At 38.2% G+C, this 72,089-nt stretch overlaps 1 pseudogene; it reads left to right on the forward strand.

Annotated features, from left to right (window-relative positions):
- The first annotated feature begins 39,805 nt into the window (after positions 1-39,805).
- LOC132594460 (ubiquitin-conjugating enzyme E2 variant 1 pseudogene) lies at positions 39,806-52,837 on the forward strand (annotated as a pseudogene).
- Positions 52,838-72,089: the final 19,252 nt, after the last annotated feature.

Here is a 72,089-nt window from a genome sequence, read left to right on the forward strand (position 1 = left end):
AGAGTTAGACCTCCCTCATGAGGCTGTTGAGAATATCAAATAAGGACACAAAAAGTGAGAATGTTTTGGAACCTATAAATCACCGTCCAGATATGAGATTCTCTTTATAAGTAGAAGGCAGGAAAAAATACCATTCTTTTTTTTTTTTTTTTTAATACCATTCTTAATTGACAGGTGGCAGTAAAGAAATTGCTTTGATGCATCCTAATTCAAGTACAATGATGCCAAATTTGTTGTATTAGGTCATTTTACACTTACTGAGAAGCATGTTCCCACACTTCACCGGGGCTGATATTCTAAGCCTTCAAAAACAAAAATAAAACCATGAATTTCTACCTCCTAAAACAGCTGGAAAGCACAGAATAGCTCCCATCATTTCTTGCCATCAGCTGGATGGTGTACAATGGCCTGCATTTGACCTGGAGGGGCTACAAGTGTCCAAGCCTGGCAGTAACAGGCCCAATACTAGTTGGTCATTGTTTTCCTCTAAGAATTAATTGCTAAAAAGCAAATCAAGTAGGAAAATCTCAAAAGATGAGACTTATTCTCTAGTATACTACAAGTTGCCAACATCTGGGTGAGCCATTTATCAGTGAAATACCAGGCATACCAGCAAGAGATTTGATCAATGATTTAGAGAATATCTACTCATAATTTAGTTATCAACATCAGCCATCTTGCTGTTTTATGGGAAGAGAATGTAAGACATCCCACTAATAGAGAACGTTTGTTGATAATAACTTCTTTACATTTTTTTCATTAATTCTTAATTATAAAAGTGGATGGTTCATATGAAGTCTTAGATAAAGAAGGAACTCAGATCCAGGGTGCCACTAAGGAGGAAGTTGGGTGGGAGGAAGGACTCAAGAATGGTTCTTCTTGGGTTTGGAATAAATCCTTAATAGGGCTATTGCAGGTCCATAAAGTACTCCCTTGACAATCCACTCTTTTCATTTCAGCCAAGCAAAGGGTTTCTTGGTATTCTTCTTCAAACACCTTTTTACCTCTACTGTCATGCCAAAGAAGATATGCTGATTTCCTAGACAACCTACTCATTTTAGGAACTATGAAGGAAATGGATGCCACCACTGTAAATAGGTCAGGGAAACAGAGACCTTTGATTATCTGCCTTTCCCATTCTTACCCCCACCAACCATAAGCACAGCCTGGCTGTAGCACTAAAAACAGAACCTTTTTTCTGTCAAGTACTATTTACTCAAAAAGGGGGAAATTCAATCAAGAGTCAACACACAAGTCAAAACTATCTTTAACAATTCAAGTTTTTTGAAGAGTAGTGGACAGAGGTTCAATTCCTCTGCTATTTTAGTTCAGAAAATGAAACAAAGTTTTCTTAAAATAAGTGTAAAAATAATAATACTCTTTGAAAATGAAAAAGAGATACTTGGTTGGGGAAATGCCAGGATTGGGGAGTGGTGAAACAATACAAATTGAAATGATAAAATGAAGGACATCTCTCCCACTCTGGAACAGATCTCCAAACCTCTGAATTCTGTGACTCATCTGGAAGTCTCCCTGCTCTCACTCCTACCCTATTCTGGATTCCTAGAAATTCCTACCCCCTCAAACCCTGCAAGTTGTGTCCTTCCCTTTTCTCCAGATTTGGACCGTCTTTAAAAAATGTTGTCTCTCCCTGCAATAGCCTCTTTGATTTGGCCAGGTAGTTATGCTGTGGTTGTTTGGTTTTTTCCAAGTCCCTGGTATTTTTGATCTCTAGCCACACATATCCTGAGTTTTTAGATAGTTTCCAGGCTTTCTCTGAGTTATTGACTTTTTCAATTCTAACTCCCAGTTTTTTTTCCTACCCAATGTCTGCATTTTGTCAATGTTCCATTTTCAAAACTAGAAAAACAACCTAATGGATTTCTTTGGTTTTTCATCTCCCTAAATGAAGTTGAATTTACTGGAATTTCAAAGTTCAAAGGAACTATGAAGGTCATCAAATCCAGCTCACTTGTTGGAATTTTAATCTCCCTCTGTTCCCCCAATCTCCATACCCTAACTGTGGACCCCTTTGACTATTCTTAGATTTAGCTGCTATTTTTCATTCTGTAGCTTCCTCCTTGGGACTGCAGAGAACAAAACTGTTGCCATTGCCCTGTGACAACATTTCAGCTATCTGAATAAGCTTACCTATCCATCATTCCACTGAAACCCCAAGGCTCTTCCAGATAAAAAACAAACAAACAAACAAAATAAACCAGTCCCTTTGACAGTTATTTTATACGCCATATTTCAAAGCCCTACAACAAGCATTCTTGTTGTTTTCCTCAGAATAATTTTATCTTTAATAACATTATATATGTTCTGGCCACAAAGAGAAAAGTCCTCTGTCTTTGAGTACCATGTTTACCTTATGGACATTGAGAATATAACCACTAGTATGCTTAAATTTATGCTGACGTTTTAGCTTTTAGCATAAGTGAGTTTAACAATGGGATAAAAAACTAGTGACATGCTCTGCTTAAATGTCAAGAGATCCTTTCCTGATCTCCCTCTGCCAAGTAGGTTAAATGACCTTGGATTTTTCCCCTATAGCATTTTCAACACTGTAACTTATTTTCGTAATTATTTGTTTAATTCTATCTCTCTCAATAGAGTATGAGCTTCAATAGAGCGAAGAGTAAATAATAAAGTTTGTCTATATGCAGGTGCTACCATAGTGCCTGGCACATATTAGAGCCCTCACATATATTTATTGATAGAATGCATAAACCAAAGAGCTTTGTTATAGTCCTAGAATTGGAAGGGATCTTAGACATCTTATTTTTCAACTGGGTAAACTGAGGCCTGAAGAGGTCAAAGGATTTATCCAAGATTGCACAGCTGTTTGGTGAGAGATCTGTAATTTTATATTTTGTCATCCCACCCACTCCACTGATATCCAACGATTTTAGTTTATGCTCATATACTTAATCCAGGGCTCTAGCTATACTAGTGACTAAATTGGATAAAATATGGCTATCAAGAATAATTCCCGTATTTATTTTTTTATTTTATTATTTTTCTTGTGGTACGCGGACCTCTCACTGTTGTGGCCTCTCCTGTTGCGGAGCACAGGCTCCGGATGCACAGGCTCAGTGGCCATGGCTCACGGTCCTAGCCGCTCCGCAGCATGTGGGATCTTCCCGGACCGGGTCACGAACCCGTGTCCCCTGCATCGGCAGGTGAGCTCTCAACCACTGCGCCACCAGAGAAGCCCAATTCCCGTATTTATTGATTTCCTTATATCAGACTAAAACAATCTACATGTGCAACTACATTTTAAGAAAAAAAAGGGCATAAAAATTGTTACACTGTACTGCTAGTTTGAATTGAGAACTCACAATGTTCAGATGGACTATGCTATCCTGTTCACCATGGGATCTTTATAAAGATTGAAGAGAGAAAAGCAAAATAGATCAACTCAAATTCCTTGCTTAAAATATGTTGAACTGCTTCCTTCCTGAGATTTCACTTTAGACCACTTTAGATCCAATATAGTAGCAACTACCACAATTGGCTAGTCTGAATTGAGATATGCTGTGAGCGTAAAATTTATACCAGATTTCTAAGATTAAGTACACAAAGAATGTAAAGGATATCTCATTAATAACTTTATACTGATTATATACCAAAACAATAACACTGGATATACATATTAAAATTAATATTATTTTTAAATTTTTTATGGGACTTTTAGAAAATATTAATTCACATATGTGACACCTATTCATGATGAAAATTTTCAGAATATTAGGAATAGACAGGAATTTCCTCAACTTGATAAAAATATATTTAACTCACCCACTCTACAAAAAAAAAAAAAACCTACAGGTAACATCATACTTAATGGTAAAAGGCTGAATTCTTTTCCTCTAAGATCAGGAAGAAGGCAAGGATATCCACTCTCATCACTCTTCTCTAAAATAATACTGGAAGTTCTAGCCACTGCAATAAGGCAAGGGAAATAAATAAAAGGCATACAAATTGCAAGAGAAGAAATAAAACTGTCTCTAGTTGCAGACATGATTGTGTACATAGAAAGTCCCAAGGAGTCTATGGAACACTTCTAGCACTAATAAGTGAGTTCAGCAAGGTCACAGGATATAAGATCAACACAAAAATATCAGTAATATTCGTATATACTTAACAATGAACAGGTAGAAACTGAAATTTAAAACACAGTACCATTTATAATCACACCAAAGAAAATTAAATATTTAGGTATACCCTTAACAAAACCTGTACAGGAATCTGTATGCTGAAAATTACAAAATGCTGATTAAGTAAATCAAAGAAGACCTAAATATACAGAGCTATATACCATGTTCATGAATTGTAAAACTTAACATAGTAAAGACATGAATTCTCTCCAAGTTGATCTATGGGTTTAATGAGGTTCCTGTAAAAATTCCAGCAAGGATTTTTGGAGAAATAAGCAAGCTTGTTCTAAAATTTATATGAAGATCCACAGGATCTAGAATAACTAAAACAATAGTGAAAAAAAAGAACAATTCAGGAGAAATCACTCTATCTGATATTGTCTTACCATATGGCTGCAGTAATCAAGATAGTGTTGTATTGATGGAGGGAAAGATACAAAGCTCAATGGAATGGAATAGAGGACCCAGAAAGAGACCTACACAAATATGCTCAATTAATTTTCAACAAACTGAAAACCCATTGAATTGGTGCTGGAGCAGCTGGACATACATGAAGGTAAAAAACCACACCTTTTAGAAAATATAATTTAAAATGTATCATAGATCTAAACATAACACATAAAACAATAAAACTTTAGAAAAAATCATAAGAGAAAATTTCCAGGGTGTGGGGCCAGGCAAATAAAACAAAAGAATGATATATAAAAGGAAAATTTCATAAATTGGATCTCATCAAAATTAAAAACTTTTGCTCTGTGAAAACCCATGGTAAAAGGATGGAAAGACAAGTATAGACTTGAAGAAAGTATTTGCAAAAGACCTATATGACAAACAGCTAATTTATAGAATATATAAAGAACCTTCAAAACAACAGTAAAAAAAAACACAATTAGAAAACAGGCAAAAGACATAAACAAACATATTAACAAAGAGGATATACAGATGGCAAGTAAACATACGGAAATTTGTTCAATATTATTAGCCACAAGAGAAATGAAATTAAAACCACACATCAGAATGGCAAAAATAAGAGACAGTGACAACATCAAATGCTGGCAAGGATACAAAGAAACTGGATCATTCACACATTGATGGTGGAAATGCAAATTATACAGCCATCCTGGAAAACAGTTTTTCACTTAATTACAAAACTAAACAAGCACTTATCATACAACCCAGCAATTACATTCTTGGGCAATGATTCCAGAGAATGGTAACATGTCCACAACAGCTTTATTTGTAATAACCAAATGATGGAAACAGACTACATGTTCTTCAATGGGTGAATGGTTAAACACACTGTGGTACACCCATACTATGGAGTACTAGTCAGCAATAAAAAGGAATGAGCTATTGAAACAGGCAACATCTTGGATGAATCTACAGGGAATTATGCTAAGTCTTTAAATATGGCTATCCCAAAAGGTCACAAATTGTATGATTCCATTTATATAACATTCTTGAAATAACAAAATTATAGAGATGGAGAAGTAATTAGTGGTTTCCAAGGGTTGGGAGTTGGGGTTGGGAGGTACGTCGGTGTGGCTATAAAAGGGCAACAGAAGGAATCTTTACAGTGATGGAACTGTTCAGTACCTTGACTGTGGTGGTAGATACACAAACCTATATATGTAATAAAACTGTATAGAACTAAATATGCTCACACACACACACACAAAATTAAATCAGAAATCTCTGAAAACGACTGGTGAATTGAATCTATATTAATATACTGATCATGCTATTACACTACAGTTTTGTAAAATGTTACCTTTGAGGGTAACTAAGTAAACACTACACGACAACTCTATTTGTTCTTACAGCTGCATAATTATGTCAATAAAAATTTCAATTAAAAATGCTTATGTACTCACATTATATTTCTACTTGATACCACTTCTCTAGAACATTCTCTTTCAATCTTCTAAATAGTTGGTAGCTATTGAAATGCAAATAAATACAATCTCAAACTTTGGCACTAACTAAAATTCACCATGATCATGTTACACTTAAGTGTATTTCAACTTGAAAATACCCACATGGCCCACCTTCCTCATTTACATTATATGCTTAGCAACTATGGGCAGAATTGACATTCAAAATATTTTACAACCAGTATGTCATAGACACTAACAAATGAGAATGGTCAATTACTTAACATAACTGGTATAATCATATTGGAGTAACTAGCTAAATATCAGACCTATTGAAAGACTTTTGTGCTTTTAAATCTTGCCCAGTAGTATACTATTTCCTACATGCTATGCTTCTGGGATACCAGAAAGACCTACCTACCTCACGACCATCAACCAATTCTAAAATAATCAGTAAATGGATATTAAGCACTGTTGTAACAGTAAAGAACCTATTGGATTCAAAGTTGGGGACCTGGGTGCTTGGTGTATCGCTTTGGGCAAGTCCTATCTTCCCCTTCATTTTGTTGTCATCAGCAAGAAGGGATTACATGACATGATGTGTAAGATCCTTACCACCTCAAACATTTTGTGAATAACTTTAGTCAATGATTCCTCTCATTTTTTTCCCAAATTGTGAACAGATATCTATACCAAATGAGCAAGACAGCTATTAATGAACTTGGATAGACAGAGCTCAGAATTGTAATTAAAGAACACTCAATAGAAAGTCAATCTGATGAATGGGTAATAGTTTGCACAAGCATTATTTTGCTGTGAGGAGATTAGACATTAACAGTAAAAGCATTAGAAAGACTGAAAGACAAACTTTACATTTCTCCCAAGGTTGCTCTCCTAACAGCTGTACTACTTTGATTACTCAGCTGAGGACTAAAGTAGAAGAAGCTTTTTGGGTTCAAACTTTCTCCTGTGGATTGCCCAGAGAAGCAGAGAACTGGGCACCAGATCCATCTCAATAAGTCACAACCCAATCCCCAAGAGAATAAAAGTATAGGGAGACAGAAAAAGGCAGAGAAAATGAATTCTATAGTCACCCAGGCAAATAATCACTTAGATGAAGGGAGAAGCTGCTCTTTGGCCACCTAGATTTGTAACTCAAGGGATTCTAAAGTGGCCAAGCTAGGAAGATGGAGTTTGACAGACTTAGGTTCCAATTCTAAGTCTACCACTTACTAGCAGGGTGAAATTCATAAAGGCAATTTATCTCAATCTAAAAAAATGAAATAATAATAGCATACCTCACTAGAAGGATTAAATGAGATAATATGTATTGAAGCACTTAGCACAGAATTTGGCCCATAGAAAATATATAATAAATGATAATGCCTGAAATTAGGGTTTTCTTGAAATCCCAGTCTCCACTAACCTACAGCTCAGTTCACAAGTGTTGACACCTGGAATAGGGCACACAATGGAATCAGAGGGGCATTTGGGTATAAGGCATGCTAACCTCACCCTTTGGCTATGGAAGCTGATAGCTGAAGATAAGCCAGAAAAACTAACACAGTTTAGTCCTTCGGCTTTAGATAAAAAGGGCAATAGAAGAAGAAAGAGAATTAGTGTTTCTACTTCCTCCTGCTCCCTCCAAAGGCCAACCTATCAAAAACAGTTCTAGGACTGAGCATTCAGGTAAGGAGTCAGTTTGGGAGAGGAGAGGGAAACATGTATCCAGAGGGCTATTAGTAATACACATATTAGTGTATAGTCTGAAACTGCTTTTCTAACACCTAACCCAGCAATGTCCTAGAAGTAGGAGTTAGGATAAAGAGGAGACAAGAGACCTTAAGTAGGAAAGTGAGGCCTAGGTGGGGTGCTTTAAGTTTGCTTAGATTAGGTCAATCCCAACAGGGTTGCTGGACTCCTCTGCTGACCTCATTAGTGATGCTTCTCTTTGCATTCAACCTTAACTCTAACTTATCCCTAACTTGAAGGGACTAGAATGAAGCTTTATATGGTAGACTGCCACTATGACCAAGGCAACAATGCTTTTTTGGTCTACCACAACCTCCTCTATCTATACCTTTTAAGCAGGCAGCTTCCTTGTGTCCCATCCCCAGAAAATTGTGCTTTCTGTTGGAATGTATTCTAACCTCCTCTCTCAGGTTTTGCTTGATCATATCTCTTCCAGAGATAACTACATTTTGCCAGGGAATTCTGTGAGATTCAAAGGAATGACCCTAATGGTAGAATAGTAAGCTTCCAGCTCTTTCTCTGAAGTGCTGTTTCCAACACTAAAATCAATGCTAGTTAACTTGAGTAACTGCTGGCCACACTCCAGGTGGACTTCAACAACAAATATTTATGGAGCCCTTATCATGTTCCAGACACTTTCTCATATACTGTCTCATGCCTTTTCTGGAAATAGCCAAGGCATGTGTTATTAACCCTATTTTACAAATGAGGACACTGAAACACAGAGAGGTTAAGTTCCATTCTCAGAAGTACACAACTAGCAAATGACAGAGTTGAGAAGTTAAATAAAAACTACCCTACTTCAAGAAAAATATACTTTCTACTACATACAGTACATACTGTCATGACCATTAGGACATCACAATGACTTAAAAATCAAATTCAAGTCTCAATTCACTTGCCTTGAGAAAACTCGCCTCCTCAAAGAGCCCCTGACACACTGGCAGTGGGTTAGGGAATAAAAGGATGTCATAATTTTCCAGCACTTTCCCCTTTGCCACTAAAACTCTGACCAAGAAGTAAAATTGTTTAAGAGCCACATTATTTCTTCTGTCAAACTCATCCCAGTGCTTCCTACCATAGTCTCAACTGGGATTCAGGGCTCCATGATAGACCTTTACCCAATAAAAATATCATTCCTAGCTGCAGGTGAAGGCCTTCAATGACTTTCTCAGCCTTCAAAGTCCTTAATCACACATGGGAGATTAAACTTAGAACACAAGATTCTCCAGTCAAGGAAAAGAGTAACTTCAATTTAATTAAGGGCAAATGAAAGCTATTAGGGCTTTTCCAAGTGTGGAAGTGAAAATCTGCTAATGGAGGTGTCAAAGATGAGCCCAGTATTCTCATTTCACATATAAATAACTTGAAGTCCAGAGAGGAGAAGGGAATTACCCAAAGTCATACAGTAAGAGATGAAACTAGAACCCAAGTATCTAAGACTCAGTCACATGCAAATATTAGGAGCCTAGAAGTAGTGTTAGGGCAGCAATGGCAGAGAGTGGATGGGCCAGGTGGAGGAAGATTGCAGAAAAACATCTGGAGTAACTTACTTCATAGTTTAGAAACCATCTGTTTGGCCTTAAGTAAGTGCCAAACTTAAGCTAGGATAGAGTTTGGCCCATATCAGATTTATGACAAATGATAATTTATAAATAATGAAAATTCTCAAATTTGAGCATGTATCACAATCACCTGAAAGGCTCGTTAAAATACATGTTTCTGGGCCCCAACCTCAGTATTTATGATTCAGCATTTGCATTTCTAATAAACTCCTAAATTATGCTGATACTGATGGTCCAAGAACCACACTTTGAGATCCTCCAAGTAAATTAATCCATGAAAACCCAGGTGAACCTCCTTTTCAGTTGCTACCCCAAATCTGGAAAATACAATATGTGCCTTCTAGAACAGGAAACAAACAAAAACAACTAAACCCATGGCTTTAGGAAAATCCTTTCCCTTTCTGAACCTCAATTTCCCTGTATGTAAAATAAAGTATTTGTATTAGGTAATCCCTAATGTTCCTTATGACTCTGAAATGTTAAGATCCAATGAAAACCATTGGTATCATAGGGATTGAACAATTTCACAACACAAATCCCAAGCAATCAGCCCATTCAAACAGTTACTAGGTCTGTAGGCTATTGTTGCATCTCCCTTGCTCCCCTACAGCCACTGTATAACAGAATTCCTCGCATAAAACACCAGGCAGAGGCCCAACCGACCTTAATGGAAGTTGCTACCTAAGGATTAAGCTGGAATCTCAGCCGTTGCTCTTCGGAAAGCTGAAAAGATTGCATCGTTAAACTATGTCTAGAGAGAAAAAAAGAAGCTATTCATGGTCTCTGAACACATGCTTATATTTCAGTTCCAACTACTTATACATTTGCATCTGTTTTCATTCTTGGAAATGTGATTGCCTTTTTTTACGATTATGGCAGCAGACAAATATTGTACTGTGAGAATCTTTCCATCGCTCTTCTGAATCATGTACTCCGGAAACATCCTTGGAACATTTGGAATGACTGATGGTTTTGTGATTATATTTCATAGGAATGAGCAGTGTAACTGAACAGGTGTAGGGCAGTGGAAAAGTACTGTATGAATCTAGAGGATTTACTTTCCCAAACGGCTTCTGCTACAGGCTGTGCCTGAATAAATTATTTCACTTTCCTGACGTTTCCTAATCTGACGTTTCCTATCTGTAAAATAAGGGAGTTAAACAAACCCAAAATGGCTGACCTTGCCTTATAAGCCAGAGTTGTATGACACCCCCAATAAAAATAATTCTATGACAAAAAAGAGAAAAACAGCACAGAGAGATGTAAAATAAAAATTCCTCTCTCTACACCTACCTCTTTTCCAACTCCTGCTAATCAATATTAGCAGCTCTTGGAATAGCTTTTTGGACATGTTCATTGAATATATAAATGTATATAAAATCTCTTTTATACCTTAAAAGGATAAATATAAAATGCATATACAAAAACAGATCTTAAAGTTAAGTAAACAGTTATATTTTTGCATGGCGTTATATACTTCTGTACTTGCGTTAATTCTTATAAAGGATAAATCCCTAGAAGTGGAATTAAATTTAATACCTTATATTTTAAACTTTTACTAATTATGCTTATACAACTATTTTCTATGCACACTAAAAAGGAACTATTCTACACAGATATATACCTAATATTTCATGCTTAGTATTAGTATCCTTCAAAGATACACACACACACACACACACACACACACATACACACATACTATACGTAGTTTTATTTTTATTTCAATTGTCCCACCTATAAAAATTCAGCCAACTATTATATTAAATTATTTTTAAGTTCCCATCCATATCTACAATTCTGGTAGTTTCAATTAATTTTTCTTACCACACTAAGCCTTTCAGTATGTGTGTGTGTATAATATCAATACTTTAAAAAATACAAATTAACTTAATGTAATGTTTCCAAGATTCATCCACACTGCAGCATGTACTTCATTTCTCTTTAGGCTGAATAATATTTTGTTGTATGAATAAACCGTATTTTATTTATATTTTATTTATCCATTTATCCATATTTTATTTATCCATTCATTAGCTGATGGCATTTGGATTCCACTTTTGTTATTATGAATAATGCGGCTAATGAACACTAGTGTAAAACTTTTTGTTTAAAAACCTATTTTCAATTTTCATAGGTATATACCTAAGAGCTAAGTGAAAGACATCAGACACAAAAGTCCACATACTGTATGATTACATTTATATGAAATAAAGAGAATAGGTAAATCCATATAGCAGATTAGTGGTTTCCAAGGGCTGGGGGTGGGGGAAGAATGGGAAGTTACTGCTTAATAGGTATGGAGTTTCTTTTCCGGGTGATTAAAATGTTCTAGAATTAGTTATGATGGTTGTAGAACACTGTAAATGTACTAAAGCCACTTAACTATACATACTATACCCATTGCAAAAGTGGTTACAATTGTGAATTTTATGTTACATGAATTACACCTCAAAAAATACAAACACGTATAGTTCATATTACATTATACTATGCCATATAGTTTTGTTTTAAAACACTTTATTTTGAAACAATTTTAGATTTACACAAAATTTGCAAAAATTATACAGATAGTTTTCATATACGCTTCTCCCAGCTTCCCAGATGTTGACATCTTACATAGCCATTTATAATTATCAACACCAGGAACTTTGGTATGCTACTATTAAGTAAAGACCTCATTAAATTTTCACAAGTTTTTCCACTGACGTCCCTTTTCTCCTACAAGATCCAATTCAAAATCTCAGACTGCATTTACTTCTCATGCCTCCATAATCTTCTTCAGTCTGTAAGATTCCCTCAATCTTTCCTTATCTTTCATGACTTTGATACTTTTGAAGAATATTACTGTTAATCATAAAATAGCCTTCAATTTTCTTTTTTCTGATGTTTTCTCTTGAGTAGATTGAGTTTATGATTTTTATGGCAAGAATATCACAGAAGTGATATTGTGCCCTTAGTGCATCATATCAGGAGGTACAGTATGTCACATGTCTTATTACTGCAGGTGTTAACCTTGATCACATGGTTAAGTTATTGTCTTCTGGGTTTCTGCACTGTAAAGTTACTATTTTCTCCTTCGTAATTCCAAACATTTGGGGGGAGATCTTCAAATTTTGCCCAATAATTTTGGCATCGATTGGGGGATCTTGTCTGCAATAATTGTGAATTATTGCGGTGATTGCCTAATGGTAATTATTTTTTCTCTTTCCTTCTACACTTGTTAATTGGAATTCTTCCATAAGGAAAATCTGTCCCCTCTGTCTCATGATGTATTTATGTATGTATGTAAGTGTTTATACAGTTATTTACTTAAATCAGGATGGACTTCTGGATATTTATTTTATATCATATAGTTTTAATATAAAAGACATATACATAATATTATTTAAAACAAATAAGGTACACCAGTTTATAAGTTGCTTTTGTCACTTAAATTTGTCTTACATTTTGCCATATTATCAATATACATAGAAATAATTCATTTTAATATAGCTACATAGAAACTATCATTTTCCATAATTTTAAATAATTTTCATTTCTTGGAGTTATTCTGTTTAATCTTGTTTTATTTTTCTGTTGTTATCTGTTTGATTTTTGTTGGCTCTTAGAAACAAGATTGCAATGAACACTCTATACCGATCTTTGTGTGTCCTTGTTATGTTTGTAGATGTGGGTAAACTTATCTTTATGATAAACTCCTAACAGTAGAATTGCTGGGATGAAGAAAGTATTAATTTTTCAGAAATGTACTAAAATGAAGAGGAATGCTAAAGTCAAGAAAACATTTGCCTAGCATGTCTTGAAAATGAAATCTTAATAAAACTGCATAACAAAATGATATAAAAGAAATAACAAGTATTAAAATTTTACTTTGGTGGTGAAAACTTTTGGAGGACTAGTATAACAACATAATATACTATTGCTTACATCTTAAACTGAGATAATTATGTTTTAATGATTAAGAATTTCAATGCCAGTAAACATTTGAATGGTTTTCCTTGAAGTACATACACATGTTAATGAATTACATCAGAGAAATTATAAAATTAATAACAAATATTTTAAAATCAACTTTATATACCTATTTAAATTGCACATTGAAAGTTATGAAAAAAGGAGTAGACACCATAAGCCTGTGAAATCAGTGGTTTTTGTAGGAAGATATATTCTAAAGAAATTATACTTTAGAAATTATAAAATAAATAAGAAAAATTTAAATTGAAACATAATTTTTTATATCTTAAGTTATCTTCATGAAGACAACTAGGAATTCTAAAATCAGTAAATATTTAAATGTTTGTGAAGGGTACTTCCTATTTAAACTACACTATAAAAATGTACAAAGTTATTATCAAACAGGAAACTTTTGTCTTTGATGGTACATTTAGAGGGTCAAATTGCTATCTCTATATCACAATTTATCTATGAAATTATTTATATATTACATAGAAAGTTATTAAATTTTTAAAATATAAAATCAGTAAAATAATGAAATTTTGTTTTGAAAAATACACCATAATGAAACTGTAGTATAAAATAATACAAAATAACTAACAAACATTTAAAACTTCTAGAAAGTTAAATTTCAATGTAATATGTAATTGCTTTAATTTTTCTTAAGATAATGTATTATATGTTCATATTTTTCTATTTTTAATTGATACATAATTTGTATACCAAAAAATTCACTATTTTAAATTATACAATTCAGTGATTTTTAGTATATTCACACTACTAGGCAACTATTACCACTATCTAAATCCAGAACATTTACATCAGTCCAAAAAGAACCCAGTAACTATTAGCAGTCACTCCCAATTTCTGCACTCCTAGCTACTGACAACCACTAGTCTACTTTCTGTCTCTAAATGTTCTATCTATTCAGAGCATTTCATATGAATAAAATTATATAGTAGGTGGCTTTTATTATCTGGCTTCTTTTACTTAGCATAATATTTTCACAGTTCATCCATGCTGTAGCATGAATCAATAGTCCATTCTTCTTATATTCATTTATTTTTATTTTATTATTTTTATTTTCATTCTTTATGTTCCACTGTATGGATAGACCACATTTTGTTTATTCGTTCATTGGTTGATGGACATTTGGGTTGTTTTTGTTTTTTTGCTATTATAAATAATACTGCCATGAATATTCACATACAGCTCTTCGTGTGAACACGTTTTCAATTATCTTGTGTATATACCTAAGAGTGAAATTTCTAGGCTATGTGGTCATATTTTGAGGAACTGTCCAACTTATTTTCTAAGTGACCACACCATTTTACATTTCAACTAGCAGTGTATGAGGGTTCCAATATCTCCATATCCTCATCAACACTTGTAATTGGCTATCATTTTATTGTATCCATCCTAGTGGCTGTGAAGCAGCATCTCATTGTGTGTTTTGTTTTTCCTTTTTAAACACAGCTTTAGACATAGAGAATGGACTTGAGGACATGGGGAGTGGGAAGGGTAAGCTGGGATGAAGTGAGAGTGGCATGGACATATATACACTACCAAATATAAAATAGATAGCTAGTGGGAAGCAGCCGCATAGCACAGGGAGATCAGCTCACTGCTTTGTGACCACCTAGAGGGGTGGGATAGGGAAGGTGGGAGGGAGACGCAAAGAAGGAGGAGATATAGGGATATACGTATATGTATAACTGATTTACTTTGTTATAAAGCAGAAACTAATGTGCCATTGTAAAGCAATTATACTCCAATAAAGATATTAAAAAATAAATAAATAAAAATAAAAACAGCTTTATTGAGGTATAACTGATAAACAAAAGTGGCACATATTTAATCTGTACAATTTGATGATTTGGGACATATGCATACACCTGTGAAATCGTCAACATAATCCAAGTATTGGGCTGGCCAAAAAGTTCGTTCGGGTTTTTTCCATATAGTAGATATATCCATTACCTCCAAAAGTTTGCTTGTTCCTCTTTGCTTTTTGCAGAAGAGGGTGGATTGTGTGTGTGTGTGTGTGTGTGTGTGTGTGTGTTAAAAACACTTAATATGAGCTCTACCTTCTTAACAAAATTTTAAGTGCACGATACAGTATTGTTAACTACAGATACTTGGGTGCACAGCAGATCTCTAGAACTTATTCATTTTACATAACTGAAACGTTATATCCATTGAACAACTCCCTATTTCCCTTTTTCACAACCTCTGGCAACCATCATTCTATGCTCTGCTTCTATGAATTTGGCTATTTCATATACCTCACATAAGTGGAATCACGTACTCCTTCTGTGACTGGCTTATTTCACTTAACATCCTCCAGGTTCATCCATGTTGTTGCAAATGTCATTGTGGTTTTGATTTGCAGTTCTCTATTGACTAATGACATCAAGTATCTAATCATGTTCTTACTGGCTATTTGTATATCTTCTTTGGAGAAACACATAGTCAAATGTTTCTTCCATTTTTAAATTGGGTTATTTGCTTTTTTATTGTTAAGATGTAGGAGTTATTTATACATTCTGGATACTAGACCCTTATCAGACATATTATTTGCAATTATTTTCTCCCATTTTTGGGGTTGCTTTCTCACTTTCTTGATAGTGACCTTTTGAATCACAAAAGTTTTTAATTTTGATGATGTCAAATTTATCTATTGTTCTTTCTGTTGTTTGTGCTTTTGGTGTCATCACAAAGAATTCATTGTTAAATACAAGGTCACAAAGAGGAGCCTCTAGGTTTTCTTCTAAGAGTTTTATACATTAGCTCTTACATATAAATCTTTGATGCATTTTGAGTTAAATTTTGTATACAGTGTGAAGTAGGAGTCCTTTGCATTTGGATAGCCATTTGACCCTGTACCATTAATTTAAAAGACTGTTCTTTTATTCATTGAATTGTCATGGCTCACTTATGGAAAATTAATTGACCATAAATGTATAAATTTATCTGGAGCTTCAGTTTGTTTACATTAATCTGTATATTTACTCTTATGCTAATACCACATAGTCTTCATTAAAGTAGCTTTCTTTATAAGTTTTGAAATATGGAAGTGTGAATCTTTTATCTTTGTTCTCCTTGTTTAAGATGGTTTTGGCTATTCTTGGTCCCTTGCATTTCCATATAAGGTTTAGAATCAGCTTGTGAATTTCTGCAAAGATGCCAGCTAGGAATTTAATAAGGACTGTAATGGATCTGTACATCACTTTTGGGAATATTATTATCTTAATAATATTGTCTTCCAATTCCATGAACATGAGTAACTTTGCATTTATTCAGGCCTTCCTTAATTTCTTTTAATAATTTTGTCATTTTGGTGTACGTGTCTTGCACTTATTTTTGTTAAATTTATTCCTAAGTATTTTATTCTTTTAAATACTATAACATATGAAATTGTTCCCTTAATTTTATTTTTAGAATGTTCATCACTATAAGTGAACAATTGTATAAATACAATTGATTTTTGTATATCAATCTTGTATCTTGCAACCTTGATCAACTCATTCATTAGCTTTAATAGTTTTTTTGGTCAATTCTTCAGGATTTTCTATACAAGAGATCACATCATATACAACTAGAGAAAGTTTTAATTTTTTCTTTCCAATATGGATGACATTAATTTTTTTCTGGCCTAATTGCCTTGGCCAGAACTTCCAGTACAATGTTAAATAGAAATAGTAAGAAAATACATTTTTGTCTTGTTCCTGATATTAGGGAGAAAGCATTCAGTCTTTCACTATTAAATATGATGTTAGCTATGGTTTTTACATTCATGCCCCTTATCAGGTTGAGGTAGTTGCCTTCTCTTAAGTTCTTGAAATTTTTTATCATAAAAGGGTGTTGCATTATTTTCAAGTGATGTTTTGACATCTAGTGAGATGATCAAGGTGTTTTTGTCCTTTATTCTATGAATATGGTGTATTACATCGATTAATATTCAGATGTTGAACTAACTTTGCATTCCTAGAATTAATCCACTTGGTTATACTGTGTGATCTTTTTAATATATTGTTGAATTCCATTTGCTGGTATTGTGTTGAGGATTTTTACATCTATATTCACAAGGGACATTGGATTGCAGTTTTCTTGTGGTGTCATTGTAAGATTTAGATAACAGGATAACACTGGCTTTATGTACTGAGTTTGAAAGTGTTCCCTCCTCTTCTATTTTTTGAAGGGTTTGTGAAGAAGTCATGTTAATTATTCTTTAAAATTTGGTAGAATTCACCGTGAGGTCAATTGGTCTTGGGCTTTTCTTTGTAGGAATATTGTCCATTACTAATTGAATCTCTTTATTTGTGATAAGTCTATGCAGATTTTCTATTTCTTCTTCATTAAGATTCAGTAGTTTTTGTGTATTTCTAGGAATTTTTCCATTTTATCTGTTATATAATTTATTGGGGTACAATTGTTCATCGTATTCCCTTATACTCCTTTTATCTCTATAAGGACAACAGTAATGGCCCCTCTTTCACTTGGTTTTAGTAATTTGAGTCTACTTTCTTTTTTGCTATGCCATTCTAAGCAATAGTTTGTGAATTTTGTTCATCTTTCCAGAGAACCAATATTTGGTTTTGTTGGTTTTCTCTATTGTTTTTCTATTCTCCATTTCATTATTTCCACTGTAGTCTTCATTAATATTTTGGTGCTGTTTGTTGTTGGCTTAGTCTGCTCTTATTTTTCTAGTTTCTTAAGGTGGAAGGAAATTTAGGTTATTGATTTGCAATCTTTCTTCTCTTTAAATGTAGACATTTACAGTTATAAATGTCCCTCTGAGGGGCTGGTTTTGCTGCATCCCGTAATTTCTGGCATGTTGTTTATTCATTTTCATTCTTCTCAAAGTAGTTTGTAATTTCATGTGATTTATTATTTGACCCATTTGTTATTTAAGATTGTGTTGTTTAATTTCCACTTATCTGTGAATTTCCCAAATTTCCTCCTGTGATTAATTTCTCATTTCATTCTATGTGGTTGGAAAATATACTTTATGTGATTTAAATCTTCCTAAATATATTGAGACTTGTTTTATGGCCTAAAATATGACCTGTCCTGGAGATTGTTCCATGTGCACCTGAGAAGAATTTATATTCTGCTGTCATTGGATGGAGTGTCCTGTACATGTCTGCTAAGACTAGTTGATTTATAATGTTGTTCAAGTCTTCTATTTCCTTGTTGATTTTATACCTAGTTATACTCTCAATTATTAAAAGTGAGTTATTGAAGTCTCCAGCTATTACTGTTGAATTGTCTATTTCTCCTTCCAATTTTTTCAGTATTCACTTCATGTGTTTTAAGGGTTTGTTGTTAGGTACATATGTGTTTCTAATTGCTATAACTTATTGATGGATTACCTATTTTTATCATTGTAAAATGCACCTATTTTGTCTCTAGTAACAATTTTTGTCTTGAAGTCTATTTTGCCAGATACCAGTATAGCTACTCCAGCTCATATTTGGTTACTATCTTCATAGTATATTTTTCATCCTTTTACTTTCAATCTATTTGTGTTTTTGAATCTAAAGTTTGTTTCTTGTTGACAGCATACAGTTAGGTCATATTTTTTATCCATTCTGCTTATCTTAGCCTTTTAATTGCAGTGTTTAATTCATTTACCTTTACTTTAGTTATTAATAAGCTAGGATTTATGTCTGCCATTTAGCTATTTGGTTTTTATATGCTTTTTTGTTTCTCTTCTCCATTACTTCTTTCTTTTGTGATAAATGGATATTTTCTGCTGTACCGTTTTAATTTCCTTATTGTTTCCTTTACTATATTTTTTCTATTTGTTGTCTTAGTGATAACCCTAAGAATTACGTTGTTTTGTTTGTTGTTGTTTACTGAATTTTTGAAACTAATTTTGTAAAGTCTGTATTCTATATCTTATGTGGTCACTGAAATCTCTGCTCAGTTAACTTATACGTTAGCTAATGATTGGACAAAGATTTTCAAACACCTAGAACCAATAAGTCTCTCATTCGTTGCCGAGGGGCTATTTGTGTATATGTGTTATGGCCTACTTCACTTTCTGCTTGATCAGAGCCTCTGCATAAGTTATAAGTATCAAGGTGATGACTTCTCAAGTCTTTTCTGAGTATGCACACCATCCTGGGAATGCACAAAGCCCAATGCATTCATGTCGTTTTCAAATTCTCAGGAATACATCAAAGTTTCTCAAAACCCCTATGGACATCTTATTCTACAGCTTTTGTTTTTAAGATTTTTTATTAGTCTAATGTTTCTCCTATCTGTTGTGTACCATCTCTGTGAAGTTAAATTATTGCCTTTAAGTCCCTTTGATTGTTTTTAACAAATGTCCCAGAGGGTAAAAGTCTTTTCCACTGGACAAACTCTTAGTCAAGTCAAATAAAGACAAGTTTGCAAGGAGGGTTTTCCAGGAAACCTTCAAAAAGTTTAAATAGTGAAAATTATCTGGGAATGAAGCTTCAAAAGAGTTTGCTTCCCATTCTTCCACCACTGATGGCTTCCAGGCTAATAGTTTTCACCATAATTGTGATATCTTGGAGCTCAGGAACACTGCAGAGGTGGAAGTAGAGGGTGGAACTAGGGCAAGTTATAATGTCAAGAAACTGAATATTCTTACTGAGAACCAGCTGTTTTCCTTGAGTCTCTTGTATTTCCTCATTGCTTCAATATTTTGATTAATTTACAGAGTTCAGAATAAGTTGATTATGGAAAAATTCCAAGCAGCAGAAGTTGTCTGAGTGCGTCGGTTGGAGGCTGTCTGGCCAGATCCGGTACTCTGTGACTTTATATACATCAGAAATACATCTACACATGGAAAAACTCCTACAGAACACCTACTGAATGCTGGCAGAAGACCTCAGACCTCCCAAAAGGCAAGAAAGTCCCCACATACCTGAGTAGGGCAAAATAAAATAGAATAAACACAAACAAAAGGATAGGGACGGGACCCGCACCAGTGGGAGGGAGCCGTGAAGGAGGAAAGGTTTCCACACACTAGGAAGACCCTTCGTGGGTGGAGACCACGGGTGGCGGAGGGGGAAGCTTCAGAGCCACAGAGGAGAACACAGCAACAGGGGTGCGGAGGGCAAAGCAGAGAGATACCCACACAGAGGATCAGTGCTGACTGGTACTCACCAGCCCGAGAGTCTTGTCTGTTCACCCGCCGGGGTGGGCGGGGCTGGGAGCTGAGGCTCAGGCTTCAGTGGTCGGAGCACAGGGAGAGGACAGGGGTTGGCGGCGTGAACACAGCCTGCAGGGGGTTAGTGCACCACAGCTAGCTGGGAGTGAGTCCGGGGAAAACTCTGGACCTGCCGAAGAGGCAAGAGACTTTTTCTTCCCTCTTTGTTTCCTGGTGCACCAGGAGAGGGGATTAAGAGCACTGCTTAAAGGGGCTCCAGAGATGGGCACGAGCCACTGCTAACAGCATGGACCACAGAGACGGGCATGAGATGCTAAGGCTGCTGCTGCTGCCACCAAGAAGCCTGTGTGCACGCACAGGTCACTATCCACACTCCTCTTCCAGGGAGGCTGTGGAGCCCGCCACTGCCAGGGTCCCGGGATACAGGAGCAATTTCCCCAGGAGAACGCACACGTGCGCCTCAGACTGGTGCAATGTCACACCAGCCTCTGCTGCCACAGGCTCCCCCATGCTCCGTGCCCCTATGTCCCCTGACCTGTGAGCCAGAGTCCCCAAAGCAGCTGCTCCTATAACCCTGTCCTGTCTGAGTGAAAACCAGACGCCCTCCAGCGACCTACACGCAGAGGCGGGATCAAATCCAGAGCTGAACCCCTGGGAACTGTGAGAACAAAGAAAAAAAAGGGAAATCTCTCCCAGCAGCCTCAGAAGTAGTGGATTAAAGCTCCACAATCAACTTGATGTACCCTGCATCTTTGGAATACATGAATATACAATGAATCATCCCCAATTGAGGAGGAGGACTTTGAGAGCAAGATTTATAATTTTTTCCACTTTTCCTCTTTTGTGAGTGTGTATGTGTATGCTCCTGGGTGAGATTTTGTCTGTATAGTTTTGCTTCCACCATTTGTCCTAGGGTTCCATTCGTCCATTTTTTTGTTTTTTGTATTTTTGTTCCATTTTAAATTTTTTTCTTAATTATTTTTTAATTTAATAACTTTATTATATTTTATCTTACTTTATTTTACTTTATCATCTTTCTTTCTTTCTTTTTTCTTTCCTTCCCTCCTTCCTTCCTTCCTTCCTCCCTCCCTCCCTCGCTCTTTTCTTTCTTTCTTTCTTTCTTTCTTTCTTTCTTTCTTTCTTTCTTTCTTTCTTTCCTTCTTTTTACTTCTACTAATTCTTTCTCTCTACTTTTTCTCCCTTTTATTCTGAGCCTTGTGGATGAAAGGCTCTTGGTGCTGCAGCCAGGAGTCAGTGCTGTGCCTCTGAGGTGGGAGAGCCAACTTCAGGACACTGGTCCACAAGAGACCTCCCAGCTCCACATAATATCAAATGGCAAAAACGTCCCAGAGATCTCCACCTCAACACCAACACCCAGGTTCACTCAATGACCAGCAAGCTATGGTGATGGACACCCTAAGCCAAACAACTAGCAAGACAGGAAAACAACCCCACCCATTAGCATAGAGGCTGCCTAACATCATAATAAGCTCACCGACAACCCAAAACAAACCACCAGATGTGGACCTGCCCACCGGAAAGACAACACACAGCCTCATCCACCAGAACACAGGCACTAGTCCCCTCCACCAGGAAGCCTACACAACCCACTGAACCAACTTTAGCCACTGGGGACAGACACCAAAAACAATGGGAACTACGAACGTGCAGCCTGCAAAATGGAGACCCCAAAACACACTAAGATAAGCAAAATGACAAGACAGAAAAACACACAGCAGATGAAGGAGCAAGATAAAAACCCACCAAACCTAACAAATGAAGAGGAATTAGGCAGTCCACCTGAAAAGAATTCAGAATAATGATAGTAAAGATGATCCAATATCTTGGAAACAGAATAGAGAAAATGCAAGAAAGATTTAACAAGGACCTAGAAGAACTAAAGATGAAACAAACAACGATGAACAACACAATAAAGGAAATTAAAAATACTCTAGATGAAATCAATAGCAGAATAGCTGACGCAGAAGAACGGATAAGTGACCTGAAAGATAAAATAAGGGAAATAACGACTGCAGAGCAGAATAAAGAAAAAAGAATGTAAAGAACTGAGGACAGTCTCAGAGACCTCTGGGACAACATTAAACGCACCAACATTCAAATTATAGGGGTTCCAGAAGAAGAAGAGAAAAAGAAAGGGACTGAGAAAATATTTGAAGAGATTATAGTTGAAAACTTCCCTAATATGGTAAAGGAAATATTTAATGAAGTCCAGGAAGCACAGAGAGTTCCATACAGGAAATATCAAAGAAGAAATATGCCAAGACACATATGAATCAAACTTTCAAAAATTAAATACAAAGAAAACATATTAAAAGCAGCAAGGGTGTTTCCCTGGTGGCGCAGTGGTTGGGTGACCGCCTGCCGATGCAGGGGACATGGGTTAATGCCCCAGTCCGGGAAGATCCCACATGCCGTGGAGCAGCTGGGCCCGTGAGCCATGGCCACTGAGCCTGTGTGTCCAGAGCCTGTGCTCTGCAACGGGAGAGGCTACAACACTGAGAGGCCCGTGTACCGCAAAAAAAAAAAAAAAAAATGAAGCACGGGAAAAACAACGAATAACACACAAGGGAATCCCCATAAGGTTAACAGCTGATCTTTCAGCAGAAACTCTGCAAGCCAGAAGGGACTGGCAGGACATATTTAAAGTGATGAAGGAGAAAAATCTGCAACGAAGATTTCTCTACCCCGCAAAGATATCATACAGATTAGAATGAGAAATTAAAACCTTTAGAGACAAGCAAAAGCTGAGAGAGTTCAACAGCACTAAACCAGCTTTACAACAAGTGCTAAAGGAACTTCTCTAGGCAAGCAACACAAGAGAAGGAAAAGACCTACAGTACTGAACCCAAAACAATTTAGAAAATGGGAATAGGAACATACATATCGATAATTACCTTAAACGTAAATGGATTAAATGCTCCCACTAAAAGATACAGATTGGCTGAAAGGATACAAAAACAAGACCCATATATATGCTGTCTACAAGAGACCCACTTCAAATATAGAGACACATACAGACTGAAAGTAAGGGATGGAAAAAGATATTCCATGCAAATGGAAACCAAGAGAAAGCTGGAGTAGCAATTCTCATATCAGACAAAATAGGCTTTAAAATAAAGATTATTAGAAGAGACAAACAAGAACACTACATAATGATCAAGGGATCGATCCCAAGAAGAAGATATAACAATCGTAAAGATTTATGCACCCAACATAGGAGCACCTCAATACATAAGGCAAATACTAACAGCCATAAAAGGGGAAATCAACAGTAACACATTCATAGTAGGGGACTTTAACACCTCACATTCACCAATGGACAGATCATGCAAAATGGAAATAAATAAGGAAACACAAGGTTTAAAAGATATATTGAACAAAATGGACTTAATTGATATTTATAGGACATTCCATCCAAAAACAACAAAATACACATTTTTGTCAAGTGCTCATGGAACATTCTCCAGGACAGATCATATCTTGGGTCATAATTCAAGCCTTGCTATATTTAAGAAAACTGAAATTGGATCAAGTATCTTTTCCAAACAGAACCCTATAAGACTAGATATAAATTGCAGGAAAAGATCGGTAAAAAATACAAGCACATGGAGGCTAAAAAATACACTACTTAATAATGAAGTGATCACTGAAGAAATCAAAGAAGAAATAAAAGAATACCTAGAAACAAATGACAATGGACACACGACAACCCAAAACCTATGGGATGCAGCAGAAGCAGTTCTACAAGGGAAGTTTATAGCAATACAATCCTACCTTAAGAAACTGGAAACACCTCGAATAAACAACCTAACCTTGCACCTAAAGCAATTAGAGAAAGAAGAAAAAACAAACCCAAAGTTAGCAGAAGGAAATAAATCACAAAGAACAGATCAGAAATAAATGAAAAAGAAATGCAGGAAATGATAGCAAAGGTCAATAAAACTAAAAGCTGGTTCTTTGAGAAGATAAATAAAATTGATAAACCATTAGCCAGACTCATCAAGAAAAACAGGGAGAAGACTCGAATCAATAGAATTAGAAATGAAAAAGGAGAAGTAAAAACTGACAATGCAGAAATACAAAAGATCATGAGAGATTACTACACGTGACTCTATGCCAATAAAGGGGAGAACCTGGAAGAAATAGCCAGATTCTTAGAAATGCACAACCTGCCAAGGCGGAATCAGGAAGAAATAGAAAATATGAACACACCAATCATAAGCACTGAAATTGAAACTGTGATTAAAAATTATCCAACAAACAAAACCCCAGGACCGAATGGCTTCATAGGCGAATACTATCAAACATTTAGAGAAGCGCTAACACCTATCCTTCTCAAACTCTTCCAAAATATAGCAGAGGGAGGAACACCCCAAACTCATTCTACGAGGGCACCATCACATTGATACCAAAACGAGACCAGGAGGTCACAAAGAAAGAAAACTACAGGCCAATATCACTGATGAACATAGATGCAAAAATCCTCAAGAAAATAGTAGCAAACAGAATCTAGCAGCACACTAAAATGATCATACACCATGAACTAGTGGGGTTTATCCCATGAATGCAACGATTCTTCAATATACGCAAATCAATCAATGTGATAAACCATATTAATAAATTGAAGGAGATAATCCATATGGTCATCTCTTTAGATGCAGAGAAAGCTTTCAACAAAATTCAACAACCATTTATCATAAAAACCCTCCAGAAAGTAGGCATAGAGGGAACTTTCCTCAACATAATAAAGGCCATATATGACAAACCCACAACCAACATTGTCCTCAATGGTGAAAAATTGAAAGCATTTCCACTAAGATCAGGAACAAGACAAGGTTGTCCACTCTCACCACTCTTATTCAACATAGTTTTGGAAGTTTTAGCCACAGCAATCAGAGAAGAAAAGGAAATAAAAGGAATCCAAATCGGAAAAGAAGAAGTAAAGCTGTCACTGCAGATGACATGATACTATACATAGAGAATCCTAAAGATGCTACCAGAAAACTAGTACAGCTAATCAATGAATTCAGTAAAGTAGCAGGATACAAAATTAATGCACAGATATCTCTGGCATTCCTATACACTAATGATGAAAAATCTGAAAGAGAAATCAAGAAAACACTCCCATTTACCATTGCAACAAAAAGAATAAAACATATAAGAATAAGCCTACCTAAGGAGACAAATACCTGTATGCAGAAAATTATAAGACACTGATGAAAGAAATTAAAGATGATACGAATAGATGCAGAGATATATCATGTCCTTGGATTGGAAGACTCAACATTGTGAAAATGACTCTACTACCCAAAGCAATCTACAGATTCAATACAATCCCTATCAAACTACCACTGACATTTTTCACAGAACTAGAACAAAAAAAATCGCAATTTGTATGGAAACACAAAATACCCTGAATAACCAAAGCAATCTTGAGAGTGAAACACAGTGCTGGAGGAATCAGGCTCCCTGACTTCAGACTATACTACAAAGCTACAGTAATCAAGACAGTATGGTACTGACACAAAAACAGAAAGATCTATCAATGGAACAGGATAGAAAGCCCAGAGATAAACCCACGCACATATGGTCACCTTATCTTTGATAAAGGAGGCAGGAATGTACAGTGGAGAAAGGACAGCCTGTTCAATAAGTGGGACTGGGAAAACTGGACTGGTACATGTAAAAGTATGAGATTAAATCACTCCCTAACACCATACACAAAAATAAGCTCAAAATGTATTAATGACCTAAATGTAAGGGCAGAAGCTATCAAACTCTTAGAGGAAAACATAGGCAGAACACTCTATGACATAAATCACAGCAAGGTCCTTTTTGACCCACCTCCAAGAGAAATGGAAATAAAAACAAAAATCAGCAAATGGGAACTAATGAAACTTCAAAGCTTTTGCACAGCAAAGGAAACCATAAAAAAGACGACGCTCAGAATGGGAGAAAATATTTGCAAATAAAGCAACTGACAAAGGATTAATTTCCAAAATTTACAAGCAGCTCAGGCAGCTCAATAACAAAAAAACAAACAACCCAATCATAAAATGGGCAGAAGACCGAAGTAGACATTTCTCCAAAGAAGATATACAGACTGCCAACAAACACATGAAAGAATGTTCAACGTAATTAATAATTAGGGAAATGCAAATCAAAACTACAATGAGATATCATCTCATGCCAGTCAGAATGACCATCATCAAAAAATCTAGAAAAAATAAATGCTGGAGAGGGTGTGGAGAAAAGGGAACACTCTTGCACTGCTGGTGGGAATGTGAATTGGTACAGCCACTATGGAGAACAGTATGGAGGTTCCTTAAAAACTACAAATAGAACTACCATATGACCCAGCAATCCCAGTATTGGGCATATACCCTGAGAAAACCATAATTCAAAAAGAGTCATGTACCAAAATGTTCATTGCAGCTCTATTTACAATAGCCCGGAGATGGAAACAACCTAAGTGCCCATCACTGGATGAATGGATAAAGAAGGTGTGGCACATATATACAATGGAATATTACTCAGCCATAAAAGGAATCGAAATTGAGCTATTTGTAATGAGTTGAATAGACCTAGAGACTGTCACACAGAGTGAAGTAAGTCAGAAAGAGAGAGACAAATACCGTATGCTACCACATATATATGGAATTTAAGGAAAAAATGTCATGAAGAACCTAGGGGTAAGACAGGAATAAAGACAAAGACCCACTGGAGAACAGACTTGAGGATATGGGGTGGGGGAAGAATGAGCTGTGACAAAGTGAGAGAGAGTCAAGGACATATATACACTACCAAACGTCAGGTAGAGAGCTAGTGGGAAGCAGCCGCATAGCACAGGGAGATCAGCTCGGTGCTTTGTGACCGCCTGGAGGGGTGGGATAGGGAGGGTGGGAGGGAGGGGAAAGCAAGAGGGAAGAGATATGGGAACATATGTATATGTATAACTGATTCACTTTGTTATAAAGCAGAAACTAACACACCATTGTAAGACAATTATACACCAATAAAGATGTTAAACAAACAACAAAAAAAAGACAGTATGGTACTGGCCCAAAAAACAAAAATATAGATCAATGGAACAGGATAGAAAGCCCAGACGTAAACACACGCGCATATTGTCATCTTATCTTTGATAAAGAGGCAGGAATGTACAGTGGAGAGAGGAGAGCCTCTTCAATAAGTGGTGCTGGGAAAACTGGACCGATACATGTAAAAGTATGAGATCAGATCACTCCATAACACCATACACAAAAATAAGCTCAAAATGGATTAAAGACATAAATGTAAGGCCAGAATCTATCAAACTCTTAGAGGAAAACATAGGCAGAACACTCTATGACATAAATCACAGCAAGATCCTTTTTGACCCACCTCCTAGAAAAATGGAAATAAAAACAAAAATAAACAAATGGGATCAAATGAAACTTCAAAGCTTTTGCACAGCAAAGGAAACCATAAACAAGACCAAAAGACAACCCTCAGAATGGGAGAAAATATTTTCAAATAAAGCAACTGACAAAGGATTCATCTCCAAAATTTATAAGCAGCTCATGCAGCTCAATAACAATTAAACAACCTAATCCAAAATTGGGCAGAAGACCTAAATAGACATTTCTCCAAAGAAGATATACAGACTGCCAACAAACACATGAAAGAATGCTCAACATCATTAATCATTAGAGAAATGCAAATCAAAACTACAATGAGATATCATCTCACACCAGTCAGAATGGCCATCATCAAAATATCTAGAAATAGTAAATGATGGAGAGCATGTGGAGAAAAGGGAACACTCTTGCACTGCTGGTCGGAATGTGAATTGGTACAGCCACTATGGAGAACAGTATGGAGGTTCCTTAAAAAACTAAAAATAGAACTACCATATGACCCAGCAATCCCACTACTGAGCATATACCCTGAGAAAACCATAATTCAAAAAGAGTCATGTACCAAAATGTTCATTGCAGCTCTATTTACAATAGCCCAGAGATGGAAACAACCTAAGTGTCCATCATCAGATGAATGGATAAAGAAGATGTGGCACATATATACAATGGAATATTACTCAGTCATTAAAAGAAACGAAATTGAGCTATTAGTAATGAGGTGGATAGACCTAGAGTCTGTCATACAGAGTGAAGTAAGTCAGAAAGAGAAAGACAAATACCGTATGCTAACACATATATATGGAATTTAAGAAAAAAAAAGTCATGAAGAACCTAGGGGTATGAGAGAAATAAAGACACAGACCTACTATAGAATGGACCTGAGGATATGGTGAGGGGGAAGGGTAAGCTGTGACAAAGGGAGAAAAATTCATGGACATATATACACTACCAAACGTAAGGTTGTTAGCTAGTGGGAAGCAGCCGCATAGCACAGGGCGATCAGCTCGGTGCTTTGTGACCACCTGGAGGAGTGGGATAGGGAGGATGGGAGGGAGGTAGATGTAAGACGGAAGAGATATGGGAACATATGTATATGTATAACTGATTCACTTTGTTATAAAGCAGAAACTAACACACTATTGTAAAGCAATTATACTCCAATAAAGATGTAAAAAAATAAAAAATGAAAAAATACAAGTTGTTTATGACTTTTTAAAAGATCAGTGATCTCTATTACTTTTATGGAGTAGAGAATTTTCAGAGGTTCTTTGCTCTCCCATTTTCACCAGTGTTACCTTGCTTACATTTTAAACATAGTTAATTGTGCTAAAGATGACCTGAAATTATAAAACCAGTAAATGCATCAATAATTCTTATTTGAAAGACACATTTTGATAAAATTATACTATAAAATGATATAAATTAAGTAACAAATATTAAAAATTGAATGAATATTTTTGATCTTTATACCTTTGCATTTTTATACTATCTAAATCGACATCTAAGATGAATTTCAGGCAGAGGAATTAAAATTTAATCTCTTCTATTTTAAAATTTGGCACTGTGTTGTTCTTTTTCTCCATGTATTTTCCATAAATAGAAAATATTTTTCACAAATTTAACCCACAGTGTTTCACACTGTTACATAAGTGCCTCTCTAATTTTTTTAAATTTAATTTATTCATCTTTCATACAGCAGGTTCATTCTAATTCTCTATTTTAAACATATTAGTGTAGATATCTCAATCTCAACATCCCAATTCATCCCACCACCACCATGTCCCCCTCCGCTTTCCCCCTTGATATCCACACGTTTGTTATCTAAATCTGTGTCTCTACTACTGCCTTGCAAACTGGTTCATCTGTACCATTTTTCTAGATTCCACATATATGCATTAATATATTATATTTGTTTTTTTCTTTCCCACATATTTCACTCTGTATGACAGTCTCTACGTTAGTCCACGTCTCTATAAATGACCCAATTTTGTTCCTTTTTATGGCTGAGTAATATTCCATTATATATATGTACCATTTCTTCTTTACCCATTCATCATTTAATGGGCATTTAGGTCACTTCCATTGACCTAGCTATTGTAAATAGTGCTGCAATGAACATTGGGGTGCATGTGTCTTTTTTTTAACATATTTATTGGAGTAACGTTGCTTTAAAAAGTTGTGTGAGTATCCGCTGTATAACAAAGTGAATCAGCTATATGTATACATATATCCCCATATCCCCTCCCTGTTGCGTCTCCCTCGCACACTCCCTATCCCACCCCTCTAGGTGGTCACAAAGCACCGAGCTGATTTCCCTGTGCTATGCAGCTACTTCCCACTAGCTATCTGGTTTACATTTGGTAGTGCATATATGTCAATGGTACCCTCTCACTTCGTCCCAGCTTACCCTTCCCCCTCACCGTGTCCTCAAGTCCATTCTCTACCTATGTGTCTTCATTCCTGTCCTGCCACTTGGTTTGTCAGAACCATTTTTTGGTTTTTTTATTCCATATATATACGTTAGCATATGTTATTTGTTTTCCTCTTTCTGACTTACTTCACTCTGTATGACAGAACCTAGGTCTATCCCCCTCACTACAAATAACTCAATTTCGTTTCTTTTTATGGCTGAGTAATATTCCATTGTATATATGTGTCACATCTTCTTTATCCATTTATCTGTCAATGGACACTTAGGTTGCTTCCATGTCCTGGATATTGTAAATGGTGCTGCAATGAACATTGTGGTACATGACTATTTTTAAATTATGGTTTTCTTGGGGTGTATGCCCAGTAGTGGGATTGCTGGGTCATATGGTAGTTCTATTTTTAGTTTTTTAAGGAAGCTCCATACTCTTCTCCATAGTCACTCTATCAGGTTATATTCCCACCAACAGAGCAAGAGGGTTCCCATTTCTCCACAACCTAGCCAACATTTGTTTTTTGTAGATTTTCTGATGATGCCCAGTGTGAGGTGATACCTCATTATAGTTTTGATTTGCATTTCTCTAATAATTAGTGACGTTGAGCAACTTTTCATGTGCCTCTTGGCCATCTGTATGTCTTCTTTGGAGAAATGTCTATTTAGGTCTTCTGCCCATGTTTTGATTGGGTTGTTTGTTTTTTTCAATATTGAGCAGCATGAGCTGTTTATATATTTTGGAGATTAATCCTTTGTTCGTTGATTCATTTGCAAATATTGTCTCCCATTCTGAGGGTTGTCTTTTCATCTTGTTTATAGTTTCCTCCTTTGTTGTGCAAAAGCTCCTAAGTTTCATTAGTTCCCATTTGTTTAATTTTGTTTTTCTTTCCATTACTCTAGGAGGTGGGTCAAAAAAGTTCTTGCAGTGATTTATGTCAAAGAGTGTTCTGCCTATGTTTTCCTCTAAGAGTTTTATAGTGTCCTGTCTTACATTTAGGTCTTTAATCCATTTTCAGTTAATTTTTGTGTATGGTGTTATGGAGTGTTCTAATTACATGTTTTTACATGTAGCTGTCCAGATTTCCTGACACCATTTATTGAAGAGACTGTCTTTTCACCATTGTATGTCCTTGCCACCTTTGTCATAGATGACTTCACCATAAGTGTGTTGGTTTAACTCTGGGTTTTCTATCCTTTTGCATTGATCTATATTTCTGTTTTTGTGCCAGTAACATATTGCCTTGATTACTGTAGTTTTGTAGTATAGTCTAAAGTCAGGGAGTCTGATTGCTCCAGCTCAGATTTTTTCCCTCATTTGCTTTGGCTACTCAGGGTCTTTTGTGTCTCCATACAAATTTAAGATTTTTTTCTAGTTCTGTAAAAAATGTCATTGGTAATTTGATAGGGATTGCATTTAATCTGTAGATTGCTTTTGGTAGTATAGTCATTTTCACAATTGATTCTTCAAATCTAGGAGCATGGCATATCTCTCCATCTATTTGTGTCATCTTTGATTCCTTTCAACTGTGCTCTATAGTTGTCTGAATGCAGGTCTTTTATATCCTTAGGTAGGTTTATTCCTAGGTATTTTATTATTTTTGTTGCATTGGTGAATGGGATTGTTTCAGTAATTTCTCTTTCTGAATTTTCATTGTTAGTGTGTAGCAATGGCAGAGATCTCTGTGCATTAATTTTGTATCCTGCAACTTTACCAAATTCATTGATTAGATCTAGTATTTTTCTGGTGACATCTTTCAGATTCTCTATGTATAGTGTCATATCATCTGAAAACAGTGACAGTTATACTTCTCCTTTTCCAAATTGGATTATTTTATTTCTTTTTCTTCCCTGATTGCCATGGTTAGGACTTCCAATACTATGTTGAATAATAGTGGTGAGAGTTGACATTCTTGTCTTGTTCCTGATCTTGGTAGAAATGCTTTCAGTTTTTCACCATTGAGAATGATGTTTGCTATGGGTTTATCATATATGGCCCATATTATGTTTACGTAGGTTCCTCTATGCCCACTTACTGGAGAGTTTTTATCTACATGGGTGTGGAATTTTGTCAAAAGCTTTTTCTGCATCTATTGAGTTGATGATATGTTTTTTTCTTCAATTTGTTAATATGGTGTATCACAATGATTGGTTTGCATATTTTGAAGGATCTTTGCATTCCTGGGATAAGCCCCACTTGAAAATGGTGTATGATTTTTTTAATGTGCTGTTGGATTCTCTTTGCTAGTATTTTCTTGAGGATTTTTGCATCTTTGTTCATCAGTGATATTGGTCTGTAATTTTTTTGTGTGTGATATATTTTTCTGGTTTTGGTATCAGCGTGATGGTGGCCTCATAGAATGAGTTTGGGAATGTTCCTTCCTGTCTAATTTTTTGGAAGACTTTGAGAAGGATAGGTGTTAGCTCTTCTCTAACAGTTTGATAGAATTCACCTGTGAAACCTTCTGGTCCTGGACTTTTGTTTGTTGGAAGATTTTTAATCACAGTTTCAATTTCATTACTTATGTTTGCTCTCTTCCTGTTTTCTATTTCTTCCTGTTGCTTCAGTCTTGGAAGGTTATACCTTTCTAAGAATTTGTCCATTTCTTCCAGGTTGTCAATTTTGTTGGCATAGAGTTTCTTGTAGGAGTCTCTTATGCTGCTTATTATTTCTATGGTGTGCACTGTAACTTCCCCTTTTTCATTTCTAATTTTTTTATTTGAATTCCCTCCCTCTTTTTCTTGATGAGCCTGGCTAAAGGTTTATCAATTTTGTTTATCTTCTCAAAGAGCCAGCTTTTAGTTTTATTGATCTTTGTTATTGTTTTCTTTGTTTGTATTCCATTTATTTCTGCTCTGATCTTTGTGATTTCTTTCCTTCTGCTAACTTTGAGTTTTGTTTGTTCTTCTTTCTCTAGTTCTTTTAGATGTAGGGTTAGATTGTTTATTTGAGATTTTTCTTTTTTCTTGGGTTAGGCTTGTATTGCTATAAACTTCCCTCTTAGAAGTGCTTTTGCTATATCCCATAGGTTTTGGATCATTGTGGTTTTCTTGTCATTTCTCTCTAGGTATTGTTTGATTTTCTCTTTGATTTCTTCAGCGATCTCTTGTTTATTTAGTAACGTATTGTTTAGCTTCCATGTGTTTGTGTTTTTTCCCCTGTAATTTATTTCTAATCTCATAGTGTTGTGGTCGGAAAATATACTTGATATGATTTCAGTTTTCTTAAGTTTACTGAGGCTTGATTTGTGATGCAAATGTGATCTATCCTGGAGAATATTCCATGCGCACTTGAGAAGTGTAATGTGCTGTTTTCAGATGGAATGTTCTATAAATATCAATTAAATCTATCTGGTCTATTGTGTGATTTAAATCTTGTGTTTCCTTATTAATTTTCTATCTGGATGATCTGTCCATTGGTGTAAGTGACGTGTTAAATTCCCCCACTGTTATTGTGTTACTGTCAATTTCCTCTTCTATAGCTGTTAGCACTTGTCTTATGTATAGTGGTGCTCCTATGTTGGGTGCATATATATTTGTAATTTTTATACCTTCTTCTTGGATTGATCCCTTGATCATTATGTATTGTCCTTCCTTGTCTCTTGTAATATTCTTTAAGTCTAATTTATCTTATATGGGTATTGCTACTCCAGCTTTCTTTTGATTTCTATTTGCATGGAATTTCTTTTTCCATCCCCTCACTTTAAGTCTGTATGTGTCCCTAGGTCTGCAGTGGGTCTCTTGTGGACAGCATATATACAGGTCTTGTATTTGTATTATTCACTGAGCCTGTGTCTTTTGGTTGGAATATTTAATCCATTCATATATAAGGTAATTATCAATATGTATGTTCCTATTGGTATTTTCTTAATTGTTTGGGGTTTGTTTTTCTAGGTGCTTTTCTTTTCTTGTGTTTCCCACTTAGAGAAGTTTCTTTAGCATTTGTTGTGGAACTGGTTTGGGGGTGCTGAATTCTCTTAGCTTTTGCTTATCTGTAAAGCTTTTGATTTCTCTGTCGAACCTGAATGAGATCATTGCCAGGAAGAGTAATCTTGGTTGTGGGTTCTTTCCTTTCATCAGTTTAAATATACCGTGCCACTCCCTTCTGGCTTGTACAGTTTCTGCTGAGAAATCAGCTGTTAACTTTATGGGAACTCCCTTGTATGTTATTTGTCATTTTTCCCTTGTTGCTTTTAATTATTTTCCTTTGTCATAGTTTTTTGTCAACTTGATTACTATGTGTCTTGGCATGTTTCTCCTTGGGTTTATCCTGCCTGGGACTCTCTGCACTTCCTGGACTTGGGTGGTTATTTCCTTTCCGATGTATGGGACTTTTTTTTAAAATATCATTATTGGACTATAATTGCTTTACAATGGTATGTTAGTTTCTGCTTTATAACAAAGTAAATCAGTTATAAATATACGTATATCCTCATATCTCTTCCCTATTACATATCCCTCTCTCTCACATTCCATAACCCACCCCTCTGGTGGTCACAAAACACTGAGCTAATCTCCCTGTGCTATGTGGCTGCTTCCCAGTAGCTACCCATTTTACATTTGGTAGTGTATATATGTCCATGCCTCTCTCTCACTTTGTCTCACCTTACCCATCCCCCTCCCCTTATCCTCAAGTCCATTCTCTAGTAGGTGTGAATATTTATTCCTGTCCTGCCACTACGTTCTTCATAAACTTTTTTTTTTAGATTCCATATATATGTGTTAGCATACGGTATTTGTTTTTCTCTTTCTGACTTACTTCACTCTGTATGACAGACCCTAAGTCCAGTCACCTCATGACAAATAACAATTTCGCTTCTTTTTATGCTGAGTAATATTCCATTGTATATATGTGCCACATCTTCTTTATCCATTCATCTCTTGATGGACACATAGGTTGCTCCCATATCCTGGCTATTGTAAATGGAGTTGCAATGAACATTGTGGTACATGACTCTTTTTGAATTCTGCTTTTCTCAGAGTATATGCCCAGTCATGGGATTGCTGGGTCGTATGATAGTTCTAATTTTAGTTTTTTAAGGAACCTCCATACTGTTCTCCATAGTGGCTGTATCAATTTACATTCCCACCAACAGGGCAAGAGGGTTCCCTTTGCTCCACACCCTCTCCAGCATTTATTGTTTGTAGATTTTTTGATGATGGCCATTCTGACTGGTGTGAGATGATATCTCATTGTAATTTTGATTTGCATTTCTCTAATGATTAGTGATGTTGAGCATCCTTTCATGTGTTTGTTGGAAATCTATATATCTTCTTTGGAGAAATGTCTACTTAGGTTTCTGCCCATTTTTGGATTGGGTTGTTTGTTTTTTTCATATTAAGCTGCATGAGCTGCTTGTAAATTTTTGAGAGTAATCCTTTGTCAGTTGCTTCATTTGCAAATATTATCTCCCATTCTGAGGGTTGTCTTTTCATCTTGTTTATGGTTTCATTTGAGGTGCAAACGCTTTTAAGTTTCATTAGGTACCGTTTCTTTATTTTTGTTGTTATTTCCATTTCTCCAGGAGGTGGGTCAAAAAGGATCTTGCTGTGATTTATGTCATATAGTGTTCTTTCTATGTTTTCCTCTAAGAGTTTGACAGTGTCTGGCCTTACATTTAGGTCTTTAATCCATTTTGAGCTTATTTTTGTGTATGGTGTTAGGGAGTGTTCTAACTTCACTCTTTTACATATAGCTGTCCAATTTTCCCAGCACCACTTATTGAAAAGGGTGTCTTTCCTCCACTGTATATTCTTGCCTCTTTTACCAAACATAAGGTGACCATATGTGCATGTGTTTATCTCTACGTTTTCTATCCTGTTCCTTTGATCTATATTTCTGTTTTTGTGCCAGTACCACATTGTCTTGATGACTGTAGCTTTGCAGTGTAGTCTGAAGTCAGAGAGCCTGATTCTTCCAGCTCTGTTTTTCTTTCTCAAGATTGGTTTGGCTATTTGGGGTCTTTTGTGTTTCCATACAAATTGTGAAATTTTTTGTTCTAGTTATGTGAAAAATTCCAGTGGTAGTTTGATAGGTTGGTTAGGGATTGCATTGAATCTGCAATTTGCCTTATGTATTGAGGTGCTCCTATGTTGGGGGCATAAATATTTACAATTGTTATATCTTCTTTTTTGATTGATCCCTTTATCATTATGTAGTGTCCTTCTTTGTCTCTTCTAATAGTCTTTTTTTTAAGTCTATTTCTTCTGATATGAGAATTGCTACTCCAGCTTTCTTTTGATTTCCATTTGTATAGAATATCTTTTCCCATCCCCTAATTTTTGGGCTGTATGTGTCCCTAGGTCTGCAGTGGGTGTCTTGTAGACAACATATATACGGGTCTTGTTTTTGTATCCATTCTACCAGTCTGTATCTTTTGGTTGGGGCATTTAATCCATTTACATTTAAGGTAATTATTGATATGTGTGTTCCTATTACCATTTTCTTAATTGTTTTGGGTTTATTATTGTAGGTCTTTTCCTTTTATTGTGTTGCTTGCCTACAAATGTTCCTTTTGCATTTGTTGTAAAACAGGTTTGGTGGTGCTGAATTCTCTTAGCTTTTGCTTGTCTGTAAAGTTTTTAATTTCTCCATCAAATCTGAATGAGATCCTTGCTGGGTAGAGAAATTTTGGTTGTAGGTTTTTCTCCTTCATCACTTTAAAATGTCCTGCCTCTCCCTTCTGGCTTGCAGAGTTTCTGCTGAAAGATCAGATGTTAACCTTATGGGGATTCCCTTGTGTGTTATTTTTCCCTTGATGGTTTTAATATTTTATCTTTGTATTTAATTTTTGATAGTTTGATTAATATGTGTCTTGGCATGTTTCTGCTTTGCTTTATCTTATATGGGACTCTCTATACTTCCTCTACTTGACTGTTTCCTTTCCCATATTAGGGAAATTTTCAACTATAATTTCTTTAAATATTTTCTCAGTCCCTGTCCTTTTCTCTTCTTCTGGGACCCCTATAATTCGAATGTTTGTGCATTTCATGTTGTCCCAGAGGTGTCTGAGACTGTCCTCAATACTTTTAATTCTTTTTTCTTTATTCTACTCTGCAGTAATTATTTCCACTATATTACCTTCCAGATCCCTTATCAGTTCTTCTGCCTCAGTTATTCTGCTATTGATCCCTTCTAGAGAATCTTTAATTGCATTTATTGTGTTGTTCATCACTGTTTGTTTGCTCTTTAGTTCTTCTAGGTCCTTGTTAAACGTTTCTTGTATTTTCTCCATTCTATTTCCAAGACTTTGGATCATCTTTACTATCATTATTCTGAATCCTTTTTCAGGTAAACTGCGTATTTCCTCTTCATTTGTTAGGTCTGATGGGTTTTTATCTTGCTCCTTCATCTGCTGTGTGTTTCTCTGCTTCTCATTTTGCTTAACTTACTGTGTTTGGGGTCTCCTTTTTGCAGGCTGCAGGTTCATATTTCCTGTTGTTTTGGTGTCTGCCCCAAGGCTCTAAGGTTGGTTCAGTGGGTTGTGTAAGCCTCCTGGTGGAGGAGACTAGTGCCTGTGTTCTGGTGGATGAGGCTGGATCTTGTCTTTCTGTTGGGCAAGTCCACGTCTGGTGTTGTGTTTTGGGGTGTCTGGGGCCTTATTATGATTTTAGACAGCCTCTCTTCTAATGGGTGGGGTTGTGTTCCTGTCTGACTAGTTGTTTGGCATAGGGAGTCCAGCACTGTAGCTTATTGGTCATTAAGTGGAGCTGGTCTTGGTGTTGAGATGGAGATCTCTGGGAGATTTTCACCATTTGATATTTCGTGGAGCTGGGAGGTCTCTTGTGGACCAGTGTCCTGAACTTGGCTCTCCCTCCTCAGATGTACAGCCCTGACATCTGGCTGGAGCACCAAGAGCCTGTCATCCACACAGCTCAGAATAAAAGTGAGTAAAAGAAAGAAAGAAAAAACAAAAGAAAGAAGTAAATAAAATAAAATAAAACAAAGTTATTAAAATAAAAATTTATTATTTAAAAAAAATTTAAATATAATGCAAAAAAAGAATGAAAGAAAGAAAGAAGAGAGCAACCAAACCAAAAAAATTCACCAGTTATAATAAGCTCTAAAAACTATACTGAAAAAAGAAAAAAAAAAGACAGAGAGAACCCTAGGACAAATGGTAAAAGCAAAGTTATACAGACAAAATCACACACAAAAGCATACACATACACACTCACAAAATGAAAAAAATGGAAGGAAATATATATATCGTTGCTCCCAAAGTCCACCTCCTCAATTTGGGATGAGTCATTGTCTATTCAGGTATTCCACAGATCCAGGCTACATCAAGTTGATTGTGGAGATTTAATCCACTGCTCCTGAGGCTGCTGGGAGAAATTTCCCTTTCTCTTCTTTCTTCGCACAGCTCCTGGGTTTCAGCTTTGGATTTGGCCCCGCCTCTGCATGTAGGTCTCCTGAGGGCGTCTGTTCTTCGCTCAGACAGGACGGGGTTAATGGAGCAGCTGATTAGGCAGGTCTCTCACTCAGGCCGTGGGGAGGGAGGGGTAAGGGATGCAGGGCAAGCCTGCAGCGGCAGAGGTCAACAAGACGTTGCAGCAGCCTGAGGTGTGCCGTGTGTTCTCCTGGAGAACTTGTCCCTGGATCACAGGACCCTGGCAGTGGCAGGCTGCACAGGCTCCCCGGGAGGGGAGGTGTGGATAGTGACCTGTGCTTGTACACAGGCTTCTTGGTGGCTGCAGCAGCAGCCTTAGCGTCTCATGCCCATCTCTGGGGTCCACGCTGATAGCCGCGGCTTGCGCACGTCTCTGGAACTCCTTTAAGTGGCACTCTTAATCCCCTCTCTTTGCAAACCAGGAAACAAAGAGGCAAGAAAAAGTGTCTTGCCTCTTCAGCAGCTCCAGACTTTTTCCCAGACTCCCTCCCGGCTAGCTGTGGCACATTATCTCCCTTCAGGCTGTGTTCATGCCGCCAACCCCAGTCCTCTCCCTGGGATCTAAGCTCCGAAGTCTGAGCCTCAGCTCCCAGCCCTCGCCTGCCCTGGCGGGTAAGCAGAGAAGCCTCTCGGGCTGGTGTGTGCTAGTCAGCACCAATCCTCTGTGTGGGAATGTCTCTGCTTTGCCCTCCGCACCCCTGTTGCTGCTCTCTCCTCCATGGCTCCGAAGCTTCCCCCCTCCACCACCCGCAGTCTCAGCCCGCAAAGGGGCTTCCTATTGTGTGGAAACCTTTCCTCCTTCACAGTTCCCTCCCACTGGTGCAGGTCCCATCCCTATCCTTTTGTATCTGTTTTTTCTTTTTTTTGGCCCTACCCAGGTATGTGGGGAGTTTCTTGCCTTTTGGGAGGTCTGAGGTCTTCTGCCAGCATTCAGTAGGTGTTCTGCAGGAGTTGTTCCACATGTAAATGTATTTCTGATGTATTTGTGAGGAGGAAGGTGATCTCCATGTCTTATTCTTCCACCATCTTGTTGCTCCTCCAAACGTGGTGATTTTTGTCGCATCTAAATTAGTGAGTGTTTGTTTCATCTAAAAATTAACCACCTGCTGACAGAATGGACCTCGCAGTACCGCCAGGTCTGTCCTCTCCCTGTGCAGCCACAGTTTCCCGTGCTCCCAAGCTGTTGGCGTCTGTGTACCGATGCTCTCGTCTGCTGCTAGAGGGCACTCCTGGCCCAGGCGACCCAGACTACCAGCCTCGGAGGGTAATAATGGGGTGGGGGCGGCCACAGTGACATCTGGGATTTGTGGTCCTGGGGAAAGGATTGCAGAAGCAAAAAGTGCTAAGAGTTGCTTCTTCCCTGCCAGCTTCTCTGGATGGTTTGGACGCCCCAGATTGGCCAACCCCCTATCTTGGGAGACCTTAGGGACGTTTTTGACTATAATCTCTTTAAATACCTTCTTGGGTCCTTTCTCTCTCTCTTCTCCTTCTCGGACCCCTATAATGTGAATGTGGGTGTGTTTAATGTTGTCACAGATGTCTCTTAGGCTGTCTTCATTTCTTTTCATTCTTTTTTCTTTATTCTGTTCTGTGGCAGTGAATTCCACCTTTCTGTCTTCCAGGTCACTTACCCATTCTTTTGCTTCAGTTATTCTGCTATTGATTCCTTCTAGTGTGTTTTTCATTTCAGTTATTGTATTGTTCATCTCTGTTTGTCAGTTCTTTAATTCTTCTAGGTGTTTGTTCTTTAATTCTTCTAGGTCTTTGTTAAACATTTCTTGCATCTTCTCAATCTTTGCCTCCATTCTTTTTCTGAGGTCCTGGATCATCTTCACTATCATTATTCTGAATTCTTTTTCTAGAAGGTTGCCTATATACACTTTATTTAGTTGTTTTTCTTGGATTTTATCTTGTTCTTTCATCTGGTACAAAGTCCTCTGCCTTTTCACTTTGTCTATCTTTCTGTGAATGTGGTTTTTGTTCCACAGGCTGCAGGATTGTAGTTCTTGCTTCTTCTGTCTGCCCTCTAGTGGATAAAGTTATCTCAGAGGCTTATGTAAGCTTCCTGATGAAAGGGACTGGTGGTGGGTAGAGCTGGTGTTGTTCTGGTGGGAAGAGCTCAATAAAACTTTAATCTTGTTGTCTTCTGATAAGTGGGGTTGAGTTCCCTCCTTGTTGGCTTTGTGGCCTGAGGCATCCCAGCACTGGAGGCTACAGGCTTTTTGGTGGGGCTAATGGTGGACTCCAGGAGGACTTATGCAAAGGAGCACTTCCCAGAGCTTCTGCTGCCTGTGTCCTTGTCCTTGCAGTAAGCCACATCCACCCCATGCCTCAGCAGGAGATCATCTCCTATGTGGTCACTGCTCCTTCCCTCTGGGTCTCATGCACCCACTACTTTGTGTGTGCCCTCCAAGAGTGGAGTCTCTGTTTCCCCCAGTCCTGTTGATGTCTTGCAATCAAATCCCACTAGCCTTCAAAGTCTGATTCTCTGGGAATTCCTCCTCCTGTTGCCAGACCCCCAGGTTGGGAAGCCTGATGTGGGGCTAAGGACCTTCACTCCAGTGGGTGGACTTCTGTGCTGTAATTGTTCTCCAGTTTGTGCATCATCCACCCAGTGGTTACAGAATTTGATTTTATTGTGATTGAACCCCTCCTACCATCTCATTGTGACTTCTCCTTTGTCTTTGGTTGTGGGGTATCTTTTTTCGTGAGTTCTGGTGTCCTCCTGTCAATGATTCTTCAGTAGCTAGCTGTGATTCCAGTCCTCTTGCAAGGGGGAGTGAGTGCACGTCCTTCTACTCCACCATCTTGAACCAATTGCTCCCAGCGTCTCTCCAATTTTATTTCAGTTGTCTCATGTACAAAAATCCCTGCCTCTCACAGGACTAAAAATTGTTAAGTTCCAATCCAAATACTCAAATCTAAGTACTTTCATTTAATTTGTCTTACTCCACAGTCCCTTGGGCCCCAGAATACATAGCAGAATTCTGCATTAAGTAGATAATTGTACCTAACAGTGGCCACAGATGCAATTTTCACCTCTCCATTTGTTGGAAATACTATCAACTGTTTCCAAGGAAATGTTGTTTAACCTGCTCTGAAGTGGAAGTTTAGGGATAATGTGTACTAGGTTTTCCTTGGGAAATTGGTGGGAGGAACAGTGTAACATGGACAGAAACCCTAGAACCCTGGCAGTTTGAGATAGTCAGGTTTGCTTTGTGGAGGTTCTAGAATCCTAGAGTAGGAAATAAAAAGGGGCAATATATGAAACCTTTGAAACTATATCATAATAGGTATTGTCCTCATTCTGATCTCAATAGACATTGTTGTAACTCAATAGTCAGTCACAAACTTTTTCTTAGCTGCCCCCAGTATATTAAGAGACTTGCTGGCTTCAGTAGGGATGAACATCAGGTTAAAGCTGGAAACTAGTACTAGAACTACTACACAAATGCCCTACCAGAATGGTTCCCTAAAAGTCTTATAGCTCAAAATCCTTTTCAATTACTTAGAAAACAGAACAAAAAGAACTGAGTTTGGAGAAAGCAGATTTTTTAAGTATTACATTTATTTCAATATTTATTGAATCTCAATGCACACAGAAATATACCAGGCACAATTGTAGGGTTTAGATAGAAGAAACTGATACAGATGAAATGACGTGGAGTCTCTACCCTCTGGGAACTTACACCTAAGAAAGGAAAATTTAATACAAAAAGCAATCACACACAAGACAAAATGTGGGAATTGCCTATGAAAGGTACCAGCAGAGCACTCCAAAGAGGAAGTGAAGAGTTGAGAGACACAGGATCATTTGAAATAGACCATAAAGTATGGATAGGATTGTCAACTAAGGTGAGTATAGACATTACATGTTGGAAGAAAAAGGAATCCAGAGTGACGTGTGCATTGAGTACCTGCAGGGGAGAAGTGAATAAGACTTGGAAACTAGTTGAGGACAGATGAATAATGACCTCAAAAGCAAGAATAGTTTCTATTTTATTCTGTAGGCCATGGGAAATCACTGGCTGATATTTTTAAAGAAGGGAAGTGGCATGAATGAAGTTGCACTTTAGGAAATTTAGTCTTAAGGTCACGTGCAAAAGGAATTACAAAGCTGAGTGGTAGAATGCAGGGGAGACAGCAATGAGACATCTGGTGACACACTGCAAGGGTTTGGACGATAGTAATTTAGGGCAGAGCAACACTGCAAAACAAGAAAAGTTTGGTTTTTGTTCCAGTGTGCCCTAGTCCATCACCTTCCCCAGGCCTCTACTCCTCTATATCTATTGTCATCTCATCACATAGCATCTAGTGAAACCTATCCAAGGTTTCTCTCCTTCTCCTGGAACTGATCTACTCTCAACCCCAGGGCCTTTCTTCATTCCCAGTAGCCCTGGGCCTTTCTTTCTGTTTTTAGCACCTAAACATAGGGTGTTAGACCTCAAGATCATGCAATCAGGCTAATTTGACTCTAGGCTATTTGACTCCAGGCTATTTGACTCCAACTTTTTAAGTTCTGTACACCATGATGAGGAAACTCAGATAGGAAAGTGACTTGCCCAAAGTTGCATGTAGAGTTAGGGGTTGAAAAAAAATTCTGGGGGAAAAAAGACTGAAGGAATTACAATCATTGCAATATTCCTTCCTCTGGATTACACTGTCGGGTCCTCAAGCTGTTACTCACCTCTGAGTAAACTTTAGGCAGCAGCATGTTTGGTTGGTAGCATCTGGTTAGATTCAGCCCTGTTTACCAAGTTGTAGTCAGAACTGCCTCTGCCCTCATCCCCTTCCAGAAAGACTACTCGCTCCCTAGTTAAAATTAGTCCCCAGCTGTCAGAAAGGTGGTACATAGAAACAGCCTCAGAAAGCAGCACTGTTGAGAGAAGAAGGCAAAAATGGCTGGGGTCTGGGGGAAATCAGATTACTGAAAGCAGTGAGTAAAAAGGGGGCTTTTGGAGCCTCTATCAGACATGATATAAGGGAGTAAATGAGTGCCTGGTAAAACATATATTTAAGAAAGCATGAAGGGGTTTGATGAGAGGAAGGATGGGATAGTGGACTGGATGGAAAAGTATGAAGGGCACAATTAGGTGTAGAGAGAAATATGTAGGAGTAGTGTAACTAATAGCTTATGGCAATTATTCTCAGAAGAATCGTATTACCAAACAAATTATATGCTGAGCCCTTCCAATAAGAATACAAAAAGAGTGGCATTTTACTAATATAAATCTAATCTATAGATGCAAATCTTTAATTAATTCATATTACAAAGTTAATCAAAAGTTAAGGCATTACTGTACTCCAATATGTTAAATTTGATACATAACACCTGTATTTGAGGTTTTTGTTCATTCAAAACTTACAAATTTTTAAAACTGCAAACAAAACCTTTTTAGGTGGTGACGTGGCAGATTGTGTGCTGAGAAAGTTGGTGCAGGGTGCAAGAGAAGGGGGGTTTGCGGGCTTCCCTGGTGGCGCAGTGGTTGGGAGTCCGCCTGCCGATGCAGGGAACACGGGTTCGTGCCCCGGTCTGGGAGGATCCCACATGCCACGGAGTGGCTGGGCCCGTGAGCCATGGTCGCTGAGCCTGCACGTCCAGAGCCTGTGCTCCGCAACGGGAGAGGCCACGGCGGTGAGAGGCCCACATACCGCAAAAAAAAAGAGAAGGGGGGTTTGCACTGTTTTGACTTCATTGGAATCAAACATCAACTGTGTCTGTGGCTCCTCCTGCTCCCACCAGCTATCCTTCAGCTTCTGCTGATTCAGAAGAAAGAGGCTCTATGTTATCATACTCAGTTGTTGAGAGAGAAAGAAAGCAACAATAATGCCAACTGATGCTGCAGCCATGTGGTTGACAGGGTCTTGGTGCCCCAGACGGGTGAGAGGACTGAGCCTCTGAGGTGGGAGAGCTGAGTTCAAGACACTGGACCACAAGAGACTTCCTGGTCCCATGTAATATCAATCGGCAAGAGCTCTCCCAGAAATCTCCATTTCAATGCTAAGACCCAGCTCCACTCAATGACCAGCAAGGTCCAGTGCTGTACAGCCCATTCCAAACAACTAGTAAGACAGGAACAAAACACCACCCATTAGCAGAGAGGCTGCCTAAAATCATAATAAGGCCACAGACACCCCAAAACGCACCACTGGATGCATTCCTGCCCAACAGAAAGACAAGATCCAGCTTCATCCACCAGAGCACAGGCACCAGTCCCTTCAACGAGGAAGCCTACAAAACCCACTGAACCAACATTACCTACTGGCGGCAGATACTAAAAACAACAGGAATAACGAATATGCAGCCTGTGAAAAGGAAACCCCAAACACAGTAAGTTAAGCAAAATGAGAAGACAGAGAATTACTCACCAGATGAAGGAGCGAGGTAAAAACCCACCAGACCAAACAAATGAGAAGGAAACAGGCAGTATACCTAAAAAATAATTCAGAGTAATGATAGTTAAGTTGATACAAAATCTTGGAAATAGAATGGAGAAAACACAAGGAACATTTAACAAGGACCTAGAAGAACTAAAGAGGAAACAATCTATGATGAAAAACACAGTAAATGAATTAAAAATTCTCTAGAAAGAATCAATAGCAGAATAACTGAGGCAGAAGAACGAATAAGTGATCTGGAAGATAAAATAGTGGAAACAACTACCACAGTGCAGAATAAAGAGAAAAGAATGAAAAGAATTGAGGACAGTCTCAGAGACCTCTGGGACAACATTAAACGCACCAACATTCGAATTATAGGGGACCCAGAAGAAGAAGAGAAAAAGAAAAGGACTGAGAAAATGTTTGAAGAGATTATAGTTGAAAACTTCCCTAATATAGAAAAGGAAATAGTCAATCAAGCACAGGAAGTGCAGAGAGTCTATACAGGAAAATTCCAAGGAGAAACACGCCAAGACACATATTAATCAAACTATCAAAAATTAAATACAAAGAAAAAATATTAAAAGCAGCAAGGGAAATACAACAAATAACACACAGGGAATCCCCATAACGGTAACAGCTGACCTTCCAGCAAAACCTCTGCAGGCCAGAAGGGAGTGGCAGGACATATTTAAAGTGATGAAAGGGAAAAACCTACAACCAAGATTACTCTACCCAGCAAAGATCTCATTCACGTTCAATGGAGAAATTAAAACCTTTACAGACAACCAAAAGCTAAGAGAATTCAGCACCACAAAACCAGCTTTACAACAAATGCTAAAGGAACTTCTATAGGCAAGAAACACAAGAGAAGGAAAATACCTATAATAACGAGCTCAAAACAATTAAGAAAATGGGAATAGGAACATGTATATTGATAATTACCTTAAATGTAAATCGATTAAATGCTCCCACCAAATGACATAGACTGGCTGAATGGACACAAAAACAAGATGCATATATATGCTGTCTAGATGAGACTCACTTCAAACCTAGGGACACACACAGACAGAGAGTGAAGGGATGGAAAAAGATATTCAATGCCAAAGAAATCAAAAGAGGGCTGGAGTAGCAATACTCATATCAGATAAACTAAACTTTAAAATAAAGACTATTACAAGAGACAAAGAAGGACACTACATAATGATCAAGGGATCAAACCAAGAAGAAGATATAACAATTGTAAATATTTATGCACACAACACAGAAGCACCTCAATACATAAGAAAAATTCTAACAGTGATAAAAAGGGAAATCAACAGTAACACAATCATAGTAGGGGACTTCAACATCCCATTTTCACAAATGGAAAGATCATCCAAAATGAAAATAAATAAGGAAACACAAGCTTTAAATGATACATTAAATAAGATGGACTTAATTGATATTTATAGGACATTCCATCCAAAAACAACAGAATACATATTTTTCTCAAGTGCTCATGGAACATTCTCCAGGAGAGATAATATCTTGGTCCACAAATAAAGCCTCATCAATATAAGAAAATTGAAATCATATCAAGTACCTTTTCCAACCATAGCACTGTGAGACTAGATATCAATTGCAAGAAAAATCTGTAAAAAAATACAAACACATGGAACCTAAACAATATGCTACTAAATAACCAAGAAATCACTGAAAATATCAAAGAGGAAATCAAAAAATACCTAGGACCAAATGACAATGAAAAGGCAATCAGCCAAAACATATGGGATGCAGCAAAAACAGTTCTAAGGGGAAGTTTATAACAATACAATCCTACCTCAAGAAACAAGAAACATCTCAAATAAACAACCTACCCTTACACCAAAAACAGTTAGAGAAAGAACAAAAAAACCCCAAAGTTAGCAGAAGGAAAGAAATCATAAAGATCAGATCATAACTAAATGAAAAAGAAATGAAGGAAAGGATAGCAAAGATCAATAAAACTAAAAGCTGGCTCTTTGAGAAGATAAACAAAATTGATAAACCATTAGCCAGACTCATCAAAAAAAAAAAAAAAAAAAAAGGGAGAAGACTCAAATCAATAGAATTAGAAATGAAAAGGAAGTAACAACTGACACTGCAGAAATACTAAGGATCATGAGAGATTACTACAAGCACATACAGGCCAATAAAATGGACAACATGGAAGAAATGGGCAAATTATTAGAAAAGCAAAACCTTCAGAGACTAAACCAGGGAGAAATGGAAAATATGAACAGACGAATCACAAGCACTGAAATTGAAACTGTGATTAAAATCTTCCAAGAAACAAAAGCCCAAGACCAGATGGCTTCACAGGCGAATTCTATCAAACATTTAGAGAAGAGCTAACACCTATCTTTCTCAAACTCTTCCAACATGTATCAGAGGGAGGAACACTCCCAAACTCATTCTAAGAGGCCACCATCACCCTGATACCAAAACCAGACAAAGATGTCACAAAGAAAGAAAACTACAGGCCAATATCACTGATGAACATAGATGTTAAAATCCTCAACAAAATACTAGCAAACCGAATCCAACAGCACATTAAAATGATCACACACCATGATCACATGGGGTTTATCCCATGAATGCAAGGAATCTTCACTATACACAAATCAATGTGATAAAACCATATTAAAAAATTGAAGGAGAAAAGCATATGATCTTCTCAATAGATGCAGAAAAAGCTTTTGACAATATTCAACACCCATTTATTCAAAAAGCCCTCCAGAAAAGTAGGCATAGAGGGAATTTTCGTCAACATAATAAAGGCCATATATGACAAACCCACAGCCAACGTTGTTCTGAATGGTGAAAAACTGAAACCATATCCACTAAGACCAGAAACAAGACAAGGTTGCCCACTCTCACCACTATTAATCAACATAATTGTGGAAGGTTCAGCCACAGAAATCAGAGAAGAAAAAGAAATAAAAACAATCCAAATATGAAAACAAGAAGTAAAACTGTCACTGTTTGCAGATGCCATGATGCTATACATCCTAAAGATTCTACCAGAAAACTACTAGAGCTATTCAGTGAATTTGGTAAAGTAGCAGGATACAAAATGAATGCACAGAAATGTCTTGCATTCTTATACACTAAAGATGAAATATCTGAAAGAGAAATTAATGAAACACTCCCATTTACCATTTCAACAAAAAGAATAAAATACCTAGGAATAAATCTACCTAAGGAGACCAAAGACCTGTATGCAGAAAACAATAAGACAGTGATGAAGGAATTTTAGGATGATACAAAGTGATGGAGAGCTATACCATGTTCTTGGATTGGAAGAATCAACATTGAGAAAATGACTATACTTCTCAAAGAAATCTAGAGATTCAATGCAATCCCTATCAAACTACCAATGGAATTTTTCACAGAGCTAGGGCAAAAAATATCACAATTTTCATGGAAAAACAAAAGACTCCTAATAACCAAAACAATCTTGAGAAAGAAAAACAGAGCTGGAGGAATCAGGCTCCCTGACTTCAGACTATACTCCAAAGCTACAGTAATCAAGACAGTATGGTACTGGCACAAAAACAGAACTATAGATCAATGGAACAGAACAGAAAACCAAGAGATAAACCCACACATATATGGTCATCTTATCTTTGATAAAGGAGGCAAGAATATACAATGGAGAAAAGACAGCCTCTTCAATAAGTGGTGCTGGGAAAACTGGATAGCTACATGTAAAAGAATGAAAGTAGAACACTCCCCAACACCATACACACAAAAAAACTCAAAATGGATTAAAGACCTAAATGTAAGGCCAGACAGTATAAAACTCTTAGAGGAAAACATAGGCAGAACTCTCTATGACATAAATCACAGCAAGATCCTTTTTGATCCACATCCTAGAAAATGGAAATAAAAACAAAAATAAAGAAACAGGACCTAATGAAAATTAAAATCTTTTGCACAGCAAAGGAAACCATAAACAAGACAAAAAGACAGCCCTCAGAATGGGAGAAAATATTTGCAAATGAAGCAAGAGACAAATGAGTAATCTCCAAAATTTACAAGCAGCTCATGCAGCTCAATATCAAAAAAACAAACAACCCAATCCAGAAATGGGCAGAAGACCTATATAGACATTTCTCCAAAGAAGATATACAGATTGCTCACAAACACATGAACGGATGCTCCACATCACTAATCCTTAGACAAATGCAAGTTAAAACTGCAATGAGGTGTCACCTCACACCAATAAGAATGGCCATCATCAAAAAATCTACAAACAATAAATGCTGGAGAGGGTGTGGAGAAAAGGGAACCCTCTTGCACTGTTAGTGGGAATGTAAATTGGTACAGCCACTATGGCGAACAGTATGGAGGTTCCTTAAAAAATTAGAAATAGAACTACCATACCACCCAGCAATCCCACTACTGGGCATATACCCTGAGAAAACCATAATTCAAAAAGTGTCATGCACCAAAATGGTCATTACAGCTCTATTTACAATAGCTAGGACATGGAAGCAACCTAAGTGTCCATCAACAGATGAATGGATAAAGAAGATGTGACACATATATACAATGGAATATTACTCATCCATAAAAAGAAACAAAATTGAGTTATTTGTAGTGAGGTGGATGGACCTAGAGTCTGTCATACAGAGTGAGATAAGTCAGAAAGTGAAAAACAAATACCGTATGCTAACACATATATATGGAATCTAAAAAAAAATGGTTATGAAGAACCTAGGGGCAAGACTGGAATAAAGAGGCAGGTGTAGAGAATGGACTTGAGGACACAGGGAGGGGGAAAGGGAAGCTGGGACGAAGTGAGAGAGTGTCATGGACTAATACATACTACAAATGTAAAATAGTTAGTGGGGGGCTTCCTTGGTGGCGCAGTGGTTGAGGGTCCGCCTGCCGATGCAGGGGACACGGGTTCATGCCCCGGTCCGGGAGGATCCCGCGTTCCACGGAGCGGCTGGGCCCATGGGCCATGGCTGCTGGGCCTGCGCGTTCGGAGCCTGTGCTCCGCATTGGGAGAGGCCACAACGGTGAGAGACCCGCGTACCGCAAAAAAAAAACAATAAAATAGCTAGTGGGAAGCAGCCACATAGCACAGGGAGATCAGCTCGGTGCCCTGTGACCACCTAGAGGGATGGGATAGGGAGGGTTGGCGGGAGATGCAAGAGGGAGTCGATATGGGGGTATATGTATATGTATAGCTGATTCACTTTGTTATAATGCAGAAACTAACACACCATTGTAAAACAATTATACTCCAATAAAGAATTTTTTTAAAAAAGCAAAACCTTTTTAGGCTGTCTAGATCATTTTTATGAGACCCAAGAATCCACAGAATGTACCTTAAACCACCAGCTTAACATGTACTTTTCCTTGGGTAATTCACCATTTAATAGGGAATTCCAAAGAAAAGTCTTCAAGAATTGAATGAATAAATGTTTAAAGGAGAAATTTCAGACAGTAAGCCTCTCAGAAAGTGTCAAAGGCCCTGAGGGTAGTGTAGGTTGCCGATAATTTGATAACAAACGTCATATTAAATATTATAATTTTACATTTAAAAAATAAAATGGATCCTATTGCTTTGTAATATAGAATACAAAAATAAAGTCTGGCAAAATGTTCTTGGCTAGTGGTGTATATGAAAAAGATAGGACATAATCCTTAACATGGAGAGTAATGACCCCTTGTCAAAAAGCCATATCAAAATCCTGGTGGGCATATTAAATTTTTCTCTTTATCAACTAGAAGCATGGGATTTTTAAAGGATGAAAACACTATAGCATACAAAGTTCTTAATAATAGCAAAACAATAAGAGGACATATAGACTCCAGATCTCTTTTGTGTAATACAAACTTCTCTTTTACCTAAACTGAAAGAGTTAGATGGGGCTTGGCAAGAGTTTCTACCACTAAAGCAGTTCTTAACGTGAGTCGTGGCTTCAGGGCATATCTAAGCTCTTTGAAATTGTATGCAAAGTTTCATGTACATATATGTACATTTTTTTCAGGGAGGAAGGTCCACAGCTTTTGTCAAAGTCACAAAAGGATTTGTGCTCCTCCCCCGCTGAAAATACAGCTTTAGAACCACAGAAATTAAAGATCTCACCTCCGGGAAAGTTACATGTAATTCCAGGGTGTATGGTTTGTAAGAACAAAGGTGGAAGGTTATTTGGAAGGAGGTAAAATATTCTTAACGAAAAAGCATTAAATTTGATAAGGTTTCGAGAGTCCATGATTGCAACATATGACCATCCAAATTAACAGGAGGTGTTAATGTGCCCCTGAGGAAAGGGTTTATATGGAATGTAACTATGTGCAAAGCAGTATTCAGGGAACAAGGTTATGTGCTGGAGGTGAGGGCTCAGATAATAAGATAGACCTGGTACTCCAAGAGCCCACTTAAGGCAACTTTCTTAATATATACATTTTAGCTACATTGGTTTCTGAAACCAACCAAATTTTTAAAATCAGTCTTGACCCAACATTCAATTACTGATGTGCATTACTATAGCACCATCTTGTGGAATATAGTTGAAATTCATGCATGTCTTTAGGTGGCTGCTTAGTCAGTGGTTCTCAAAGTGTGTTCTGTGAACCCCTGGGGGTACTTAAGGCATATTCAGGGAGTCCATAGGGTCAACGTTATTTTCATAATAATACTAAGATGTCATTTGCCATTTTAAATGTGTTGGATTTGTACTGATGCAAATGGTGGGTAAAACTACGTATACTTTAGCATGAATCATGGCAATGGTCCCAAATTATACTATTAGTCATTGTGTTCTTCACTGCTATGCATCTGAAGGAAACCAAAAGCTTGTTATACTTATGAGTATCCTTATGAAGTAGCAAGAAAAAAACTTGGGAGTCCAGGCCAAAGGACTCAATGTACAGGAATTCACTTTGTCAATTTTGCTTGTAAGAAATCCCTCCAAGAACTGAGGAATCTCTGCGAGTAGCAGATATTTGTGAGCATCACAGATAAGAGGTTTGTGTTTTAGTATGCACTCCTCCACCCATTAGCTTAGAGTTTCAAGGGTTTTTATCTCTATAAAGAAGATATTACTAGGAGTTGCTGCACTGAGAAGTTGTGAGGATTAAAAGCTGGATATAATGGCCTGGTAAACACTGCCTCTTCTAGTGTCCTCTCTTCCTCCCTGTGCTAAAGTTTAGCAAAGAATTTAATCTTCACAGAAACCCTATGAAGTTGATATTTTCCTCCTCTTTTTCAGATGGAAAAACTGAGGCCAGGAAAGATTCAAGTCTCTCACCTGAAGTCACACAGCAATGTGAGTGGTAAAGAGGGCTTGAACCCAGGCAATTTCACTCCAGAGGAGTAAAAGTCTCCTGAAATTTCTGACTGTTAGAACATGAAGAAAGCCAGAAAGGAGGAGGAGATTGCACAGTTAGCTGGAGTCTAGAAAATGATGAAGACATGACACAAGATAGAAAGGGATAGTAACTCTTTATGAAAAATGGATATAGAGCCTTAAAACAGAATGTGGACCTAAATACTCAGAATCACACCACTTTGGAAGATTTATAACAAAAATAGTATGAATGTAGTTAATAGTTGTAATGGAGTTGTGAGCTGAAGAACCATGTTGGTGCTAGCAAAATGGCAGAATTCCTATAGCATAAAAGTTGTCTTGCAAGAGCTTTATTGATGTCTAAGAGTTTAATGATGTCTAAAGAAAATATGATAATTCCTCAGCCACCTGAAGGACAGTGTTATAGCAACTAATCAAAAAGAAAAACCACAGCCTCTCCCCCTCAGTCTTTTTTTTTGTCTTTTTTTTTTTTTTGCGGTACGCGGGCCCCTCACTGCTGTGGCCTCCCCCGCAGCGGAGCACAGTCTCCAGACGTGCAGGCCCAGCGGCCATGGCCAACAGGCCCAGCCGCTCCGTGGCATGCGGGATCCTCCTGGACCGGGGCACGAACCCGCGTCCCCCGCATCGGCAGGCGGACGGACTCCCAACCACTGTGCCACCAGGGAAGCCCCGCCTCAGTCTTTTTTTAAGATTTTTTTTTATATGGACTATTTTTAAAGTCTTTATTGAATTTGTAACAATACTGTTTCTGTTTTATGTTCTGGTTTTTTGACTGTGAGGCATGTGGGCTCTTAGCTCCCTGACCAGGGATTGAACCCTCACCCCCTGCATTGGAAGGCAAAGTCTTAACCACTGGACCGCCAGGGTAGTCCCCCACTCAGTCTCTATTTTCCACAATGGTGATTTTTTTATAGATACGCTTTGTAGACCTCAAAGTACTGGAAAGGAAGCTCTCATTCAAAGGCAATTTATCTTAAAATAATGTAGATAATACCATTTTTTTGTCCATTTGAAATACATAGCATGTGCTATAACAAAGCATCCTGTCAAGTGTAACAATCAGCAGGAAGAGCCATTTCCTAGAGTGTGCCTGCAGGGCTCAGGGATCTCAGAGCTGGTGTCAGATCACTGGTGGGGTGAGGCCAGTTCCTGACACAGTTGGACATGGGGCCCAGGGTGTCCTCAAACTTGTGTTGGCCTGCTAGTTTGCAGAGCCAGGGCCTAGCTGGTCCCAGGGTAGAGTCTGGACAGCTGTGGGTGATCTGGGTCCACAGGCTACAGATTTGTGGTTTTCTTGCATCTGGTGTCTGCTCCCTAGTGGGTGAGGCTAGTCTAGAGGGTAGTGCAGGATTCCTGTGCCTGCCCATTGGTGGGTGAAGCTTGGTCTTGGCCCTCTGGTGGGAAGAGATGTGTCTAGGGTCACCTGCAGCCTCAGGAATTCTTTAAGCAGCCTATCTGCTGATGGGTGGGGCTTTTGTCCTTGCCCAGTTAGTTGTTTGGCCTGAGGCATCCCAGCACTGGTGCTTATAGGCTGTTGGGTGGGGCCAGGTCTTTGTGATAATGAGCTAGAGCGAGGATCCCATGATGGCACCTGCTGGCACTATTGTACATGTGATGGAAAGCTCCCAAATATGGCTGCTGCCAGTATCTATGTTCCCAGAGTGAGACACATCTGCCCCCTACCTCTCTGGAAGACTCTCCAAGAACAGCAGGTAGGTCTGGTCCAGGCTCCTATAAAATCACTGCTTTTGCCCTTGGTCCTGGTGAACATGAGATTTTGTGTGCGCCCTTTAAGAGTAAAGCCTATTTCCCCCAGTCCTTTGGGATTCCTAAAATTAAACCCCACTGGAGTTCAAAGCCAAATGCTCTAGGGGCTCATCTTCCTGGTGCAGGACCCAAAGGCTGGGGAGCTCTAAGTAGGGCTCAGAACTCTCACACCTGTTGAAGAATCTCTGCAATATCATTATTCTCCAGTTTGTGGGTCACCCTCCCAGGGGTATGGGACTTGATTATATCATGAATCCACTACTCCTACCTGTCATTGTAGTCCCTTCTGTATGTCTTTTCTTTTCTTTTCTTTTTTTTTTTTTTGATAGATACCTCAACCTCTCTCTCTTCCTTTCTTTTTAATTTATTTATTTTTTATTTTTTGCTCTGTTGGGTCTTCGTTTCTGTGCGTGGGCTTTCTCTAGTTGTGGCAAGTGGGGGCCACTCTTCATCACGGTGTGTGGGCCTCTCACTATCGCGGCCTCTCTTGTTGCAGAGCACAGGCTCCAGACGCGCAGGCTCAGTAGTTGTGGCTCACGGGCCTAGTTGCCTCGTGGCATGTGGGATCCTCCCAGACCAGGGCTCAAACCCGTGTCCCCTGCATTAGCAGGCAGATTCTCAACCACAGCGCCACCAGGGAAGCCCCCTTCTTTATGTCTTTAGTTATAGATATTTTCTAGTAGCATCCAGTCTTTCTCATCAATGGTCATCCTGAGGATAGTTGTGACTTTGGTGTGCTCATGGGAGGAGGTGAGCTGAGGTTCTTTCTTCTCCATTATCTTCGCAGATCCCTCTGTTTTATTCTTTAGATTCCACGTATGAGATCCAGGACTTCCCCTTTCTAGTCCAGAAGGTAAGGAGCTTGGAAGTCATTATTCTGTCCTAACAACAGGTAAAAAGCTGAAAACTGAAAAATTAAAAACTCTTCTTAGATTCATCAGAGAAGTGAGGAGTGGGAGAACTGCTGACACTAAAATTGGAAAGAAAGACAGGCAGATACAGAGAATCACAATTCACCAATACAGAAAATCATAATCATAAACCTCCATGGGAAGCAGTGCTGGGGTAGAGAAACCAGAAATATATTTAATGAATTGCTTGCGCCTCACTGTGGACAAATTTGAGAGTTAAAAACTCCTGGGGGAGACAGTCATTGTAAGACCCCCACACATTTGTGACTTTTTTTTTAACATCTTTACTGGGGTATAATTGCTTTACAATGGTGTGTTAGTTTCTGCTTTATAACAAAGTGAACCAGTTGTACATACACATATGCTCCCATATCTCTTCCCTCTAGCAATTTCCTCCCTCGCACCCTCCATATCCCACCCCTCTAGGTGGTCACAAAGCACTGAGCTGGTCTCCTTGTGCTATGCGGCTGCTTCCCACTGGCTATCTGTTTAACGTTTGGTAGTGTATATATGTCCATACCACTGTCCCACATTATCACAGCTTACCCGTCCCCCTACCCATATCCTTAAGTCCATTCTCTAGTAGGTCTTTGTCTTTATTCCTATCTTACCCCTAGGTTCTTCAATACATTTTTTTTCTTAAATTCCATATATATGTGTTAGCATACGGTATTTGTCTTTCTCTTTCTGACTTACTTCACTCTGTATGACAGACTCTAGGTCCATCCACCTCACCACAAATAGCTCAATTTCGTTTCTTCTTATAGCTGGGTAATATTCCATTATATATATGTGCCACATCTTCTTTATCCATTCATCCAATGATGGACACTTAGGTTGTTTCCATCTCCGGGTTATTGTAAATAGACCTGCAATGAACATTTTGGTACATGACTCTTTTTGAATTATGGTTTTCTCAGGGTATATGTCCAGTACTGGGATTGCTGGGTCATATGGTAGATCAATTTGTAGTTTTTTAAGGAACTTCCATACTGTTCTCCATAGTGGCTGTACCAATTCACATACCCACCAGCCATGCAAGAGTGTTCCCTTTTCTCCATACCCTCTCCAGCATTTATTGTTTCTAGATTTATTGATGATGGCCATTCAGACTGGTGTGAGATGATATCTCATTGTAGCTTTGATTTGCATTTCTCTAATGATTAATGATGTTGAGCATTCTTTCACGTGTTTGTGGCAGTCTGTATATCTTCTTTGGAGAAATGTCTATTTAGGTCTTCTGCCCATGTTTGGATTGGGTTGTTTGTTTTTTTGTTATTGAGCTGCATGAGTTGCTGGTAAACTTTGAAGATTAATCCTTTGTCAATTGCTTCATTTGCAAATATTTTCTCCCATTCTGAGGGTTGTCTTTTCATCTTGTTTATGGTTTCCTTTGCTGTGCAAAAGCTTTGAAGTTTCATTAGGTCACATTTGTTTATTGTTTTTTATTTTCATTTCTCTAGGAGGTGGGTCAAAAAGGATCCTGCTGTGATTTATGTCATAGAGTGTTCTGCCTATGTTTTCCTCTAAGAGTTTGATAGTTTCTGGCCTTACATCTAGGTCTCTAATCCATTTTGAGCTTACTTTTGTGTATGGTGTTATGGAGTGATCTAATCTCATACTTTTACATGTACCGGTCCAGTTTTCCCAGCACCACTTATTGAAGAGGTTGTCCTTTCTCCACTGTACATTCCTGCCTCCTTTATCAAAGATAAGATGACCATATGTGCGTGGGTTTATCTCTGGGCTTTCTATCCTGTTCCATTGATCTATATTTCTGTTTTGGGGCCAGTACCATACTGTCTTGATTACTGTAGCTTTGTAGTATAGTCTGAAGTCAGGGAGCCTGATTCCTCCAGCTCCGTTTTTCTTTCTCAAGATTGCTTTGGCTATTCGGTGTCTTTTGCGTTTCCATACAAATTGTGAAATTTTTTGTTCTAGTTCTATGAAAAATGCCAGTGGTAGTTTGATAGGGGTTGCATTGAATCTGTAGATTGCTTTGGGTAGTAGAGTCATTTCAACAATGTTGATTCTTCCAATACAAGAACATGGTATATTCCTCCACCTATTTGTATCATCTTTAATTTCTTTCATCAGTGTCTTACACTTTTCTGTATACAGGTCTTTTGTCTCCTTAGGTAGGTTTATTCCTAGATATTTTATTCTTTTTGTTGCAATGGTAAATGGGAGTTTTTTGTTGATTTCACTTTCAGATTTTTCATCATTAGTGTATAGGAATGCCAGAGATTTCTGTGCATTATTTTTGTATCCTGCTACTTTACCAAATTCATTGATTAACTCTACTAGTTTTCTGGTAGCATCTTTAGGATTCTCTGTGTATAATATCATGTCATCTGCAAACAGTGACAGCTTTACTTCTTCTTTTCCGATTTGGATTGCTTTTATTTCCTTATCTTCTCTGATTGCTGTGGTTAAAACTTCCAAAACTATGTTGAATAAGAGTGGTGAAACTGGACAACCTTGTCTTGTTCCTGGTCTTAGTGGAAATGCTTTCAGTTTTTCACCATTGAGGACCATGTTGGCTGTGGGTTTGTCATATATGTCCTTTATTATGTTGAGGAAAGTTCCCTCTATGCCTACTTTCTGGAGACTTTTTATCATAAATGGGTGTTGCATTTTGTTGAAAGCTTTCTCTGCATCTATTGAGATGATCATATGGTTTTCCTCCTTCAATTTGTTAATATGGTATATCACATTGATTGATTTGCATATACTGAAGATTCCTTGCATCCCTGGATAAACCCTAGTGGATCATGGTGTATGATCCTTTTAATGTGCTGTTCGATTCTGTTTGCTAGTATTTTGTTGAGGATTTTTGCATCTGTGTTCATCAGTGATATTGGCCTGTAGTTTTCTTTCCTTGTCACATCCTTGTCTTGTTTTGGTATCAGGGTGATGGTGGCCTTGTAGAATGAGTTTGGGAGTGTTCCTCCCTCTGCTATATTTGGAAGAGTTTGAGAAGGATAGGTGTTAGTTCTTCTCTAAATGTTTGATAGAATTCACCTGTGAAGCCATCTGGTCCTGGGCTTTTGTTTGTTGGAAGATTTTTAATCACAGTTTCAATTTCAGTGCTTGTGATTCAATTTCAGTGCTTGTTCATATTTTCTATTTCTTCCGATTCAGTCTTGGCATTTCTAACAATGTGTCCATTTCTTCCAGGTTGGTCATGTTATAGGCATAGAGTTGCTTGTAGTCATCTCTCATGATCTTTTGTATTTCTGCAGTGTCAGTCGTTACTTCTCATTTTTCATTTCTAATTCTATTGATTTCAGTATTCTCCCCATTTTTCTTGATGAGTCTGGCTAATGGTTTATCAATTTTGTTTATCTTCTCAGAGATAGCTTTTAGTTTTATTGATCTTTGCTATCATTTCCTTCATTTCTTTTTCATTTATTTCTGATCTGATTTTTATGATTTCTTTCCTTCTGCTAACTTTGGGGGTTTTTGTTCTTCTTTCTCTAATTGCTTTAGGTGCAAGGTTAGGAGGTTTCTTCGAGATGTTTCCTGTTTCTTAAGGTAGGATTGTATTGCTAAACTTCTCTCTTAGAACTGCTTTTGCTGCATCTCATAGGTTTTGGGTCGTCGTGTCTCCATTGTCATTTGTTTCTAAGTATTTTTTGATTTCCTCTTTGATTTCTTCAGTGATCACTTCGCTATTAAGTAGTGTATTGTTTAGCCTCCATGTGTTTGTATTTTTTACAGATCTTTTCCTGTAATTGATACCTAGTCTCATAGCGCTGTGGTTGGAAAAGATACTTGATCCAATTTCAATTTTCTTAAATTTACCAAGGCTTGATTTGTGACCCAAGATATGATCTATCCTGGAGAATGTTCCATGAACACTTGAGAAAAATGTGTATTCTGTTGTTTTTGGATGGAATGTCCTATAAATATCAATTAAGTCCATCCTGTTTAATGTATCATTTAAAACTTGTGTTTATTTATTTTCATTTTGGATGATCTGTCCATTGGTGAAAGTGGGGTGTTAAAGTCCCCTACTATGAATATGTTACTGTTGATTTCCCCTTTTATGGTTGTTAGTATTTGCCTTATGTATTGAGGTGCTCCTATTGAGGTGTATAAATCTTTACAATTGTTATATCTTCTTCTTGGATTGATCCCTTGATCATTATGTAGTGCCCTTCTTTGTCTTTTCTAATAGTCTTTAAAGTCTATTTTGCCTTATATGAGAATTGCTACTCCAGCTTTCTCTTGGTTTCCATTTGTATGGAATATCTTTTTCCATCCCCTTACTTTCAGTCTGTATGTGTCGCTAGGTCTGAAGTGGATCTCTTGTTTAGAGCATATATATGGGTCTTCTTTTTGTATCCCTTCAGCCAGTCTGTATATTTTGGTGGGAGCATTTAATCCATTTACATTTAAGGTAATTATCAATATGTTTGTTCCTATTCCCATTTTCTTAATTGTTTTGGGTTTGTTATTGTAGGTCTTTTACTTCTCTGTGTTTCTTACCTAGAGAAGTTCCTTTAGTATTTGTTGTAAAGCTGGTTTGCTGGTGCTGAACTCTCTCAGCTTTTGCTTGTCTGTTAAGTTTTTAATTTCCCCATCAAATATGAATGAGATCCTTGCTGGGTAGAGTGATCTTGGTTGTAAGTTTCTCTCCTTCATCACTTTAAATATGTCCTGCCAGTCCCTTCTGGCTTGCAGAGTTTCTTCTGAAAGATCAGCTGTTCACCTTATGGGGATTCCCTGTGTGTTATTTCTTGTATTTCCCTTGCTGCTTTTAATATGTTTTCTTTGTATTTAATTTTCGAGAGTTTGATTAATATGTGTCTTGGCGTATTTCTCCTTGCATTTTTCCTGTATGGCACTCTCTGTGCTTCCTGGACTTGATAAACTATTTTCCTTTCCCATATTAGGGAAGTTTTCAACTATGATCTCTTCAAATATTTTCTCAGTCCCTTTATTTTTCTCTTCTTCTTCTGGAACCCCTATAATTCGAATGTTGGTGCGTTTAATGTTGTCCCAGAGGTCTCTGAGACTGTCCTCAGTTCTTTTCATTCGTTTTTCTATATTCTGCTCTGCAGTAGTTATTTCCTCTATTTTATCTTCCAGGCCACTTATTCGTTCTTCTGCTTCAGTTATTCTGCTATTGATCCCATCTATAATATTCTTCATTTCATTTATTGTGTTGTTCATCGTTGCTTGTTTCATCTTTCATTCTTCTAGGTCCTTGTTAAATGTTTCTTGCATTTTCTCTATTCTATTTCCAAGATTTTGGATCATTTTTACTATCATTATTCTGAATTCTTTTTCAGGTAGACTGCCCATTTCCTCTTCATTTGTTAGGTCTGGTGGGTTTTTATCTTGCTCCTTCATCTGCTGTGTGTTTTTCTGTCTTCTCATTTTGCTTATCTTACTGTGTTTGGGGTCTCCTTTTTGCAGGCTGCCGGTTTGTAGTTCCCGTTGTTTTTGGTGTCTGTCGCCAGTGACTAAAGTTGGTTCAGTGGGTTGTGTATGCTTCCTGGTGGAGGGGACTAGTGCCTGTGTTCTGGTGGAGGAGGCTGGATCTTGTCTTTCTGGCGGGCAGGTCCATGTCTGGTGGTGTGTTTTGTTATGTCTGTGGACTTATTATGATTTTAGGCAGCCTGTCTGCTAATGTGTGGGTTTGTGTTCCTGTCTTGCTAATTGTTTGGCATAGGGTATCCAGTACTGTATCTTGTTGAGTGAAGCTGGGTGCTGGTGTTGAGATGGAGATCTCTGCTAGATTTTCACTGTTTTATATTATGTGGATCTGGGAGCTCTCTTGTGGACCAGTGTCCTGAAGTTGGCTCTCCCACCTCAGAGGCACAGCACTAACTCCTGGCTGCAGCACCAAGAGCCTTTCATCCACAAGGCTCAGAATAAAAGGGAGAAAAAGTAGAAAGAAAGAAAGAAAGAAAGAAAGGAGAGTGGGAGGGAGCGAGGGGGTGGGGAGGGATGGAGGGAGGGCGGAAGGAAGGAAGGAAGGAAGGAAGGAAGGAAGGAAGGAAGGAAGGAGGGAAGGAAGGAAGAAAAGAAAGAAGATAAAATAAAGTAAGATAAAATAAACTTATTAAAATAAAAAGTAATTATTAACAAAAAAGAATTTTTAAAGAAAAAAAAAAGGACAGATAGAACCCAAGAGAAATGGTGAAAGCAAAGCTATAAATACAAAATCTCACACAGAAGCTTACACATACACACTCACAAAAAGAGGAAAGGGGGAAAAAATAATAAATCTTGCTCTCAAGTCCACCTCCACAATTGGGGATGATTCATTGTCTATTCATGTATTCCACAGATGCAGGGTACATCAAGTTGATTGTGGAGATTTAATCCTCTGCTTCTGAGGCTGCTTGGAGAGATTTCCCTTTCTCTTCTTTGTTCGCACAGCTCCCGGGGCTCAGCTTTGGATTTGTCCCCGCCTCTGTGTGTAGGTCGCTGGAGGGCGTCTGTTCTTCGCTCAGAGAGGACGGGGTTAAAGGAGCAGCTGCTTCGGGGACTCTGGCTCACTCAATCCAGGGGGAGGAAGGGGTGCGGATGCGGGGCAAGCCTGTGGTGGCAGACGCCAGTGGGATATTGCACCAGCCTGAGGTGAGCCATGCATTCTCCCGGGGAAGTTGTCCCTGGATCCCGGGACCCTGGCAGTTGTGGTCTGCACAGTCTCCCCGGAAGGGAGGTTTGGATAGTGCCCGGTGCTCACACACAGGCTTCACATAGAGATATTTATATAAGAGGTGATTTATTATAGAAATTGGTTCATATGATTATGAAGGTCAAGAAGTCCCATGATCTGCCATCTCCAAGTGGAGGAATGAAGAAAGCCAGTGGTGTAATTCAGTCTAAGTCCAAAGGCCTGAGAATCAGGAGGCCAATGGTTAAGTCCCAGTCCAAGTCCAAAGGCCCAAGAAACAGGAGCTACAATTTAAGCTCCAACAGGAGCTGATGTCCAAGGGCAGGATAACATGGATGTCCCAGTTCCAACAAAAAGAGAGCAAATTTACTCTTCATATTTTATTCTATTCAGGCCCTCAATAGATGGGATGATGCCTACCCACACTGGTGACAGTGATCTGCTTTACTCAGTCTATTGATTCAAATGATAATCTCTTCCAGAAAACCTCTCACAAACACACCTAGAAATAATGTTTTACCAGCTATCTGGGCATCCCTTTGCTCAGTTAAGTTGATATATAAAATTAACTATCACAAGTCCATCCCTTATCAACTTGGCACACACATGATCTCCTTAAACCAAATCTAATATCCAAATAAAGACAATAACAGGGACATAATTTTGCCTAACATGAAACTACCATTATGTTAACAACTTAAATGCACTAATCCCTTCCCCTTGAGTGATGTTTACTCTTCTCCTGATATCATGTAACTTAAATATTATTGTGTAAAATTAACAATACATAAATACCATGATATAAAGTTAATATATCTTATGTTATGGAATATTGGAATAAGAGGGAAAGAAAATAAAGATACTTGCTTAATATATGTATATATACACAGATGTATTTATAACAATGAAAGAAGGAAATTATCATGACAATTACATCTTCTTTTCTATAATTGGTTATCTGATCATAGTTGGTATTTTATCTCTCTTCTTCCACCACCCATTCTGCATTCAATTTTCCTTCAGCAAGCACCTCAGCTGGTCACGGCTCTTTACATAGCAGGGTGACCCAAACCTTCATTCCTGAAGTCACTGGGCCATTAGTAGTCTTTTCTGGATTGAGTTGTAGTTTTCCACTGAGCTTAATCACAGGGCATGGCAATAATAAGATATTTCCTAAGGGATCTACTTTATTCAAGACATACTCTTTATTACCTCCATCGTGGAATAGTAGTTCAATTACCCTTTGGTAAGTCAAGACTAATCACCTCAGCCAAAATTGTAACTCCATTTTTGCCTGTTGATTCAGAAGCCATGAGGAGCCCAAGGTAGTTGGATGGCAATCTTAACATCTAGTTCAATGGAATCATTGTTGTGCCTCAAGGTGGAAGTATTCATCTCTCTGGAACAAAGACTTCTAAGCCAGCAGAGCAAGTCATGGGAACAGAAATAAATTTTTTTGATAATATGTCATTAAGGGTAAAAGTAAATGGTGCTGCTCCCATTTCCATCCCTTGATTCCTAGAACTGGAAATTCTGCCTATCAGAGAAAGAGCACCATATATTGGACAATAATTCAGAGCATATATAGCCTTCTGGAGAACCATGCCTCAACTCTACAAGGTATTTCCACTTAGCTGGTGCTCTTACTGAGTCTTTGAAAGGCCATTTCACCAATCTATCAGGCCAACTGTTCAGAATGGTGGGGAACATAAGATCAGTTATTTCCATGAGCATGTGTCCATTGCTGCACTTCTTTTTCTTTTTTTTACATCTTTATTGGAGTATAATTGCTTTACAGTGGTGTTAGATTCTCCTTTATAACAAAGTGAATCAGTTATACATATGTTCCTCTATATCTTCCCTCTTGCGTCTCCTTCCCTCCCACCCTCCATATCCCACCCCTCTAGGTGGTCACAAAGCACCAAGCTGATATCCCTGTGCTATGCGGCTGCTTCCCACTAGTTATCTATTTTACGTTTGGTAGTATATATATGTCCATGCCACTGTCTCACTTTGGCACAGCTCACCCTTCCCCCTCCCTATATCCTCAAGTCCATTCTCTAGTAGGTCTGTGTCTTTATTCCTGTCTTACGCTTAGGTTCTTCATGACATTTTTTTCTTAAATTCCATATATATATGTTAGCATACGGTATTTGTCTTTCTCTTTCTGACTTACTTCACTCTGTATGACAGACTCTAGGTCCATTCACCTCACTACAAATAGCTCAATTTTGTTTCCTTTTATGGCTGAGTAATATTCCATTGTATATATGTGCCACATCTTCTTTATCCATTCATCAAATGACGGACACTTAAGTTGTTTCCATCTCCTGGCTATGGTAAATAGACCTGCAATGAACATTTTGGTACATGACTCTTTCTAAATTATGGTTTTCTCAGGGTATATGCCCAGCAGTGGGATTGCTGGGTCATATGGTAGTTCTATTTATAGTTTTTCAAGGAACCTCCATACTGTTCTCCATAGTGGCTGTACCAATGCACATTCCCACCGGCAGTGCAAGAGTGTTCCCTTTTCTCCACACCCTCTCCAGCATTTATTTTTTCTAGATTTTTTGATGATGGCCATTCTGACTGGCATGAGATGATATCTCATTGTAGTTTGGATTTGCATTTCTCTAATGATTAATGATCTTGAGCATTCTTTCACGTTTTTGATAGTAGTCTGTATATCTTCTTTGGAGAAATGTCTATTTAGGCCTTCTGCCCATTTTTGGAATGGGTTGTTTGTTTTGTTGTTATTGAGCTGATTGTAAATTTTGGTGACTAATCTTTTGTCAGTTGCTTCATTTGCAAATATTTTCTCCCATTCTAAGGGTTGTCTTTTGGTTTTGTTTATGGTTTCCTTTGCTGTGCAAAAGCTTTGAAGTTTCATTAGGTCCCATTTGTTTATTGTTTTTTATATCCATTTCACTAGGAGGTGGGTCAAAAAGGATCCTGCTGTGATTTATGTCATAGAGTGTTCTGCCTATTATTTCCTCTAAGAGTTTGATAGTTTCTGGCCTTACATTTAGGTCTTTAATCCTTTTTGAGCTTATTTTTGTGTATGGTGTTATGGAGTGATCTAATCTCATACTTTTAAATGTACCTGTCCAGTTTTCCCAGCACCACTTTTTGAAGAGGCTGTCCTTTCTCCACTGTACATTCCTGCCTCCTTTATCAAAGATAAGGTGACCATATGTGCTTGGGTTTATCTCTGGGCTTTCTATCCTGTTCCATTGATCTATATTTCTGTTTTGGGGCCAGTGCCATACTGTCTTGATTACTGTAGCTTTGTAGTATAGTCTGAAGTCAGGGAGCCTGATTCCTCCAGCTCCGTTTTTCTTTCTCAAGATTGCTTTGGCTATTCGGGGTCTTTTGTGTTTCCATACACATTGTGAAATTTTTTGTTCTAGTTCTGTGAAAAATGCCAGTAGTAGTTTGATAAGGCTTGCATTGAATCTGTAGATTGCTTTGGGTAGTAGAGTCATTTTCACAATGTTGATTCTTCCATTCCAAGAACATGGTATATCTCTCCATCTATTTGTGTCATGTTTAATTACTTTCATCAATGTCTTATAATTTTCTGCATACAGGTCTTTTGTCTCCTTAGGTTGGTTTATTCTTAGATATTTTATTCCTTTTGTTGCCATGGTAAATGGGAGTGTTTCTCGATTTCACTTTCAGATTTTCCATCATTAGTGTATAGGAATGCCAGAGATTTCTGTGCATTATTTTTGTATCCTGCTACTTTACCAAATTCATTGATTAGCTAGCATAGTTTTCTGGTAGCATCTTTAGGATTCTCTATATACAGTGTCATGTCATCTGCAAACAGTGATAGCTTTACTTCTTTTCTGATTTGGATTCCTTTTATTTCCTTTTCTTCTCTGATTGCTGTGGCTAAAATTTCCAAAACTATGTTGAACAAGAGTGGTGAGAGTGGGCAATCTTGTCTTGCTCCTGATCTTACTGGAAATGCTTTCAGCATTTCACCATTGAGAACTATGTTGGCTGTGGGTTTGTCATATATGGCCTTTATTATGCTGAGGAAAGTTCCCTCTATGCCTAATTTCTGTAGGGTTTTTATCATAAATGGGTGTTGAATTTTGTCAAAAGCTTTCTCTGCATCTATTGAGATGACCATACGGTTTTTCTCCTTCAGTTTTCTAATATGGTGTATCACACTGATTGATTTGCGTATATTGAAGAATCCTTGCATTCCTGGAATAAACCACACTTGATCATGGTTTATGATCCTTTTAATGTGCTGTCGCTTCTTTTGCTAGTATTTTGTTGAGGATTTTTGCATCTATGTTTATCAGTGATATTGGCCTGTAGATTTCTTTCTTTGTGACAGCCTTCTCTGGTTTTGGTATCAGGGTGATGGTGGACTCTTAAAATGAGTTTGGGAGTGTTCCACCCTTGTCTATATTTTGGAAGATTTTGAAAAGGATAGGTGCTAGCCCTTCTCTAAATTTTTGATAGAATTCACCTGTGAAGCCATCTGATCCTGGGCTTTTGTTTGTTGGAAGATTTTTAATCACAGTTTCAATTTCAGTGCTTGTGATTGGTCTGTTCATATTTTCTATTTCTTCCTGATTCAGTCTTGGCAGGTTGTGCATTTCTAAGAATTTGTCTATTTCTTCCAGGTTGTCCATTTTATTGGCACAGAGTTGCTTGTAGTAATCTCTCATGATCTCTTTTATTTCTGCAGTGTCAGTTGTTACTTCTCCTTTTTCATTTCAAATTCTATTGATTTGAGTCTTCTCCCTTTTTTTCTTGATGAGTCTGGCTAATGGTTTATCTATTTTGTTTATCTTCTCAAAGAACCAGCTTTTAGTTTTATTGATCTTTGCTATCATTTCCTTAATATCTTTTTCATTTATTTCTGATCTGATCTTTATGATTTCTTTCCTTCTGCTAACTTTGGGGTTTTTTTGTTCTTCTTTCTCTAATTGCTTTAGGTGCAAGGTTAGGTTGTTTATTCGAGATGTTTCCTGTTTCTTAAGGTAGGATTGTATTGCTATAAACTTCCCTTGTAGAACTGCTTTTGCTGCATCCCATAGGTTTTGGGTCGTCGTGTCCCCATTGTCATTTCTTTCTAGGTATTTTTTGATTTCCTGTTTGATTTTTTCAGTGATAACTTCATTATTAAGTAGTGTATTATTTAGCCTCCACGTGTTCGTTTTTTTTACAGATGTTTTCCTATAATTGATATCTAGTCTCATAGTGTTGTGGTAGGAAAGGATACTTGATAGAATTTCAATTTTCTTAAATTTACATATGCTTGATTTGTGACCCAAGATATGATCTATCCTGGAGAATGTTTCATGAGCACTGGAGAAAAATGTATATTCTGTTTTTTTGTATGGAATGTCATATAAACATCAATTAAATCCATCTTGTTTAATGTATCACTTAAAGCTTGTGTTTCCTTATTTATTTTCATTTTGGATGATCTGTCCATTGGTGAAAGTGGGGTGTTAAAGTCCCCTACTCTGAATGTCTTACTGTTGATTTCCCCTTTTATGGCTGTTGGTATTTGCCTTATATATTGAAATGCTGCTATGTTGTGTGCATAAATAATTACAATTGTTATATATTCTTCTTGGATCAATCCCTTGATCATTATGTAGTGCCCTTCTTTGTCTTTTCTAATAGTCTTTAAAGTCTATTTTGCCTTATATGAGAATTGCTACTCCAGCTTTCTTTTGGTTTCCATCTGCATGGAATATCTTTTTCCATCCCCTTACTTTCAGTCTGTATGTGTCGCTAGGTCTGAAGTGGGTCTCTTTTAGACAGCATATATATGGGTCTTGTTTTTGTATCCCTTCAGCCAGTCTGTGTCTTTTGGTGGGAGCATTTAATCCATTAATATTTTAGGTAATTATCGACATGTATGTTTCTATTCCCATTTTCTTAATTCTTTTGTGTTTGTTATTGTAGGTCTTTTCCTTCTCTTGTGTTTCTTGCCTAGAGAAGTTCCTTTAGCATTTGTTGTAATGCTAGTGTGCTGGGGCTGAACTCTCTAAGCTTTTTCTTGTCTGTAAAGGTTTTGCTTTCTCCATCAAATCTGAATGAGATCCTTGCTGGGTAGAGTAATCTTGGTTGTAGGTTTCTCTCCTTCATCACTTTAAATATGTCCTGCCAGTCTCTTCTGGCTTGCAGAGTTTCTTCTGAAAGATCAGCTGTTCACCTTATGGGGATTCCCTTGTGTGTTATTTCTTGTTTTTCCCTTGCTGCTTTTAATATGCTTTCTTTGTATTTAATTTTTGACAGTTTGATTAATATGTGTCTTGGCGTGTTTCTCCTTGCATTTTTCCAGTAGGGGACTCTGTGCTTCCTGGACTTGATAAACTATTTCCTTTCCCATATTAGGGGAGTTTTCAACTACAATCTCTTCGAATATTTTCTCAGTCCCTTTATTTTTCTCTTCTTCTTCTGGAACCCCTATACTTCAAATGTTGGTGCATTTCATGTTGTCCCAGAGGTCTCTGAGTCTGTCCTCAGTTCTTTTCATTCTTTTTTCTTTATTCTGCTCTGCAGTAGTTATTTCCACTATTTTATCATCAAGGTCACATTTCCGTTCTTCTGCCTCAGTTATTCTGCTATTGATCCCTTCTAGAGTATTTTTAATTTCATTTATTGTGTTGTTCACCATTGCTTGTTTCATCTTTAGTTCTTTTCGGTCCTTGTTAAATGTTTCTTGCATTTTCTCTATTCTATTTCCAAGATTTTTGATCATTTTTACTATCATTATTCTGAATTTTTTCAGGTAAACTGCCCATTTCCTCTTCATTTGTTAGGTCTGGTGGGTTTTTATCTTGCTCCTTCACCTGCTGTGTGCTCTTCTGTCTCCTCATTTTGCTTATCTTACTGTGTTTGGGGTCTCCTTTTTGCAGGCTGTACATTCGTAGTTCCCCTTGTTTTTGGTGTCTCTACCTGGTGGCTGAAGTTGTTTCAGTGGGTTGTGTAGGGTTCCTGGTGGATGGGACTACTGCCTGTGTTCTGGTGAATGAGGCTGGATCTTGCATTTCTGGTGGGCAGGTCCATGTCTGGTGGTTTGTTTTGGGGTGTCTGTGGATTTATTATGATTTTAGGCAGCCTCTCTTCTAATGGGTGTGGTTGTCTTCCTGTCTTGCTAGTTGTTTGGCATAGGGTGTCCAGCACTGTAGCTTGCTGGTCGTTAAGTGAATCTGGGTGTTGGTGTTGAGATGGAAATTTCTGGGAGATTTTTGCCATTTGATATTACGTGGAGCTGGGAGGTCTCTTGTGGACCAGTGTCCTGAATTTGGCTCTCCCACCTCAGAGGCACAGCACTGACTCCTGGCTGTAGCACCAAGAGCCTTTCATTCACATGGCTCAGAATAAAAGGGAGAAAATGTAGAAGGAAAGAAAGAAAGAGGATAAAAGAAAATAAAATAAAGTAAGGTAAAATAAAATAAATTATTAAAATAAAAAAATAATTATTAAGAAAGAAAATTTTTAAGTAAAAAAAAAACACGCACTGATAGAACCCTAGGACAAATGGTGAAAGCAAAGCTATACAGACAAAATCTGTCACAGAAGCATACACATACACACTCACAAAAAGAGGAAATGGGGAAAAATAATAAATCTTGCTCTCAAAGTCCACCTCCTCAATTTGGGATGATTCATTATCTATTCAGGTATTCCACAGATGCAGGGTACATCAAGTTCATTGTGGAGATTTAATCCACTGTTCCTGAGGCTGCTGGGAGAGATTTCCCTTTCCCTTCTTTGTTCACACAGCTCCCAGGTTGCAGCTTTGGATTTCGCCCCGCCTCTGCGTGTAGGTTGCAGGAGGGCATCTGCTCTTCGCTCAGACAGGACGAGCTTAAAGGAGCCACTGATTTGGAGGCTCTGTCTCACTCAGGCCAAGGGGAGGGAATGGTATGGAATGCGGCGTGAGCCTGCAGCGGCAGAGGCCGGCGTGACTTTGCACCAGCCTGAGGCACGCTGTGCGTTCTCCCGGGGAAATTGTCCCTGGATCCCGGGACCTGGCAGTGGCAGGCTGCACAGGCTCCCTGGAAGGGAGGTGTGGAGAGTGACCTGTGCTCGCACACAGGCTTCTTGGTGGTGGCAGCGGCAGCCTTAACGTCTCATGGCCTTCTCTGTATTCCGCGCTGTTAGCCACGGCTTACGCCCATCTCTGGATCTCCTTTAAACAGTGCTCTTAATCTCCTTTCCTCGTGCACCAGGAAACAAAGAGGGAAGAAAAAGTCTCTTAACTCTTCGGCAGGTCCAGACTTTTTCCCGTACTCCCTCGTGGCTAGCCTTGGTGAACTAACCCCCTGCAGGCTGTGTTCATGCTGCCAACCATCTCTCCACGCTCTGACCGAAGCCCGAGCCTCAGCACCCAGCCCCGCCCGCCCCGGCGGCTCAGCAGCCAAGCCTCTCGGGCTGGTGAGTGCTGGTCGGCACAGATCCTCTGCGGAGATTGCTCTGCTTTTCCCTCTGCACTCCTGTTGCTGTACTCTCCTCTGTGGCACCGAATCTCCCCCCTCCACCACCCACAGTCTCCACCCGCGAAGGGGCTTCCTCATGTGTGGAAACGTTTTCTCCTTCACAGCTCCCTCCCACTGGTTCAGGTCCCGTTCCTATTCTTTTGTCTCTGTTTATTCTTTTTTCTTTTGCCCTACCCAGGTACGTGGGGAGTTTCTTGCCTTTTGGAAGGTCTGAGGTCTTCTGCCAGCATTCAGTAGGTGTTCTGTAGGAGATGTTCCGCGTGTGGATGTATTTCTGATGTGTCTGTGGGAAGGAAGGTGATCTCCGCGTCTTACTCTCCCACCATCTTCTGGAATATATCTGCTGCACTTCTTTTGCTGTGAAGTGAGTTCCTTGATCAGAGGCTATGCTATGTGGAATCCCATGATGATGGATAAGGCATTTTATATGTCCACAGATGGTAGTATTGGCAGACGCATTGTGTGCATGGAAAGAAAATCCATATCTAAAGTAAGTGTCTGTTACATTTAGGACAAATTTTTACGCCTTCCTTGACGGAAGTGATCCAATGTAATCAACTTACCACCAGGTAGTTGGCTGATAACACCAGGCAATGGAGCCATACTGGGGGCTCAGTATTGGTCTCTCATGCTAACATAATGTGTACTCACTGGTGGCCATAGTGAGGTAAGCCTTGGTGAATGGAAGTCTATGTTGCTTAGCCCATGCATAGATATATATCCCTGCTACCATGGCCAATTTTTTCATGAGCCTATTGAGCAATGACAGGGCTGGCTGGGGAACGAGGCTGACTAGAATGCATAGAACAAGTTATCCTATCCACTTGATTATTTAAATCTTCCTCTGCTATGGTCACCTTTTGGTGAGCATTCAAATGGGACACAAATATCTTCACATATTTCGTGAATTCAGAGAGATCCATCCACATATCTCTTCTCCAGATTTCTTTGTCACCAATTTTCCAATAATGTTTATTCTAAATCCCTGACCATCTAGCCAAACCATTGACTACATTCCATCAATCAGTACATAGTCACATGTCTGACCACTTCTCCTTCCAAGCAAAGTGAACAAACAAATATCGTATATTAACAATGCATATATGTGGAACCTAGAAAATGGTACAGATGAACCAGTTTGCAGAGCAGAAAATGAGACACAGATGTAGAGAACAAACGTATGGACACAAGGGGATAAAGCAGAGGGGAGTGAGGGTGGTGGTGTGATGAACTGGGAGATTGGGATTGTCATGTATACACTGATGTGTATAAAATGGATGACTGAGTAGGGGCTTCAAGATGGCGGAAGTGTGAGACCTGGAGATCACCTTCCTCCCCACAAGTACATCAGAAATACACGTACATGTGGAACAACTCCTACGGAACACCTACTGAACACTGGCAGAAAACCTCAGACCTCAGAAAAGGCAAGAAATTCCCCCATGTACCTGGGTAGGGTAAAAGAAAATAGAAAAAACTGAGACGAAAGACTAGGGATGGGACCTATACCATTGGGAGGGAGCTGTGAAGGAAGAAAATTTTCCACACACTAGAAGCTCTTTAACAGGCAGAGACAGCGGGTGGTGGAGGGGAAGTTTCAGAGCCACAGAGGAGAGTGCAGCAACAGGGTGCGGAGGGCAAAGCGGTGAGGTTGCTGCACAGAGGATCAGTGCCGAACAGCACTCACCAGCCCAAGAGGCTTATCTGCTCACCAGCCGGGGTGTTTGGGGTCTGGGAGCTGAGGCTCATGAGTCGGTCAGATACCAGGGAGAGGACTGGGGTTGGCTGCATGATCACAGCCTAAAGGGGTTAGTGCGCCACAGCTAGCAGGGAGGGAATCCAGGGAAAAGTCTGGAGCTGC

This window comes from Globicephala melas, chromosome X (assembly GCF_963455315.2).
Source record: "Globicephala melas chromosome X, mGloMel1.2, whole genome shotgun sequence".
Lineage (NCBI taxonomy): Eukaryota > Metazoa > Chordata > Mammalia > Artiodactyla > Delphinidae > Globicephala > Globicephala melas.